General features: G+C 46.9%; 1 protein-coding gene and 1 long non-coding RNA gene across 6 annotated transcripts; both read left to right on the top strand.

Moving 5' to 3' along the window:
• Positions 1-10,386: 10,386 nt before the first annotated feature.
• Positions 10,387-35,020, top strand: INCENP (inner centromere protein). 5 transcript variants are annotated; one of them, XM_011233616.3, is made up of 19 exons: positions 10,387-10,539; positions 13,776-13,926; positions 14,317-14,430; positions 15,313-16,112; positions 21,472-21,523; positions 22,105-22,159; positions 22,242-22,344; positions 23,460-23,511; positions 23,928-24,045; positions 24,119-24,253; positions 24,813-24,824; positions 29,068-29,177; positions 29,252-29,372; positions 29,605-29,727; positions 30,496-30,704; positions 30,912-30,996; positions 31,109-31,219; positions 32,836-32,986; positions 34,492-35,020. In XM_011233616.3, exons 2-19 carry the CDS (start codon positions 13,787-13,789, stop codon positions 34,704-34,706), a joined length of 2,706 nt encoding a protein of 901 aa, XP_011231918.2. In that variant the 5' UTR covers positions 10,387-10,539; positions 13,776-13,786; the 3' UTR covers positions 34,707-35,020. The 5 variants fall into 5 exon arrangements, with proteins under 5 accessions (XP_011231918.2, XP_019662542.2, XP_019662540.2 ...); XM_019806981.2 differs by having other exon boundaries at positions 10,409-10,539; positions 13,780-13,926; XM_019806983.2 differs by lacking the exon at positions 24,813-24,824.
• Positions 35,021-60,232: 25,212 nt separating this feature from the next.
• LOC117796658 lies at positions 60,233-60,925 on the top strand. Its single transcript, XR_004621229.1, has 2 exons — positions 60,233-60,456; positions 60,736-60,925. It is a non-coding gene; the product is annotated as an uncharacterized LOC117796658 (long non-coding RNA).
• The last annotated feature ends 10,008 nt before the right edge of the window (positions 60,926-70,933 follow it).

The following is a 70,933-nucleotide window of genomic DNA, read 5'->3' on the forward strand; positions in this document are numbered from 1 at the left end:
ACTCAGTAAAATTAACCTGATGTAGATGACCAAACATTTTTGTTGGTTTCTGCTCATAATGTTTCTGCTCTGTGACACCCCGAAGTCCAGAGAACTACCGTTTTCGTGGATTTCATCAGAGCTTTAATTTGAGATGATGGATTTAACGGGATGTAACTGAAACTCATTCTGATGAGGAAGGCTTCTGAGTAATACCACTCTGCACATTCAAAAAGTCAACCTACTAGGGGCACCTGGGTGGCACAGCGGTTAAGTGTCTGCCTTCGGCTCAGGGCGTGATCCTGGCGTTATGGGATCGAGCCCCACATCAGGCTCCTCTGATATGAGCCTGCTTCTTCCTCTCCCACTCCCCCTGCTTGTGTTCCCTCTCTCGCTGGCTGTCTCTCTCTCTCTGTCGAATAAATAAATAAAATCTTAAAAAAAAAAAAGTCAACCTACTAGAAGCAACTGAGATGTTTTCCAGCAGGTGAACACATGTATAAATGGACACATCCCGACTATGGGATGCTATTCGGCACTAAAAAGAAATCAACTATGTGGGTGCCTGAGTGGCTCAGTCAGTTAAGCATCTGACTCTTGATTTTGGCTCAGGTCACAATCTCAGGGTCGTGTGGTATTGAGCCCCAGGTCAGGCTTGGCGCTGAGCAGGGAGTCTGCTTCTCTCCCTCTGCTCCTCCCTGGGCTCACATGCATGCGCTCTCTCTTTCTCTAAAATAAATAAATCTTTTTTTTTTTTTTTTTTAAGAAATGAGCTATCAAGGCAGGAATATTACTGGGTGAAAAAGGCCCATCCTAAAAGGTGACATACTGTATGATTTCAACTATGTGACAATCTGGAAAAGGCAAAAGCTTGGAGACAGTAAAAGGATCGATGGTTGCGGGGGGTGGACGCAGGGAGGGATGAAAAGGCAAAGCACAGAGCATCTGGGGGGAAGTGAAACTTACTCTGTGTAAGACTCTAATGGTAGATATGTATTAGTATAAATTTGTCTAAACCCATAGCCTGTACAACACCAAGAGCGAACCCCAATGTAGGGTCAGCAGTTACAACAAATGTAGCACTCCGGGGGGTGCAGGCGGATATCGGCAACAGAAGGCCACTAGGCATGCTTGTGGCCAGAGGGTGTGTGGGAAATCCCTGTACTTTCTATTCAGTTTTGCTGTGTACCTAAAAATGTCCTAAGAGAATAAAGTCTATTAAAAAAAAAGTCAACCTACCAAGCAAAATTTAATGCTTAGTTAGAACCACCATGGGGAGCAGAGATCATTGGTCAGATGATCCACGGTTAGGCCTGAAGGAACTTTAGGGATCGCATCTCCTTATACAGCAAAGGTGACTTTGATGGTTTCTAGTTCTGGCTCGGCCACTGGCTTGCCATGTGACCTTGAACTAGCCACTCACCACTCTGGTCTGTTTCTTCAACTGCAAAGGGCCCTTCCTTTTCAGGTCCGAAATTCTGTGACTTAACAAGTCCGTGATCTCCAAGTTCAACACATAAAGAGAAAGAGATGGCTCCTTATGGGTGAGGGGTAAGTTCTTTTTTTTTTTTTTTAAGATTTTATTTATTTATTTGAGAGACAGAGAGAGTGAGAGAGCACAAGCAGGGGGAGCAGCAGAGGGAGAGGGAGAAGCAGACTCCCCGCTGAACAGGGAGCCCAATATGGGGCTCTATCCCAGGACCCTGAGATCATGACCTCAGCCAAAATCTAAAGTCTGGGGCTCGACCAACTGAGCCACCCAGGTGTCACGTGAGGGGTCAGTTCTGGGGGAATGCAGACTGATGCAGAAAGCAAGAAAACACAGTTTTTCTTATTGCCTGACATGGCTGCGACTTATAAATTGTTATTCTAGAGTAGCTTGGTATTGAGGGGAAAACTAAAAAGAGATTCCTTATCAGACCCCTTCTTTTCTTTTTTTTCTTTTTTCCTGAATCCAGTTAAGGGGAGGGAGGCAACTGTCCAAAGGGCCGTGGATCCAAACGCAGACAGCTACTGCCTCCTAGTGGCCACACAGCGCGGAGTTCATCTCTAAATTCAGAGATGGTAACGCGATTCCCCAGGTGCTCTAAGGATTCGCATTACAAGCCTCGGGGACCTGAAGAAGCCCCCTGTCTCACTTCCTTCACTTTGCAGATGGGGATGTTGACGCTTGAAGTCCCACGGCGGGGCCCAGGGCTTTTCGTTCCATTGCATCACCCTGCAGCTTTATTCGACTCCCTGGACTCCACCTGCCTCTGCAGGCCTCAGGAGTGCTGGGAACTGCCATTGCAGAGAAAGAAAGACAGCAGCACCCCATGTCAGTGTGCCTCCCTTCTGGAACTTTGGGTGTGGGAGGATGTCTCAGATACAGTGGTGTGGCCTAAGAAGGCAAGCACACCAGAGAACGCCATGGAACTTGAAGGCAAAGATTGGGGTATGCCAAAGACTGTCCACCAACAACCAGAGGCTAGGAGAATGGCTCAGATTCTCCTTCGCAGCCTTCTCAGGAGGGATCGGCCCTGCCAACCCCTTGATCTTGCACTCTGGCCCCCAGGGAGGTGAGACAATACATTTCCGTCATGGAAGCCACTCAGTTTGTGGGACTTTGTTACGGCAGCCCCAGGAAACTCGCGAGCGAGGGAGTCAGCTGGGAGACTGAGTAAGACAACAAAGGCAGACACGGGATTGATCAAGAGAGGGGTAAAAGGAGAGGAAAACACTGCCGACAGCCTGGAAACAGGGAGTCTCATTGGCAAAGTTTTCGGGTAAATGATTAGCTGGCAGCCCAAAGGGAGGTCAGGACCTGGATAGGCCAACTGGAGGTACCAAAGAACACAGTTCCAGCTGTTCTGGGAGTCTCCGGAAAGTTCTCAAGCATGCAGCTGTAGGCCACACTGCGAGACACTGGGTAATGGCTACCAATAGTTTCCCATCAGCAACCCCACCTCAGTGAGGCCAGCTCTGCACCATTTCTCCCCTTAGAATTCCTCACAAATACTCAGAAAGTGGATGGCATTATCAGCTGATCCATTATTACACATAATGTGGGTTTCTATATCTCCATGGAATTTTGGGCTTATATCTCAAAAGGAATTCAAAAGATTGAGTGACAAGGGTATAACCAGATCTCCATTTCCTTTTATTTATTGATGTGAATAAGTTATCAAGAGTTTGAATGCATGAGGGGCGCCTGGGTGGCACAGCGGTTGGGCGTCTGCCTTCAGCTCAGGGCGTGATCCCAGCGTTATGGGATCGAGCCCCACATCAGGCTCTTCTGCTGTGAGCCTGCTTCTTCCTCTCCCACTCCCCCTGCTTGTGTTCCCTCTCTCGCTGGCTGTCTCTATCTCTGTCAAATAAATAAATAAAATCTTTAAAAAAGAGTTTGAATGCATGAAAAACAAAAAGGGGGAAAATAGGAATAAATTGTATATGAAGCCTGTTTTATTATAGCAATAAGGAATGTTATTGGATACATTAATATACCATTAATCCAAATACAGATACATATATATGTATTTTTTATATCTAGATAATTGAGATTCATTTTTTAAGTTTTAAAATGTATTTCAGAGGTGCCTGGGTGGCTCAGTCATTAAGCGTCTGCCTTCGGCTCAGGGCGTGATCCCAGGGTCCTGGGATCGAGCCCAGCATCGGGCTCCCTGCTCTGCTGGGAGCCTGCTTCTTCCTCTCCCACTCCCCATGCTTGTGTTCCCTCTCTCGCTGGCTGTCTCTCTCTCTCTCTGTCAAATAAATAAATAAAGTCTTTAAAAAAATTTTAAAAAATTAAATGTATTTCTTTTTTTTACATTTAAAAATATTCATTATTTATCAAAATGTGTAATTTGTTATTTTGATTAATTATGTGCGAACAATATTGGGAATGATGACTCAGTCCCGAGGAAAATTTTCAACACATAGAGCTTTATGATCACGAGAAAAAAAATTCAGTGTATATATTTTTCTGTCTCAGAGAATTATGATAAAATAATTAAAATTTTAAGCGTATGACATTAAGATAAATCATGTCACAAAGCACAATGTAAATATGAGTTCAAGGAGAAAGAAAATAATGTAAGTTTATTTTTATTGTTAAAGAAGAACTCGTTCATATCGTTTTTAAATGGACCTGATGGATATTGATGGAAGTGGGATGTCAGCAGGATGCAGGACTAGGAGAGCCCATCCCTTGTCCTGCTACAAAAACAGTGTTTTAACAACTACTCACCCACAAAAATAGCTCTGGGGGAGCTCAAGAGTATAATGAGGAAGATGCAGTAACCCAGGAGAGCCCAAAAATTGAGACCAGCCTCAGAGAAAGATGTAGGAGGCATTTTATCTGTGTTACCCCATCTCCCAGCCTGGCACAGTTCAGGGCCAAGAAAAATCTCCAAAGCCACAACCTCCCCTCTGGGGGAAAAGGAGAGCAAGAGGACCCTAACAGCCCTCACCACCCCTGTGGACACCCTCAGCCTTGACCACCAAGGAGCCCCACACCCTTTGCTGAGACTGACCTCAGCTGATTGAACTTCCTAGAACCCATGTCACTGCTTCCCTCAGGGCTGGAGCTGCCGGCCCCCCCTCCCCCCCATCTAGCAGGTGCCCACACACCCACCTTCAGGTGAAGATCTTTCCCCACAATGGCAAAAAGTCTGGAAGAGGTGACTGACTGCTACTTTAAGCGTGCGGAGATCAACCCAAGGCTGTGGGGAACATGAAGAATTAAGAAAATAGGACACCACGCAAGGAACCCAATACGCTTCCAATAACCAACCCTAAAGAAATGGAGATCTCTGAACTGCCTGTCAAAGAAGGCGGCAGCGGCAGCAACAACCTATAAGAAGCAAGAGACAAAATGAGTCAAGTTGTAGGATCCAAAGTCAGCGCGCGAAATTCAGTCACATTTCCATACACAAACAATGAACTATCTGAAAAGGAAATTAAGAAAACAACATAGGGGCGCCTGGATGACGCAGTGTCATCAGACTCTTGGTTTCCACTCCTGTCATGGATCTCAGGGTCCTGAGATTGAGCCAAGGGTCAGGCTCTGTGCTCAGCGGGGAGTCCGCTTGGGATCCTCTCTCCTTCTTCCTCTGCCCCTCCCCCTACTCTCTCTCTCAATAGCAAATAAATAAATAAATCTTTAAAAAAGCAAGCAAGCAAGCAATACAATTCACAATAGCAACAAAGAGAATTAAATAGTTAGGAGTAAACTTAACCAAAAAGGTAAAAAACTGGTACACTGAAAATTATAAAACACAACAGGAAATAAAAGGCAATAAATGGGAAAACATCCTGGGCTCATGGACTGGAAAACTTAATATTGTTTAAAATGTCCGTCCTATCCAAAGTAATCTACAGGTTTGATGCAATTTCTACCAAATTGCAATGGCATTCTTGACAGAAATAGGGAAAATAATCCTAAAATTCATATGGAGCCACAAAAGTCCAAAGAGCCCAAACCAATCTTGAGCAAGAAAAAGTTGGAGGCATCACACTTCCTGATTCCAAAATATATCACAGAGCCGTAGTAATCAAAAACTATGGTACTGGCATGAAAACAGACAGACCAATGCAAGAGAATAGAGAGCCCAGAAATAAGCCCACACAAATATGGCCAACTACTCTTTGAGGAAGGCACCAGGAATGCACAACGGGGACAGGATGGTTTCCTCAATAAAAGGTGTTGGGAATACTGGTATTCACATGCAAAAGAGTTCTGAAACTGGGCCCCTATCTTTTTTAAAAAAGATTTTATTTATTTGAGAGAGAGAGAGCATGAGCATGGGGCGGGGGCAGAGGGAGAGAGAGAAGCAGGCTCCCCGCTGAGCAGGGAGCCCAACTCAGGGCTCAGTCTCAGGACCCTGAGATCATGACCTGAGCTAAAATCAAGAGTCTGATGCTTAACTCACTGAGCCACCCCCGGTGCCCCGAAACTGGGCCCCTATCTTAAAAATTAACTCATAGAGGCGTGCCCCTTTATGAGTTAATTTTAACAAAGATATGGAAACAACCTAAATGTCTGTTGATGATTGAATGGATAAAGAAAATGTGCTATCTATAGGGATGCCTGGCGGGCTCAGTTGGTAAAGCATGCAACTCTTGATCTTGGGGTCGTGAGTTCAAGCCTCACTTTGGGTGCAGAGCCTACTTAAAAAAATTAATAAAAACATATAAATAACATTTTTTACAAAAGAAAATGTGGTGGGGCACCTGGGTGGCTCAGTCACTTAAGTGTCTGACTGTTGAGTTCAGCTCGGGTCTTGGTCTCAGGGTCATGGGTTGAGTCCTGTATAGGGGGCTCCGCGCTCAGCTGGGAGTCTGCTTGTCTCTCTACCTTGGCTCCTCCCTCCACTTGTTCTTTCTTTCTCTCAAATAAATAAATACTTTAAAAAAAAGAAAGAAAATGTGGTATATAGAGAGAGTGGAATATTACATAGCTTTAGAAAAGTCCAGGCATTTCTAACAACATGGACGAACCTGGAGGACATTACACTAAATGAAATAAGAAGGACATAGAAGGACAAATTCTGCTTGATCTCACTTATATATGGAATCTAAAATAGGCAAACTCGTGGAAGTAGAGAGTAGGACGGTGGTTTCTAGGGGTTGTGGAGGGGGAAAGGGTGAGGTGTTGTTCAAGGAGCACAAAGTTTCCGTTATGCCAGATGATTACGTTCTGGAGGTCTGATGTACAGCTACGTGAATATAGGCAGCAGTGCTGTATAGTGTGCTTGAAATTTGCGAAGAGGGTGGATCTTAAGTGTCCTTACCATTAAAAAAAAAAAAAAAGGAAAGAAAAAAAGAACAAAAGAAAAAGTAACTATGTGAGGTGAGGCTTATGTTAATTAGCTTGGTTGTAGTGATTATTTCACAACGTGTAAATAGATCAAAATGTCATGCCGTACACCTCAAACATATATAATTTTTATTTCTTAATTATACCTCAATACAGAAAAAAGATACACAGAAAAATGGATCATGGTGGATATTAAATTGCTATGGCATTTTGATGTCATTAGATATGTTTGAAAGAGCAATGCGTGAGTTTTAGAAAATTACATCTTCTACAACCATTTAAATGATGAAAATAACTTGAAGGTCAATTTACTTTTTTTTAAGATTTTATTTATTTATTCGACACAGAGAGAGACAGCCAGCGAGAGAGGGAACACAAGCAGGGGGAGTGGGAGAGGAAGAAGCAGGCTCATATCAGAGGAGCCTGATGTGGGGCTCGATCCCAGAACGCCGGGATCACGCCCTGAGCCGAAGGCAGACGCTTAACCACTATGCCACCCAGGTGCCCCTGAAAGTCAATTTAAAAAATGTGTATGTGGTTTTAAAATTGTCTTAGTGGATGCTAGAACAAAACTATTTGAAAACCATTGCTGCAAACCTCTGGACTCTCCGTCTCTGCTGTAGAGACCTGAAACTACCAGTCTCCCCTAAGAGGGTTTGCTTATCTTACAGGGAATCCACATTTCAGGCACCACCTTTGTCTCCACAGGATCCGGCTGTGGAGGGCTCCAGTGCTCTTCTGGAAGGAGGCTTCCTCATTGTTTCCAGAACATTTTCCATTACAGGCTTCTATATGCCAATCTCTACCTGTGACTTCTACTTTATTTCACGGTCAGAAATCCAACTCTAATATCCCAACATTCTAATGATATAAATATAGTCCACCATGCTGTAAACTCCACGAGACCAGGGCCACATCTGCGAGGCTCACTGCTGTGTCTTCAGCACAGTGTCTGGAATACAGGGGACATGCAAAAAGTTATTGAATTGAATTAAGAGGGGCAGCTGATTCTGTAGGGGAATTTTTTTTTAAGTTTATTTATTTAAGTAATCTCTACTGGGGCTCAAACTCAGGACCCCAAGATTAAGAGTCACATACTCCACCGACTGAGCCAGCCAGGTGCCCTGGGAATTGTTATTTTGGACGAACAGAGTTGGAGATATGGGCTGATAATTCAGGTAAAACCCAAGAGTAAGTCTACCTAATTTGGGGTGCCTGAGTTGCTCAGCAGGTTAGGTGTCCTACTTGCGATTTTGGTTTGGGTCATGAATCAAACCCGTTGTCCAGCTCTGCGCTTAGCATGAAGTCTGCTTCAGATTCTCTCTTCCTCCCACTCGTGTGTGCCCCCCCAATCAATCAATCAATCAATCAAATCTTTAAAAAAACCCAGTAAGTCTAATTAATTCTTTTTTTTTTTTTTTGGCAGGGTAGTCTCTGTGATTTGAAGGCATTTAAATAAATCTCTTTTCTCTCACATCTGCCCTTAAATAATTCTTCCTGAAGAGGAGGCAAGCTCTTCTGGAGATGCGAGGTTTGGTTCTAGTTTTTTAGCTACGGTATCTCGACGGGTTACTTATACTCTTTTTTTCACCCGTTAAAATGGAGATAAAACTCTTGTAGCCTGTTGCGAGGAGATAATGCTGGGAAGAGTGCCTGGAACAAATACAGTCACAGAGTGGGGGTTCAGGAAATGGCAGCTTGGAGGTACGGTTCTTTTGTTGCCATTCTGGTCACTCCTGCCTGTGCTCCACGGGGCGGTGTTTCAGGGTAGACACAGGCCTCTAGGGCTGGGAGTAGAACAAGACTTCTCTCCTCCGTTCACACACTTTTCCTTCCACATTCCCACCTCTCAGTTTGCTTTAACATGATTTGGGGGTTGAAACGGGGGCAGTGCAGGACATCTCTGAAGGAGGCTAAGTAAGAGAAACATGGGGGCCAACAAAGCATCCAGGGGTGAAGGTCATTGTTATTCCCCAGTGAAAGGAGGCAGTGGAAACTAGACTGGGTAGAAGGAGGTTTAGAAGAAAGCAATGCCACAGAAACATAGGAACTGGAAAGATGATCCAGCTTAACAATCTTTTTTATTTTTTCAATCTTGGCCAAAATGTATAAAATTTACCATCTCAACCATTTTTAAATGGACATTACAGTATATTAACTATAAGCACATGGTTGTGCAACAGCTTCAAAACAGACACTGTATTGAATAATTCCCCTTTTCCCTCCTCTCCCCCAGCCCCTGGCAACCATACTGTACTTTCTGTGTCTAAGAGTTTGACTGCTTTAGCTACCTCTTAGAAGCAAAATCATGAAGTACTGGTCTTTTTGTGACTGGCTCATTTCACTTGGCATAATGTCCTTCAGGGTCACCCATGTCGTAGCAGAGGACAGCAGTTTTTTTCTTCAAGGCTGAATAATACTCCAGTGTAACCTATACCACATTTTCTTTATCCAGTCATCAATTGATGAACATTTCGATTGCCTCCAGCTCTTGGCTGTTGTGAATAATGCTGCAGCAATGAACCCTGCTGTATGAATACCTCTTCCACATTTAATTGCTTTCTTTTACAGGTAACGGCAATCCTGACTCACAGAGTAAAGTCACTGACTAAAGCAGTTTCTCAACGGTGGTGATATTGCCATTTGGGGCTGGATAACGTTTTTGTGGGGAATGGGAACGGCGCACCTGTCCTCTGCATTACAGGGTGTTTAGCATGGCTAGCCTCTACCCAGCTGGTTGTTCCACGCTCCCCCCTCCCCCCGAAAGCATATCGTACATTGCCAAATGGGGGTGGGCAAAGGTGCCCGGGGTTGATTACACTGTTCCAAAGAAACACTCGGGGGCCAGTATGGGTGGGACCCAGCCTTCCGCCACCCAAAATGACAGAGGGCTCTGGAGAAACACAAAGTTTGGCGCGCTTAAGAAAGCATTTTCTTTTTGGGGCGCCTGGGTGGCACAGCGGTTGGGCGTCTCTGCCTTCGGCTCAGGGCGTGATCCCGGCGTTATGGGATCGAGCCCCACGTCAGGCTCCTCCGCTATGAGCTTGCTTTTTCCTCTCCCACTCCCCCTGCTTGTGTTCCCTCTCTCGCTGGCTGTCTCTATCTCTGTCGAATAAATAAATAAAATCTTAAAAAAAAAAAAAAAAAAAAGAAAGCATTTCCTTTTTAATTCTCAAAAATGGCAGAGGGCAGATGGATGTTATCCAGTATCAAGAAAGCCAGACTAAGAAACTGCAAAGTGTAAGGCTCCACGGACAGGCACAGTTCCGAGGTCCTGCCCCACATATGGCCGTCCCCCTCGGCCCCGCACGCCTCCCTGCCCTGCGGGGCCTCGCAGTGCATGCTGGGGCTTGCAGTTCCGGCGTGAGAGGCCCTGCGCGCGCATTCCTCACAGAGCACGACTTCCTCCCTCGGCAGCTTGCCGCCGCTCCCGGAAGCTGAGCAGGTTAAAGTTTCAGCCCTTCCTTTCCCCGCCTCTTAGTTCCGCAGACGGCCAACCCACGTAGCTAATAGGTGGCCGGGCTGGCGCTTTCTCTTACCTGATTGGTCTAGAATCTTGCAGCGTCCAGACAAACTTGCCGGGGATTGGTCGAATCTTCAGTTTTGAAATTTCGGAGGTTTCGCCGCGCTGCACCGCCCCGTTGCTTCTCCGAAGCCGTGAGCCCTGGAGACCCGGAGCTGAGGGTTTGGGCCGGCCGGGGGCTCTGCTAAGGAGGCCGCCGGACTTGGATCGGAGCAGCACTTAGGAGACGCGGTGCAGTCGAGTGAGTGCGCGGGGCGTCCGGCGGGGCTGGGGGTGGTTGGCGATTCTATACCCTCCAGCCAACTTCAGACCGGGGGCGTGACATCCCCCCCGCTTCGCCCCGCGGCCTGGAAATGGACGGGCGGCACCTCTTCCAAGTGGCGAGGTGATCTGCCTTGGTCCTGGGGCCTGAGATGACCCCTTACCCTCCACCTAGGTCACCAGATTTCGAAAGAATAATAACCCTCTCCCCCCCGCCCCTGCTCGGATGCCTAGCCCCCTGTTTTGTGCTAGGAGGCCCTTTGTTGACCTGGAGGCGCAGGAAGCGCACACCAACCCGGGATTACGCCAGATGGCATTTCTGTACAGTTAATCCTCGCTCAACACCTCCCCCACCAGCTGAGCAACATTTTAAATTGACCATTTCCGGAGGCCAGCGCTGCTTCTCATTTTGTCCCTTTCCAAGGACGTTCGCAGTCAGCGGTTCAATTCCATCCTGCCGCCCGTGGCCTTCCCTGCGGGTGCCCAGAGCCTAAATTTGGCGCCTGCCTTTCAGGGACAGAAATCGAGCCGGCGGTGTAGCTTGTGGTTACCAGCGCAGTTTAAATCCAGGCCCCGCCCCTGACTTACTGGGTGACTTTGACTTAACTTATCTTTGCCTCAGTTTCCTCATTTGCACGCGGGTATCCTTGAGATCGTGGTGAGAGTTAAATGGGACGGTGCTCCACCTGAGCATCGAGGCAGGACTGAGTAAGTGGGAGCAGCTATTTATGATCGCGACCGGCCTCCACTGAGGTGTGGTAGTCGGTTAAGTGCCCCACTTCCTGAACCTCAAAGAAAAGGCACAGCACAGGAGGCCGGGGGTGGGGTGGGGGGGGCGGCTCTGGTCTGGTGTGTGGTGTGAGGGAGGTACTGGGAGAGGAAGGTGAGTTCCCTTCTCCCTGGGTGGGATGTTGGGTGCCCTGGGTTTGTGCACACATGTTCTTACACCCGCCGAAGAGATTTTCTGCTATTCTTTCCAGGAGCCTCTGTGGTACACTGATCCTTTCTTTCTCAGTGTCACCTCTGTTCTTACTTACAGTGAGACTTTTGAAGTAGCCAAGCTGAAGTCTCTAAAAAAAAAAAAAAAAAAAAAAAAAAAAAACTTTTCCATGGAAGAAGCCTAAACAGTTATTTGCACTTTGTGAAAGAAATTCTCACCAACTCTGTTGTTTTGAACAAATACTTAGAAAAAAAAAGATAGTAAATTGTTGCTTGCTGTAGCTCTTCAGTGAACCTTTGTTTTGGTTTTGGCTTCCTTAAACAATTTTCTCTTTCCTGGCCTGGAACTGGAGTCCCACACTTTGCCGGGGCTGAGCTCTGGGACAGACGGTATGGGGCGAGGGATGGCAGCAGAGAGGCCATGCCTGTGATTGGCTGGCTTTAGTGCTGTCTCTGCCCAAAGCTTCTGCCTTCCTGCCCAACGGGCCCTACCCTGATTAGTGGGCATCTAGGAGCAGCAGTCTAATCTGTGAATGGCGTGTCCTAACCTGTGTAGAATGGTATCCCTGTGTGTTGCCTGGGGGGGAAAGTACCTGTAGAATGTTAATTTCTAGGCATAGAACTGACAGATGAATTAATTCATTCAATAAGTATTCCTTTTATGCCAGGCACTGTGCCAGGCTCTGGGCTTTTTCATCCGCAAGCAAGACAGACAAGGGCTTGCCCCGAGGAAGCAAATGTTTAGTGGGCAGAGACAGGCAGTAAGTTAGATATATAGTTACCCAAGTGCCATGCGGAGAATTGAAACTGATGGATGGGATCGTAGGTGGTGGTCAGGTCCTTCGTGAGTTGCTGAGATCCAGGTACAAATAGGAGGCAGAAGTTTCCAGATAGAGGGCAGATCTTGCTGGAGGAACAAAGGCTAGGACATCCTGGAGATCAGGCCTCAGGAAGTCTTGTGAAGCTGCAACAGGACCTGATTTTAAGCTCTATAAGGGATCAGTGACTTAGTCCCTCCTTCCAGGAGGTTCCATCCTTTTTTTTTTTTTTTTTTTAAGATTTATTTATTTTAGGAAGAGAGAGAGCGAATGAGAGCATGCACAGTGGGGAGGGGCAGAGGGAGAGAGAAACTCAAGCAGATGTAGGGCTCTGGCTTGGGGCTCGATTCTGCGACCCTGAGGTCATGACCCAAGCCAAAACCAAGAGCTGGTTGCTTAACTGACTACACCACCCAGGCGCCCCAACCAGGAGCATCCGTCTTCTGTGGGAGGCTGAGCTCTGCATGGTTCTCGAATTTATGGGTGTAAATCAGAGTGGCGGGTCACTGCCATGGCATGAGACAACACAGTTTGTTATGATGGCTGATGTCCATCATTCATTCATTCCCCTGTAGGGATATTTACTGAGCTCCTGCTGTGACTAAATGAGCACTTCTTCCTGGCCTGGGGCTTTGATGGTGATTTTATAACTGAGCCTTGAGGATACGCGAGTTGCTGGGTTTTTTAGAAATTAAGAACCATTGGTTTTGTATTTTTTGTATTTTTTAATACAAATTTCTTTTTGTATTTCTTAAAAATAAGACATTGCTTATCCACTCCCCTCCTGCTCTCTCATCATTTCAGTTTAAGGGAGACGGCGGTAGGGGGCTCTTTGGAGAGGAGCTTGTCTCTGAATCCCTGCTTTCTTACCAACTCCTTTGGAATGCAGAATCCTCTGTTCACTGGCCTTTGGAAGAAGCAGTTGGAGCTGATGTTCTTTGGCCCGATGCCAGGGGTCAACTTGTGTGTAGCTCAGGGTGGCTGTGTCTAGCCCTTGCTCACCCACAGGTAGTAAGAGGGGATCCCACAGGCCTGTGATTGGGCAGGTAGAGAGGGGTCCTGTGCTGGCTGCAGTTTTTCCCTGATCCAGGAAAGCGGTTGGCCATGTCTTGTCATTTTAAGACCCAGAAAAGGCTATTTGTAAGGGCTGTTGCTACCAGAATTGGCTGGGAGTGTGACTTAAGGGAACAGTGGGCTGTGGGTGGCATCGGGGCGGTTGATTGGGAAGGCGTTTGAAGAGCAAGAAGGGTGGGCCCTTCTTTTTGCAAAAATGAGGCTAGTGGATTGGCATTTGGGATTTTGCACCTGTGGGGGTGGCTGCGAGCAGGAAGAGGCTCTGATTTAGGTACTGGGTGGTTGTGGCTGGGGGGATGGGTGCTATGCCCTGGCAGGGTCTTCCCCTGGAGGAGGTCCCAGCCCCCAACCCTAAGCCCTTGTGCCTCTTGTCTGCTTTCACCAGATAGACTCACCATGGGGTCGACAGCCCCAGGGCCCATTCACCTGCTGGAGCTGTGTGACCAGAAGCTCATGGAGTTTATCTGCAACGTGGACAATAAAGACATGGTGTGGCTCGAAGAGATCGAGGAGGAGGCCGAGCGCATGTTCACCAGGTAAAGGCAGGGGCGTGCTGGCAGGAAGTGCTTTGGGGGCACAGCAGCCTACATCCCTACCTGACCCACAAGACAGGCTGCCAGGCATCCCTCCAGGGTGCCCGGTGTGCTGGGGACTGCCCTTGGATCATGGGAAGGAGGGGAGGTGGTGCTGAGCTGGCCCTCGGGGTGGGGCTGCAGAGGCTTGCCTGGTAGCCTTGCTCTGCTCTGTGTCTCTTCGAGGAAGCCCTGAGTGCCTGGCAGGGGCCTTGCTCATGGCCTGCAAGAGCTTGGTGCACGTCGTCCCAGCTCGGCTTGTCACAGCCAGGAAAAGGGTGGGGCAGGCTGGGGTGGGGAGTGGGCTGGCGGTTCTGGAGCAGCTTTGATCATCACTCTCCTTGTACCAAACAGAGAATTCAGCAAGGAGCCCGAGCTGATGCCCAAAACACCTTCTCAGAAGAACCGACGGAAGAAGAGACGGGTTTCTTATATTCAGGATGAAAACAGAGACCCCATCCGGAAAAGGTGGGAGGAGGGTCAGCTGGGCAGGTGGGGTCTTTGGAGGCCTGGTTCCCCACCAGGAGACTTTGATTTGCAGGTGTTCACGGGGAGCCGAGGCCGGCAGGAGTAGTGGTGGATGCCATGTAGGCCGTGTTGAGGGGTAAAATGTCCCAGGGAAATAAAGCACGACCCAAGACCATGGAGTCCAGTGTGTGTGTGTGTGTGTGTGTGTGTGTGTGTGTGTGTATGTGTATGTGTGTTTGTTCTAGGCCTTGGAGGATGGGAAGGATTTCTAGAGGTGGGAGAAGAAAAAGAATACAACCTTCTGCTTGGTGAACTGAACCAGAGTTGTGGACCAGGGTTCCCCCTGTTGCCGTACTTGATAATGCCCGTGGAAATGACCATGGGCTGCAGGGTCCTGGGGGAAAGAGGCTGGGTCTTGGGGTCAGGTAGTCCCTAGCTCATGCACCCTTGCTCTGCCCCGTTGTGGCTGGGTGTCCTTGGGTTAATTTTCCACCTTTGAGCCTCAGTGTCCTCATCTCTAAGGTGACGAGGGTGGTCCCTGCCTCTCAGGGCCAGCTTGTAGATGAAGCGACAGCATGAGTAGAGCCTTCAGCAAGCTGCTTGGCGCAGTGTGATCTCAGCGGGAAGTTTGTATGAATTTAATCTTCCCGGCAGTTCTGCGAGGTCTGGCATTATCCCGATTTATAGGTAAGGAGGCTGAGGCTCAAAGAGGAACAGCCAGGGGTCTCGGCTGGACTAGAGCCTTGGTCTTCCGCCTCCAAGCCCTCTGATCCATACTCCATGCGACCTAGTGGCTCCTGGGGAGATCGGTGCCACCTGCTCGATTTTAGGGGTGGCCCTTGCCCTGTCGGGTTGCCTCAGTTTCTGCTCCACTGCCTCCAGCAGGTTGTCCCGCAGAAAAACCCGGAGCAGCCAGCTGAGCTCCCGGCACCTCCGCAGCAAGGACAAGGTGGAGAAGCTGGCCACGGTGGTCGGGGAGAACGGCTCTGTCCTGCGGCGGATGACCCGCGCTGCGGCCGCAGCTGCGGCGGCCACGGCGGCATTAGCCGCCCCTTCGCCCAGCCCTGAGTCTCCCACAGCCCTGACCAAGAAGCCTGAGAATAGCCTGGCCCAGGGCCCGCTGGTGCCCGTGGTGGAGATCAGCGTCAGGGAGCGCCGCAGTGCCGAGCAGCACCTCTGCCAGCTCCAGTCCGCCCAGACGCCTTCTCTGGCTCCGTCCCCTCCAGCCTCAGCTCCCACCGACCACAGCATCTCGATATTGGAGGAGGAATCAACCCCCAAGAAGCCAGAGGCTGGGAGACTGGAATCTGTCACCGTGAGCTCTCTGATGGCCACACCCCAGGACCCCAAGGGCGGAGGGGTCGGAGCAAGCCGGTCAGCCTCCAAGCTCAGGATCGCGCAGGCTTCCTCTGGCCTGCAGGACCTGCCGGGCTCTCCGGCCTCCCCGTGGCAGGAGCGGGTGCTGGCTCCCATCCTGCCGGATAACTGCTCCACGCCCACGGGTACCTGCGTAGACCCTCAGTCAGTGCGGCGCAGCCTGATTGCGCCATCCTCCCCTGGCCGCCAGGTCTCGTTGTCCCAGAAGTACTCCCTGGTGGCCAAACAGGAGAATCATGTCCGCAGGTCAAGCAGGATTGGCAAGAAAGCCACCAAAGAGCCAGCTGCCTCCGCCCGCATCATCTGTGAGTCTGGGGGGTGGGGCTCAGCAGTCGGTGGGGACGTGGTGGAGGGTCCTTGGTGCTTGGCTCAGCCAGAGGAGCTCTGGGGAACCATCTAGCAAGGAGCTGTCTCTAGAACTTTCTGCAATGGTGTAAATGTTCCCTGTCCGTGCTGTCCCCTACCATAGCCACTGCTAGCCACATGTGGCTGTTGAGCTCTCAGAAAGTGGCTAGTGTGATCGAGGAACTGAATTTTTAGTTTTATTACATTTTACTTAATTTAGATTTAAACTAGTGGCTGTCATATTGGACAGCGCAAATGTAGTCCAACCCTTTTATTTTACGAATGAAGAAACTAAGGTCCAGGGATGTTGGCCACAGTGTCCCTGTGATTAATGGCCACGTTGAGGCTCAAACCTAGGTCTTTTACCCGGGGCCAGCGTGTTCCACTTTCTTGCCACGGAGGCTCACATAGATTGACCATGTTTGTAGGCTGCCTCCTGGTAGTGCAACTGCTGGTCTGGAGATACTGAGGGAAAGAGATGGGGATGCTCACCGCAGCAGGCTCATTCTGGAGGGTCAGAGAACTCAGCCATTTACCTGCCCTGTGAGCAGGTTACAGAAACTTCGTGGGCCTCAGCTGTTAATGTTAGCCTTTTTTTTTTTTTTTTAAGATTTATTTATTTGAGGGAGACAGTGTGCACACACGGGGGAAGGGCTGAGAGAGGGAGAGAGGCTTAAGCAGACCCCCTGCTAAGTGTGGAGCTCATCCCACAATCCCCAGATCACGATCTGAGCCGAAACCAAAAGTCAGAGACTTAACCTTAACTCACTCAGGCGCCTCTAACGTTAGCCACTTTTATCAGCATCTGGTCCCAGCTTGGGACCATTGTTCCGGTGGGAGTAGCTGTTATGAGCCACAGAGGAGGATAGGCAGCTGTAAGAGTCAGGGCTGGCTGCCTGGAGGAGGTGGGGTCTGAGCTGGGAGGGTTTTGAAGGATGCCCAGGCTTTTGGTAGGTGGGAAGAAAATGGGAAGAAAAGTATCTCTGGCAGAGGGAACAGCCTGTACGAGGACCCAGAGGAATAACTTGGCAAGTGATGGGGTATCTTGGGCTCATGTGCCACACAAGGGGCTTGGGCTTGACTCCACTGACGCGGAGGATGTGGTTCCTTGAGAGTTGTTGAAAGGTCCCTGGCACTGTGTGAAAATGGCCAAAAGGAAGGGAGCGAAGGAGGCAGGGAAACTAGAGAAGAGGCTGCTGCCTGGGTCCAGCCAGAGGACGGCGAGGCAGTGGGGTTGATGGAGAAGAAGGGCCAGGTTTTAAGTGACTGTGTCTTAAAATTGGGGTCACTGTCTGCCTGGCATTTCCAGATGTACGAAACACTAGATTCTCATTTGCTAACAGCAACACTGTTAGCCTGTTAGAATTCCTGGCCACTTTACAGAGGAGGAACCTGAAGCTTATGGTGGCCACCGAATCTATAAAATTGGGAAGCTGGCTTGAGCCCCACGTTTCGGCCTTTCTGGGATGGTGGGCTGCTTGCTGAGGAGGCCTTATGGAGAGCCCTGGAGTGGGGTTCGGTCCGGCAGGTAAGGGCGCCTCACCTTGCCAGGTCTCTTCCCCACTTCGGGTCCTGGGGCCTGAGGACAAGTAGTCCGGGCACCTGGCACACTGTCCGTTTTTGGATTATCAGAATGGCTGAGATGTGTCTGACTTGCCTTGGTGGTTACCTCAGGCCTGAATTTGATCCTCGGAAGGGGTCTGATGGAGCAGGTGAGCCTGGAGCTCCAGAGGGAGGGCAGGGGAGAGACTAGACAAGTCTGTCTCACTCTGAGCGCAGGGCTCATCCACTTGGAGGTGGAAGGAGGAGGGAAAGGAGGGAAACAGTAAAACGTGGCAATGGTAACCTTGGGCACACCCTTCTCAGGACCTCAGTTTTCCCATCTGTCAAATGGTGATAACACCTGCCTTTGAATGTGGATAGAGACCCCATCTTAATGCTTGGGTATGGTACCGGCTCAGTCAGTCTTCCGCCATAAAACCCAAGAAGGCCTGTGTTCCTGAAGCTCAGTCTGGGTGTGGCCAGGCTGACCCTGACCTGAACTGGGCTGTGAGTGTGTGGAACAGTGAGGGGAGAGGCTTCCTGGAGGCCTTCCTGATGCCCAGGCTCGGGCTTGGCTGGCTGGGCAACTTGGAGTGCAGGGGGAGGGGGGTGTCTTAGTTTGGGTCCCTCAGAAGCAGCCTTGATGTCAGGATTTGAGTGCAACTTGTTAACTTTGGAGGTGCGGGAAACGCCTGCAGCGGGGTCGTGGGGAAGTGAGACAGGAAGGCCTGCCAGTGAAGGGGCCTGGTGCTGTGGGGGAGCCCCTGGAAGTCAGGTGGAACACTGAGGCGAGGGGCTGCCGGGCAGGGGCATTCATCCCCTGCGCTCCTGGCCTGGCGCGTTTTGGCCAGAGGGAGCTGTTGGGCAAAGAAATGATACAGCAGTTGATGACGGGTGGGTGGGCTCTGAAGCCGTTAGGCAGAGGCCGCTTCAAGGTTTTTGGAGGGTCCTGCTCTTTGGGGTCCCCCAGCCACCTCTGCATTGGGGAACTGCTGATCCATCCCTCTGCCAGGACTGACGCCATCTCCCTGCCACCACACCAGGCCTGAGGCCCAAATGGCATGGAGATGGCACTGAACATTCCAGAGGAGTCCGTGTGCTGGCGGAAGAGTTGTGCAGTCACGTGCCCTCTCCTCATCCCTCTGCTCCCTCACTGAGCCCTGAGCTGGGATGGGAGACGAGGGGAGCCATTTTGGCTCCTGGACCCCACAGGTGGGAGTAGGCCGGGCTCTGTAGCGCTCCCTCCTGCTGCCCCAGGCCCCGCTACACCCCCGGAAGCAGGGTCCTGCTGCTCTTCTCTCTGTGCCTCACAGTTTGCTGCTCCAGCCCTTTGTTCTTTTCCCCTCCTTCCCTTCCTCCCATGGGCACCGCCTGGCCTCACCCAAGCTGTCTCTGAGCTCCCTTCAGAAAAGCCTGCCCTTCCCTGCCTCACGGCCTTCGCAGGTGCTGTGCCTTCTGCCTGGACCAGCAGCTCTCAACTTTCGGGCTAAGCACCTGCTTTCAGTCTTAAAAATTATGGAGGACCCCAAGAGCTTCTGATTATGAGGGTTACTGTATTAGAAACTAAAACTGCGGGATTGAAAATGTTTCAGTATTATTTAATATTTTATTCTCTGTAGTCCTATTACGGTGCTACTGAAGGTGAAGATATTATTTAATACTTTGATATAAAAAAAACCCCATTATCTATTAGCGTTAGATTTCTTTTTTTTAATGAATAAAATAAATAACTCTTTTCCGAAACAAAACAGTAATGAGGACACTGGCACATTTCTACATCTTGCAGATCTTTTGAACGTGTGGCGGAAAAGAAAGCAGCCGGGTTCTGTGCTCCGTCTGTTGCCTTGTGTTGTTTGGGGTAAAGCATCTGAAGAAAAGTTGGCCTCATGCAGATACGTAGTTGGAAAAGAGTAGAGTACTTTAAAAGTCTTTTCAGATAATTGTGCACATTCTTTTTTTTTTTTTTTTTTAGATAGTTTGGGCATAACTCAAAACAAGTGGCTTCTTAGATGCTCCTTGCAGCGTGAAATCCAAAACGATCCTTGATCCCACCTTGGTCTGTCTTGCACTTTGAATGGAACTTTTAGCCATGTCTGATTTTGTAGCCTTGTGCATTGATCATTTGGAAAAATACTATGTTACTGAGTTATGCGCACCTTCCAAATGTTGACACCCTTCCTCATCTGTTTTTTAAAAAAACACACATTTGTTTTCTGATCTCATCAGAAAAGTCTTTAGGTATTGGGAAGCTATGAAGCTCATGGTAGTGCATACATATTTTTTTAAATTTTATTTTTGGCCTTTTTTTGGAGGGGCCTCATTTTTTAATTGTTGGCAGCAAATATTATTTATTGTCTTATATTAAGTGACAGACTGACTTCGTTTTTTAAGAAAATGTCTGCAAGTATCCAAGATGGAATAGCCATGGTTTGCTAGTTGACTTTTCAATTAAAAATAGTTCCATGAAAAGTGGTTAGTTGGGCTGGGTACTCAAATATGGGCGCTTTCTGCAGAGACACGGGTGTGCAGCAGAGGGCACCACGCAAACTTTCCACTCTACCATATGGAGGATTCCGAAGGCATGTATTTAAATTTAGATTTGATAAAATTCATTGTTTTTACTCCTTCATCAAGGACATTCTTAAGTGAAACTGGACGTGTCTGTGCTGAGTGTGGCGAACAGTTTGGTTTCACGACCTCCATCTGGTGCTCAGGCTCCAGCAGTCTCACCTAGCATTGCTTTTGTACTTTTGGGGCAAATCCCCACACAGCGAAAAGGGAAAATTATGTTTTTGTGTTATGATGGAAACAGGACTTCACGGATCCTGCCGGAAAGGGTCTTCTTGGGCACTTGACTTCCAGAAGTCCGAGAGTACGCTTTGAGAACCACTGGCCTGGGCATCCTTCTCCCTGCCAACCCTGCCCCTTTGTGACCTTCTTTTCCTTCATGTCCCAGCCTCTAGACCAGCTCAGGTCCCATCCCCTTTATGGTCTTTCAAAATCCTCTGCTCTGTCTTGTCATCACACATACCACATGTCTTCCGCAGGATTATTTGATGGTAATACAGACCGGATACTGGCTCTGTTTTGCTCACCATTGGGTCTCTGGGGCCTGGCTCAGGGCCTGGTACATAGTAGGCCCTCAAAGAATAATTGTGGAATGAATTAGCTGCTTTTTGTTGGGTCCCATGCTGGATGTTGGGGGCCTGGAATCAGACATTTCCAAGATACTCCCAGGCTGGTGAAGGAGCCAAGATGTGCCCTCAGATGGGCAGGTTGCCAGCTAGGGAGCAGTAGGAGACATAAAGCAGCAATTCTACTGAGGCTGCTAGGAGCAGAGAGAATGTGCTCAGGGCCTCTGTACGTGGTGAAGGGAGAAACCCTAGGTCTAGTGAAGGGAGAGGTACGTGGTGAAGGGAGAGGGCCTAGGTCTAGTGAAGAGGGGTCTCTGGGCTGGAGAGGGCCTGGGTCTAGTGAAGGGAGGGGTTTCAGGTGGAAAGGGCCTGGGTCCAGTAAAGAGGGAGGTCTCTGAGGTGGAGAGGGCCTGGGTCCAGTGAAGGGAGGGGTTTCTGGGATGGAGAGGGCCTGGGTCTAGTGAAGAGGGGTCTCTGGGGTGGAGAGGGCCTGGGTCTAGTGAAGGGAGGTCTCTGAGGTGGAGAGGGTCTGGCTGCAGGTGAAGAGTGGCCAAGCCACAACCAGCACCTGGCTCTCTGGGCCTTTTGGAGTGCCGCCTGGCCAGTTTCTGAGGCATCATTTATTCATTTGTTTTCCCCTCAGGTCACAGTTACCTGGAGAGGCTCCTGAATGTTGAGGTGCCCCAGAAAGTTGGGTGAGTTCAGTTCCAGGGCTTGGGGACCTTTCCAGGGTTGGGCAGGGCACACGGATTCCTGTGCAGGTGAGCCCCAGGGCTGGAAGCATTTCCTATGCGGAGCTTTCCCTCCTGGGGAGGACTGCCTACTGCTGCAGCCCCACCCAGTTCTAACCAGGCAGCAAATCAGGCAGCAAATCAGGCAGGTGTCATCCCTGGCCTGGCCTTGACTCCTCCAAGCCTTACCTGGGGCGTGGGCTCCATGAGTTGTCAAATCCAAAGGGCCTGCTGGTCTCACAAGAGACAAGAGACAGACAGTGGCTCATCGGGCACGCGGGATTGGGGTGGAGCCGGGAAAGGGCTGACATCCCGAATCAGGCCCTGATGCGGTGAGTGCATGGAATTCAGAAGCTGACTGCCCTTGTCTGCCCAGGCGGCAGACACTCCAGGGAGCCCTGGGCTCTGGCTGCTGTCCTCCTGGCCTGCCTGGCAGTGTGGGTTTGTGACCCAGGCCAGGGCATCCGATGGGTTGGGGAGGGGCTCCTGTGAGGAGGACTCGGGCCGGCTGAGCGCGTCCCACATGCCGCTTGCTCTGTTTTCAGCCGTGAGCAGAAGCCCAGCGAGGAGGCTGAGCCTATGGAGTCAGATGAGCCAGAGGTAAGGCGGCAGGCCAGGGAGAGGAGGGCTCAGGGGCCTGGCAGTCCCAGGTGAGACCCCAGAGCCTCGGTTCCTCCCCCAGGTCCCCAAGAACGTGTCCTGCAGTGCCACCAAGATCGCCATTAGCACACCTGGCTCGCGGCCTGTGGCTGGTGGCCAGGAAACGCCCTCTGAAGGGCAGCAAGGTGAGTGTCTCTGACCTGCCGTGTACAGAGACCAGGGCCGTGGTGGCCTTGGCGGCCTTGGCCTGACTTTCTGTCTGGGGAGAGGGAAGCCCATATCCTGCACTATCGGCCAAAAGTAAAAGGAGACCCAGGGGTATGTAGATCTCCTTTGGGTCCGCAGGTTTCATCGCCCAGCTTTTGGCTGGAGCTGCTCCAAGGGCCATGTGAGTGGCCACGGTTGGCCGGTATATGAAGCCGGGTGGGGGTGGGGGGCCTGAATTGGGACATTGACTGTGAATGTGCCAGGTCAGAGACTTGAGCCCCTCTCCTGGGGGCAGTGGGAGGAACTCTGTGCTGGGGTGTGAACACCTGGCCTTGTTGTGTCTCTGCCTTGGGCTCACTTCTCACCTTTGTGGGTCCCCTGTGTCCAGAGGACAGGAGAGCTTTGGGCTCAGGCAGCCCCAGGCTGCCAGAGGCCTGGCTCATGTCTCCTTAGTGGGAAGAGCACGATAGCTGCGAGGTCTTTGAACAAGGCTTCCCAGCTCTATGAGAGGGTCAGGAACAAGGGCCAAGCCAGCCCAGTAGCCCACAGGCAAGATGCAAGGTCCCTTTGGAAAAGAGTGTTAAACGGGAAGGGGAGATTGGCTCTTTTCCTGAGCAGTGAAACAAAATGTACTGACCCCACACCCCACGTGGGGACCCTGCACGGGTCATGCTGACCTCAGCTAATAGGCCTGGAGGAGTGGGGTTTTGAGGCTGGGTAACGGGTCTGTTAGAGTTTATAATTTCCATAGGCTTCAGCTCCTGGAAGTTACCCACCCCCCAGCTGTCAGTGTTAGAGGTGGACGAGACATGGTTGGGGTCACCTCAATAGGATTGTCCTGCCATTCTTGTCACAGGGGCCAGGCATGGGGGGTGAGGGGTCCACGGGCTGGGCATAGCATGCTGGGCTCCGGATGTCCCCACATTTCTCAAGGCCAGTCAGTGCTGAGGCTGATGGCTTCTGCCACTGGCCACCCTGGGCTCTGCCAGGAAGAGAGCCTAGCCCCTGTCATGGCTGCTCCCGGTGAGGGGGTGGGGCTGGCTGACCCCTCCAAGCTGTCCCTGCAGCCTCACCGAAATTGCTCTCTTCACAGAGCCCAGGACTGACCAAGCAGATGGCCCCAAGGAGCCACCCCAGAGTGTCAGGTTTGCGTCTGGGCAGGACCGTGCCGGCAACGATCCTGAGGGGCCCAGAGGGGCGTGAACCTTGAATCCTTGTTCGGGGAGGGTGGGCCTGTGGTTGGGGGCCTCTGTTTCTTCTCGACAGCGATGGGGCCTAGTGCTCCGGCTCAGTGAAGGAGCTGACCCCCGGCTATGAGAAACCCGGTCTGGGAGTGGGTGACCGGATCCTAGACCCCGTCGTCTGCATCCTCCCGGCTGCATGACCCAGGACAGGGCAGCACAGCGTTGGTCAGGGAGATGCCACCTCAGCAGTGCTGTTTAGTTTGGGGCCCCGTGCTTGGCCCATTTTGTTCACAGGGTGACCTCGTATGGGGTGTGGCTGGGGCTCTGGGGGGGTCCGGGCTCAGCCCTGTGACGCGGCTCTCGCCACACTGGGGCAGGAGGAAGCGCAGCTACAAGCAGGCGGTGAGTGAGCTGGACGAGGAGCAGTGGCTGGAGCAGGAGGGCCTGCAAGCCCGCAGGAGCAAGACCCCTTCCCCGCCCTGTCCGGCTGGCAAGGTGAGTGGGCATCTGCCCTCCCTCAGTGCCCCAGCATGCGCGCGCGCGGCCTTACCCTGGTCCTCATCCACAGGTGGTGCGGCCCCTCCGGACCTTCCTGCACACCGTGCAGAGGAACCAGATGCTCATGACCCCGACCTCGGCCCCCCGCAGCAGTGTCATGAAATCCTTCATCAAGCGCAACACTCCCCTGCGTGTGGACCCGAAGGTGAGGGAGCCCGTCTGCCTGGCCGAGCTTTGCTGGAGCCAGGCCAGCGCGGCTGCAGGCTCCAGTCTGTCCCCTCGGCTGCTGGGAGTAGCGTGGATCTGGGCCAAGGCGGCTGTGACCTGGCCCTGGTCAAGGGCCAGCTGTGTCCTCTATGGCCATGGGCTGCCTCAGCATCAGAGGACTGTCCTGGCTCCCTGGGCTCTGCACTGTGGCTTAGAGGCTCGGCGGCTCAGAGGCTCGGCGGCTCAGCGTGACGCCTGGGCCTTGGCCGCTGAGCTGGGAAGTGGTAGAAATGGCATAGCTGACCGGTGCCATGGCCATCCATCCCCTTGCTCCCCGCAACCCTCTGGGGGCTGGAGTAGCTAAGGTGAGGGACACACGTGGACGCTGTGCTCACTGGGGAGGAGGGCTGGTGAGATGGGAGGAGGCAGGGGGCTGCTGATGAGAGGCTGCGGGCCCCGCGCCGATGCTGGCATGGCCAAGAGGGTGGCCTGCTTTCAGGGCGTCCCCCAACCTGGCATTAACTCCTGGCTTTTTCCTTGTCTCCTCTCCCCCACAGTGCAGCTTCGTTGTAAGTAAAGCCTTTTCCTGTCCCGGTAACCTAGCTCCCACTAGCACTTACCAGCGGTAGCCCTGCTCCTGTAAACCCACCAGCGCCTGTAGAAGCACTAACATGGGACGTGGAGGGGGAGCGGCCGAGGGGGTGGGGAAGCCGGAGGCGCTGGGTGGCTGCCTGGAGACGTCCAGCCCTTCCGGTGTCCTTCCCCTGCAGGGTCTGCCCTCTCTGCCCTTGTCTCTGCTTCCAGGAGGACAAGTGTCGATCTCAGAGCCTCCCTGAAGCCAGAGGAGGCAGAGGGGGTGTGGCCTGCGGCTACTTTGGGGGTCACAGCTTGAATTTCCCCCTAGCACCTCCCACCCTGCCCCCCAGCACCGGGCTCCCCCTCGTGGTCTGGGGCTGCGAAGAGAACAGATAAGTTGTCTCTGATCCCCAGAGCCACTGAGATTGATGGGGTCACAGACCTGAGCTACTTGCCTTGAGAGGCGGAGCAGTGGGGGGATACCAGGGTTGAAGGCTGGGTCTGGTGGGGGTGGCGGTGGAACTGTCAACAGCGGCCTCTGGAGAGAAGGCCACAGAAGCTGTTCTCTTCTCAGATACCTCAGAGCTGAGCCGGGCCACGGGCCCTGAGGAAGGAGCCCCAGATAGCCGGGATCAGCTCATCCTGTAGTCTTGGCTCCCTGGGGTCTCCTTCGTTCCCGCTGGCACTTTGAAGGGCCTCCTACTAGGAGGGCTTCCGCCTCTAGCTGAGGGCCTGGGGCTTGGTAGGTCAGGGGGCTTCTCAGCAGCTAGACAGGTAGGGCCTGAACTTGCCTCTGGTCCCCTTTGGTTGAACGAGGCGATGGCATGCCTTCCAATGTGCAGGCGAGCAGGCTATGTGGCCTTCCACTCCGTTGTGTGCCAGGCCCCTGCTAGGCACCTGGGCCCACAGCAGTGAACCAGACTTGGTCTTGCTCTTCCTACGGAGAACTCCCATGCCCCACACGGACGGATTGGAACCTGACAGGCCTCGTGGGGATGACTGAGAGGTCCAGGGAGCTGCCCTTTCCTGCTTTGGGGAGCCCAGATCCCTCACCGGGCATCTGGGGATGATGGGCCAGTTCTCAGGAGACAGGGGGCCTAAGTGGGTCATAGGGACCTCAGGGCCTTGGACTAGTTTCCTAACCTTTGGCTGAGTGTCCTTGTCTACAAAAGGAGATCGAGGTCACTTCATAGAAGTGGATGAGCCAGAATCCTGTGTTCCAAGCACCCAGCACAGGGCTTGGTATGAAGTGGTTTTTGGTAAAAGGCAGAGAGACTGCTCGGTTGAGGTCCCTGGAGGCAGAAGGGGCTCCATAAGCTTTTGGTTTTCTCACCTGCTGCCTTGGCCTCGATGGTGACCTCTGGGGAGCAGGGACAGCCCAGCCCACCTTGGAGGCTTGGGGCAGAGGGCGCACGTGGATTCTATGACACGGACAACTCTTGCTTTCTTCTATAAAATTCGCAATGCTCAGGATAGTTTCCCTGCCCTGTGTTGGGAGATTTTAGGACTCAAACTTGGAGAGTAAAACCGGTTTTGCTGAGCCCTGTAGGAAGCAGGAGTCTGGTTGGCACTTGAGGCAGGAAGAGAGGGGGGTGGGCCCTCCAGGTACTACGTGAGCTTTGCCTCCCAGGTGCTTTCCTCACCGGAGAGCAGGGGGTGGGAGTCGACTTCTGGTTTCTCCTGCTTGGGTGACCTTGAACCTGCAGAATTACACCTTTTACCGAAAGAGTGTTCGCAGCCACTATTGCTAAGAAGTTCTGCTTCAGTACTGCGTTCTTTCCTCTCCATCGTGGATGGCAACAACACCCATGCCAGCGGCGAGCCTCTCTGTGTGTCTTGCAGTCCTTCAGGCTCAGTTCGTTTCTCTTCAGCAGCTTTCTCTCTGTTTGGATCAGATACACTTTGTTGACTTATCTTCGTGTTTACTGACATCTGCCTGTCTTTCCCATTCTGCTCTTGGACCTTGGCTCTGAATTTTTTAATCTCCGTTTCTGTATTTTGAGCTCTAAAATTTCCAATTTGCCTTTTTCTAGATCTTCTCTTTGCTGAGATTTCTCTGTTTTGCCAGTTGTCTTAAGAAAATGATTACTGTTGAGACACAGCCTTAGCATTGGTGGCTTCTGATTGTCTTCATGTGGGAGCTGAGATTTCGCTGGTTCTCTGTGTGCTAGGAATTGTGGATTATATCCTGGCCATTTTGCGTATCATGTTATGAGGCTGCGTGTTATTGAAATCTTATAAAGAATGTTGGTATTTTTTTTTTTTTTTTTTTTTTTTTTTTTTAAAGATTTTNTATTTATTCGACAGAGATAGAGACAGCCAGAGAGAGAGGGAACACAAGCAGGGGGAGTGGGAGAGGAAGAAGCAGGCTCATCGCGGAGGAGCCTGATGTGGGGCGATCCCATAACGCCGGGATCACGCCCTGAGCCGAAGGCAGACGCTTAACCGCTGTGCCACCCAGGCGCCCCAGAATGTTGGTATTTTGCTCTGCCAGCGACCCACCTGGTTTGGTTCAGGTTGCAGGCAGGGATATGGTTCCGATGTTCAGATTTCAAAGCCTCTGCCGTGCTCTTTGGATCTGTCCTGGGGTGTGCTGGTCGGTGGTCAGGATAGGATCTGGCAGGTGGTCTGTGAGTTTAACTCTCCAAGGTTCTTGGTGTAATAGGGTCAGACCTACGTATCTGCAGCTCGTGGCTGAGCCCTGGCATTCACAAACAGCCTTACTGTGTCGTCCATCTCGTACATTTCCCTTCTCTGGGGATCCCCCTCTCCATCCTCCCTCCAGGAAGCTGGGCCTTTAGTTACCCTGGTGTGCTGTGTGCGTCCACGCCCACATCCAGAGTCACCTGGTGGGGGGAGAGAGAGAAGACCCAAAGCCTTGTCACAGCCTTCTGGGATCACAGCTCCACAGCGTGACTCTTCAGTTCCTATAACTGCTGCCGTCCCCACTGCCACAGGGTTGCTTGTGGCCTGCGGCACGAGAGGAGGAAGAAAAGGACAAACTGAAATTGGGGTTTCTGCATACTCTGCGCATCAGATGTCCCCTTTCCACTCCCTGAGTCGGAACGAGAGGGCCTCTCCCAGATTTTGTCTGTCTGCGCCCCACGGGTCCCTCTGGGGTTTCAGATCTTATTGAGTTTAGATGAGAGGAAACATAGTGGTAAACTTACTGAGGGTTCAGTGATGCCTCAAAGCCTGATCTTCCCTATCTGTCTGCTCACACAGGCCTCACATAGCTGCTCCGTGCAGTCAGGTTTTACGGCCACATTCAGTGGGAGAGGCCACTGGAGTGTGTCTACCCTCAACCTGGAGGAGCCCTGCTCTCCATCTTTAGGGTTGTATTGCCTTGGGGCCAGATTTCTAGGTGGGAAATCTGCGGTCAAGGTCAGAGGCCAAGGGGAAATGGACAGTCACTCATGCAGGGAGAGGGGCCTGTGGATGGCCGAGCCCAGAGGTGAGGGTCTGGTGGGAGTCAGGAGAGGGCGATGCAGGGTGGCTCTGGTCCAGGTCCCAGCCCCCACCCTCATGCCCTTGGCCATCAGGGGGCAAGTACCAGTCTTGTTCTTGGCCAGGGAGGGCTCAGAGCCCCCACCTATGCCCTCTAGTTGCCCACCGTTGTGTCTCTGCGGCTTTCTGGGCATGCGGAGGAGAAGGGCCCCGGCACTGATCCGCTCCACAACCAACTAGTACTTTAAAAAAGTTGTAAAAATCGTCATGTACCTGTTATCACAGGGAGTTTGGAAAATAGGCCATCCTTGATATATCTTCCCAGCCTGTGGTAATCTGTGTTAGCATCTGGCCATCTTTCATTTTTTTCAAATATCGAGAAACACACAAGAGTGTGTGTGTGTGTACACATAGTATAAAAGTGACAGAGCATAGTGCTAATAGATGAACACTTATGTACCCACCACCCCCCGTGTGGAATGTTAACTGTAACTTCTACAGCTGTCTGTCCCTTCCCGGTCTCCTCCTTCCTTCTGTTCCCAAGTGCACTTTAACATAGTTACATACATACATCCAATTTTGAGCCTGATTTTTGTGCTGCTGCGACTTAGCAGGGTTCAGTCCAGGGCACTTGGGAGGCCTTCGGGTCCCCCCAGAAGGACTGCAGCCCCAGGCCTCAATCTGGTTGGGGAGGGAGGCATGTTTGGGGGCGACTCTGCCTCTCAAGCAGTCGGGGCGGGGGTTCCCTGCTGCACCAGGGCCTCGTTCAACGCCCCCCCCCCACCCCAGGAGAAGGAGCGGCAGCGCCTAGAAAACCTGCGGCGGAAGGAGGAGGCCGAGCAGCTCCGCAGGCAGAAGGTGGAAGAGGACAAGCGACGGCGGCTGGAGGAGGTGAAGCTGTAAGTGCTCGGGCTCCTGGCCCCGGCCTGCCCCGGCCTCGGCTCGGTTCCCCACGACTGCCCTGTGCCCGCAGGAAGCGTGAGGAGCGCCTCCGCAAGGTGCTGCAGGCCCGGGAGCGGGTGGAGCAGATGAAGGAGGAGAAGAAGAAGCAGATCGAGCAGAAGTTTGCTCAGATCGACGAGAAGACTGAGAAGGTGCGAGCCTCAGGCTGGTGGGCAGCCATGCTCGGGGGGAGGGATGTGGGGGCATACCCTGCTGGGCCCAAGCAGGTCAGATTTGGGGCCGTGGTTTCTGGGCGCCCCTCCCCTGGGCTGTGGGGAACAAGCTGGGTTTGCAGGGGCCCGGGGTGCCGAGTTCTGGGCCCATTCTGCAGGGCTGAGTGAGGAGGGGTGTGCTGTAATGGGCACATTCGGGTGGGCTCTGCAGGCCAAGGAGGAGCGGCTGGCTGAGGAGAAAGCCAAGAAGAAGGCAGCAGCCAAAAAGATGGAGGAGGTGGAGGCTCGTCGGAAGCAGGAGGAGGAGGCGCGGCGGCTGCGGTGGCTCCAACAGGTACGAGGACAGGTGGGCGAGGCCCGGGCGTCGGGGAGGGTGGGGAGGGCCCGGATGTGCCTCAGTCCCCGGGGTTGGTCTTGGTGGCCCTTGTGGCTTCAAGCCCAGAGGAGGTTCCACAAATGCTTTGGAGACACGGACGACAGTAACTTGCCTCCCGTTTTCTGTAGAGGTGACAGCTTGGGGGTTAAGTATAGAGACTCGGGAGCCAGATTTCCAGTCTCAGCTCTGCCACTCAGTCGCTGTGTGACCCTGGGCAGGTCACTCGACCTTGCTGGGCTTCAGTTCCTTCAGGTAACGGTGGTATCCACTTGCTAGGGTTGGTGTGAGGATTGGACGTGTTGCCTTGAAGAGTAGGGGTTTACTTCTTCTTGGGAAGTGTCAGTCTTGGGACGATAGGGAACACAAATCCGTCACCAGGGGCTTCTCATACTAAAAACTACCGTGTAGTTAGTATTTGCTGCATGCCAGACGCTGTTGGAAGTTTATTCGGTGTACGAACTCAGCAACTTCATGAGGCTGTAGGTATTGTCGTTCCCTCTATCAGTGAGGAAACCGAGGCCAGAGAGCTTAAGCCACTTGCCAGGGTCACACCGCTGCTGAGTCCGGCTCCCGTCCCTACCCTTAACTACTGACGCGGCTGCTGCCTGAAAGCGGTCTTCTCGGTGGTTCTTGTGCAGCTCTGTCTGGGAGACAGCAGGCTCTCGGCCGGCTCTCTGTGCTCCCCCAGGCTGGCCTGAGGCCCCTGACCTTGCCGTCTGTTCCCAGGAGGAGGAAGAGCGGCGGCACCAGGAGCTGCTGCAGAAGAAGAAGGAGGAGGAGCAGGAGCGGCTGCGCAAGGCGGCCGAGGCCAAGAGGCTGGCGGAGCAGCGGGAGCAGGAGCGGCAGCTGGCGCAGCAGCGGGAGCAGGAGCGCCGGAAGGAGCAGGAGCGGGAGCAGGAGCGCCGGAAGGAGCAGGAGCGGCTCCAGGCTGAGAGGTGAGGGCCCACTGCCCCCGGCCGAGGGGCGTGCCGTCGTCCCGCCGCCTGCTTTCCTGCGAGTGTGCGGAAGCCAGACTTGAGGGGCCCTCAGCGGCAGGCGGCTCCTGCTTTCACCGGGGTTCTGCTAAGGGACAGGCTCCTTCTCGGGGGGCGCTGGGCCGGGACGCGGCTTCCTGCCCTGACAGGCTGTCGCCTGATCCCCAGGGAGCTGCAAGAGCAGGAGCGGGAGAAGGCGCTGCGGCTGCAGAAGGAGCGGCTGCAGAGGGAACTGGAGGAGAAGAAGAAGAAGGTGAAGGGGAGCGGGCCTGGGGCTCTCGTGGGGTCTGGCCGCGCGGGGCTGGCGGGGGGGTGCGGGGGCTGCCACGCACGGTCGCTAACCCCCGGCCTCCGCTGCGCCCCAGGAAGAGCAGCAGCGCCTGGCTGAGGAGCGGCTGCAGGAGGAGCAGCAGAGGAAAGCCAGGGAGGCGGCGGCGGCGGCCAGCAAAAGCCTGAACGTGACCGTGGACGTGCAGGTGAGGCCGGGCACCCGAGCGGAGGCCCCCCGTCCCCGCCCCCGGCTCTGCTTCTTCCCTTCCCGGGAGCTGGAGGCGCACACTGTGGATTAGGACCGGAAGAAAGAGGAAGGAGACAGTTGGCACAATTGTTTTCCCCATGTTTGGTCTGTATATTTTCTTACTCTTAAAAGTAGAATTTTTTAGGAAAAAAAAAAAGAAGAAACTAAACTTTTTTAAAGAATATAAAGTGAAAGAAAGTACCCTTACAAGAAAAGTCCGGTGTATATCTTTGTATAGGTTGCACATATAACCCTTCTCTAAACACACACACACACACACACTCATCCTCTCACACACACTTTCACACACACACTGTCATACGCGCACACCGTACTCACACTCTGTCACTCATACACTCACATGCACACTCACGTATACACACATTCTCTCACACACACACGTACACACTGTCATACACTCACACACATTCACACACTTATACACACACTCTCACTCATACACTCACACACTCATTCTCACACACACACTCACACGCTCACACACACAGAGTTTTAAATGGGCACCGTCTGCCGTGCTGTCTTAGTCTGCTCAGGCTCCTGTCACAAACTGCCACACCGGGTGGCTTAAACAACAGTTCCGGAGGCTGGAAGTCCAAGGTCAAGGCACCAGCGGCTTCAGTGTCTGGTGAGAGCCCTCTTCCGGGCTCACAGACGGCTGTCTTCTCCCTGCATCCTCCCATGGCTGAAGGGGAGCACGGGCTCTCTGGGGTCTGTGTTCTAAGGACACCGATCTCACTCAGGAGGCCTCCATCCTCACGACCTAATCACCTCCAAAGGCCCCACCTCCCAATACATCACATGGGGGTGAGGATTACCAGAAGAATTTGGGGGGTGTGGGGAGCACAAACAGCATTTTTAGTCTATAACATATACCACTTGGCAGCTTGATTCCCTCTCCCCTTTATTTCTGTTTCATTTAGTATGTTGTAGACATCTGTGTGTTTCAGCACTTGTAAATCTCCTATTTGACAGCCGTGTGCCAGTTGCTTGTACCAGAATTTTTTTTTCTGATGATTTTATTTATTTATTTACTTAGAGTGCGAGCAGGGGGAGGGGCAGAGGGAGAGGGAGAGAGGGCATCTCGAGCAGACCCCGTGCTGAGCGTGAACCCCGACACAAGGCTCGATCTTAGGAACCTGAGATCATGACTTGAGCCAAAATCAAGAGTCAGACACTCAATGGACTGAGCCACCCAGGTGCCCGTGTACCAGAATTTTTTTAACAAGCCCTTATAACAGCGTATTGCTCTTATAGACAAAATGAACATGGAAGGGTTTTCATGGCAGCATAGTTCATGATAACGAAAACTCGGAAATGAGCCTAATGTACATCTATAACAAATGGTTAAAAAAAGTACCAATCATGAGGTTCCCAGGGGAGTATCCTGGGCTGTCATGTATGTGGTATGACTTTTTTAAATTAAAAGGTGAATCCCTGAACCTTTTTTATTCCCCATGAAATGAGGGGTGGTGACTAGAGCCCCAGTGTTCCTTAGCGGTGAGAGATGCCAGAAGGTGGGGAGGGGGAGCTGACATCCACGTTTGTCTTCTCCAGTCTCCAGCTTGTACCTCGTATCAGATGACTCCACAGGGCCCCAGGGCCCCCCCCAAGATCAACCCAGATAACTACGGGATGGATCTGAACAGCGATGACTCCACCGATGACGAGGCCCATCCCCGGAAGCCCATCCCCACCTGGGCCAGAGGTAGGCAGGGCCCAGAGTTCCCCCAGGACACCTGGGTCCTCACTTGTGACATCTGGGACCCTGGAGGTAGTGGCTCGGCAGCTGTGGGTGTCAGGAGGCTGTCGTACCCACGGGCTGGCAGCTTGAAGCAGTGGCCCAATAAGCCTGCGTTGGGCCTTGGGATGTGCCCAGGGAACGGTGGGCACTCTGTGGCCAGTGTTGGGCACCGCCGTCCTCAACAAATGGGTTAAATTGTGGCTGGCTGCAGGCGGGCACGGTGCTGGGTGTTCCAGCTCAGGCTCTGTGCCCCTCCTTGGAGCCCCACCCAATGGGCCAGCTGAGAGTTGGACCCAAATAAGCAGCTTGGGGTGGGAATACCGCTAAGAGTGGTAACAGGTTTTAGGCAGTGCACCAAGAGCTAGAGCTGGGGGTTCCAGGCAGCCGGGGAAGGCCTGAGGCAGGGGCGCTTGAGCAGGGTTTGACCCCCTACTTTACAAGCCTCAGTGTTTAAACAGGAGCGCAGGTGAGGGTGACCAGGCCACCGCCAACCGGGGGTGCAAGGTCTCCTGGGAAAGGGGCGGGGCCTGTGCATACAGTGGGCACTTTATAAGAGTGTGCTGAGCTGGGAGTCAGGGTGGGATGCAGTCTTACTCCCCAGAGAGAAGGGCCCAGAGCCCCATAGGGGGTCAGCTCTCTACAGAAGACACGTTGCTTTGGTGTCACCTCATTTAAACTCCACATTAGCCAGAATCTGATTTAGTCTCCTTAACTTCTGACATCAGGTCATTTGGCAGGTGGCAGCAGGCAGGGGTCCGCATGGCCAAGAAGCCAGATGGCTGGCAGAGCCACCTAATGGGGGTTGACCTTCACCAGCTTACTTAACACTGGCTCAGTTTTCTCATCTGTGAAATGGGGGTAATACCATCTGAGAAGGGTTATTTAGGACGAAGTGAGTTAGTGTTTGTAAGTGCCAGGCACATGTTCCACCTCCTGACCCCCCAGAGTCCCCCTAAAGCCTTGTTGGCAGGGCTGTGTGCCACCCACAGCCTTGGCCCAGAGGCCCCCTCAGTAAGCACCCTGCGCCGTGGGACCTGGGGGCTGGGGAAAGAAACAGCCGACCACAGCAGTTAGGGACGGCCACGGATGCTTCCGTTCTAGGGCTAGGCTGGTCTCCAGAGCCCAGCTCCCCCAGTCACTAGCCGTGTGCCTTTGGGCCCATCTCACCGTTATAAAGTGAGGAGAATGAAGGAGCTGCCTGCCTCCCTGGCGGTTGTGGGGATAATGAGGTCATATAGGGAGGGCCCCCCACAGGGCCCGGCCCCTGTGAGCCCCTGAGGACCTGTGCCAGAGCATGGCCGTGGGGACAGGCAGTAAGAGCACTTTCCGGAAAGAGGGCTCCGAGAGAGGAGCTGATGTGGCAGAGGTGGGGCCATGCTGGGGTGGAGAGGGTGACAGGGGGCTGGGGGATGGGGAGGCTCAGGAGGTGCCCCGAGACAGTGACCTCTGACCCTCCGTGTCCCCCGCAGGCACTCAGCTAAGCCATGCCATCATCCACCAGTACTACCACCCCCCGAACCTGCTAGAACTCTTTGGAACCATTCTCCCACTGGACCTGGAGGACATCTTCAAGAAGAGTAAGCCCCGCTACCACAAACGCACCAGCTCTGCGGTCTGGAACTCGCCGCCCCTGCTGGGCACCAGGGTCCCCGGCAGCCTGGCCTACAGCCTGAAGAAGTACTGAGGCCCCGGGGCTTGCTCAGCGGTCTCAGCCCCTGTGTGTGTCTGTCTGTCCGTCCCTCTGTCGGTCTGGTGCCAGCCTGCCCGGTGTTCTGGCTCTAGGGGTTTGCTGTGTGTATATAAATGTCCTCTGTGTGCTGCAGGTAGAACGTGGCCCAGGCCCGTTTGGAGGCTGCACTCGGTGGGTGGTTGGGGGAGAACCAGCCCAGCCCCACCTGGCCTGCAGACAGCACTCTGTAAATAGATTCTTATGATTCAGCTGAATTTTAGCTTCTAGTGTTCGAGCTCTAGATTAATAAAGTCTGTTCCTTCAAGCCTGCTGTGGGTATCGTGGAGATGAGGGGCCTTGGAAGAATGCCCTGGACCCTGGCCCTGCAGCCGTGTGTCTCAGGCCACCAATGGGCGGGGGGACCAAGGGACTTTTCCTTTTCCTGAGGTGTGCTTCCAGGTCACCTGGGTCTCATGTCAAGGTGCTGATGCAGTGGGTGATTCTGATCCTGTCCTTGGGCAGTGCTGAGCCACAAAGCAGTTACTGGCACGATGGGGCAGGTGAAGCTACTTTCTGATTTTCTGGGGAGCTCCCTGTTTGTAAAGGGGGGCTTGTTCCGTGGGGAAGACAGGAGATTGAGGTCGGGAGGACTGGGCCCTTGACACAGCTCTGCCACCTAGAACAGTCCCTCAGCCCCACAGGCTCCACCCTTGCTGCACGGATGGTCAAAGGACTTGACAAGGTGTGCACACTGCTAAAGCAGAAGCTCTGATTAGAAAGATATCTCCTGAAACCACGTGGGGACCAGTGCTTGCAAGCAGCTGAGATGTTTCTCCAGCAAATCCAGGCAGCCGCTCATTGAATGCTTCGCGTCAGTGGAAGCTGGCCCTGGTCCTGCCCCATAGCTGCCTGCTGTGTTCTAAATGTGCAGCGGCCGGCTCCTTCTCATCTGCTGCTCCAGGCCCTAGAACAGGGGTTGGCGAAGTATGGCCTCAGGGGCCAAATGAAACCCTTGTAAAGTTTTACTGGAACCTCCCCAGTAGAAACAAATGCCTGCTGTCTCTGGCTGTTCTGCCGAGGGCAGAGTTAAGTAGTTGCGACAGAGGCCTGATGGCCTACCACTCTGAAAATACTGTGACCCTTTACCGAAAGTTTGCTGACCCCTGCTTTAGGACAAAATGAAGGCTAAATTCAAGAGTGCTCGAAAATGAGGAAATAGCAAACATACACGATAGACTGAAGTTTAGAGGAATTTACCTGTTTAAAAGAAAAATTTAATGGTTCATTCAAATGTGGTACACAATTCAAATTGGTTCCATATACTCTTGGACTAGAAACTGTTGTGTGGGGTCCATTGGCGAGCGTGTCTTTGCCTAGAATTGATGAATTTTTTTCTTTTCTGGACTGTACTGTTTGGTGTCACGTCTAAGACCTCTTGGTCTAGCCCCAGTTCTCAAAGCCTTCCTCTTATATTTTCTTTTAAGTGTTTTATAGTTTTACAAATATTACATTTGGGTTTGTGATCGACTTTTGAGTTAATTTTTTCAAGGTGTGAGGCTTGTTTTTGATTTATTTGGTTTTGGGGGGCATATGGTTTTATGTCCAGTTGTTCCAGGACCATTTGTTGAAAAGGCTGTTGTTCGTTTTCCACTGACTTTCTCCTGCATCTTTGTCAAGAATCAATTAGCCATATTTGTATGGGTCTATCTTTGGACTTTGCATTCTCTTCCATTGATCTGTGAGTCTCCTATTTCCAGTACCACATCATCAAAGTTCCTGTAGCTTGTATCCATCTTAAAAATCTGTTAGTGTGACTCCTCTAACTTTATTCTTTCTTTTCAAAATTATTTTGACTTTTCCACCAATTTTGCCTTTCCATATAAATTTTAGAACTAGCTTATTTATACAAAAGCGTTGCTGGGATTTTGATGGGAATTACATTAAATCTGTAGATAAGTTGGGGGAGAATTCACGTATGTTAGTGAGTCTTCTAAACAGACACATGTCTTGTCTCTCCATTTATTTGCATCTGTGGCTTCTGTCATTAGCATTTCATAGTCTCAGCATACAGATCCTGTACACGTTTTGTTGGACTTACAACTAAGTATTTTATTTTCTAAAATGGTATTGCTTTTCTAATTTTGGTTCCCAGTTGTTCATTGCTGGTATATAGAAATAGAATTGATTTTTGTGTGTTGACCTTGTATCTTATGATGCAACTAAAGCAGTATGTAGAGGGACATTGATAGTACTAAAATGTCTGTGTTAGATAAAAGGTGTTGAACCAATGACTTTAGCTTCCACTTTAAGAAATTAGAAAAAGAAGAGCAAATAAAAGTGTACACAGAAGAAGGGAAATAACAAAGGTAGGGCAGAAATCTATGACATTGGAGAGAGAAAAATAATAGAGAAATTTTAACTAAACCAAAAGCTGAGTCTTTGAGAAGCTCAAAAAAAAAAATTTATAAACCTCTACCTAGATTGATCGGGAGAAAAAGAGAGAAGAAACAAATGGCCAGTGTCAGGAATGAGAGAGGTACAACCACTATAGATTCTATAGATATTAAAACAACAGACTATTACGAGCTACTTATAATAAATTGGACAATTTACATGAACATAAATTCCTTGGAAGATCCAAATTAACTTAGTTCACTCAAGAAGAGAGAGAAAATCTTAATAGTCCTAATTATGAAAAAAATTGAATTTGTAATTTAAAATCTCACAAAAAAGGGCGCCTGGGTGGCTCAGTCTGTTGAACGTCTGCCTTCAGCTCAGGTCATGATTCTGGGGTCCTGGGATCGAGCCCCACATTGGGCTTCCTGCTTAGTGGGAAGTATGCTTCTCCCTCCCTCTCCCCTCCCCTGCATTCACGTTCTCTCTCTCTCTCTCTAATAAATAAAATCTTAATAAAATAAAATAAAATCTCACAAAGAATACCCTAGGCCTAGATCACTTTAGTCGTAAATGCAACCACATATTCAAGAAAGATTACTACTGATACTACATAACCTCTTTCAGGAAATCGAAGAGGAAAGAATACTTTACCCCTCCATCAGTGAGGCCAACATTGCCCTGATCCCAAAACCAAACAAAGACACTGCGAGAAGGGAAAATTAGACGCCTATCCCTCATAAACCTCAACACAAAAATTCTTAACAAAATTATGGTAAATTAAATCCAACAAGTTCTATAAAGAGGATAATACATCTTAACTAAATAGGGTTTATCCCAAGAATGCAAAGGAGGTCTAACACTTGAAAGTCAACTAATGTAGTTTGCCATATTAATGCAGGAGGAAAACCATGTGATTAATAGATGCAGAAAGTGCATTTGATAATGCTAAGTTGTGATAAAAGCTCTAAGCAAATTAGAATTTTTTTGGTCTCATATTCAACTTTGCTTCTCCTACCAAGCTGAAGGTATGGCCAATAATATGACTTAAATAAATATCAAAAAATAGTGAGGGGGCGCCTGGGTGGCACGGCGGTTAAGCGTCTGCCTTCGGCTCAGGGCGTGATCCCGGCGTTATGGGATCGAGCCCCCACATTGGGCTCTTCCGCTATGAGCCTGCTTCTTCCTCTCCCACTCCCCCTGCTTGTGTTCCCTCTCTCGCTGGCTGTCTCTATCTCTGTCGCATAAATAAAAATAAAAAATGTCAAATAAATAAATAAATCTTAAAAAAAATAAAAAAATAAATGAGTGAATGAATTATAGCATGCAAATTAGACTCTTAAAAGGAATTTCCTCGGTTTGATAAACAACATCTACAAAAAAAAAAAATCTTTCAGCAAATATCATGGTGAATGTCTTCCTAACAGGTCCAATGCAAAGATGTCCACTGTCATTACTTCTTTTTTTTTTTTTTTTTTAAGATTTTATTTTATTTATTTGACAGAGACAGCCAGAGAGAGAGGGAACACAAGCAGGGGGAGTGGGAGAGGAAGAAGCAGGATCCCAGCGGGGGAGCCTGATGCGGGGCTCGATCCCAAAACGCCGGGATCATGCCCTGAGCCGAAGGCAGACCCTTAACTGCTGTGCCACCCAGGCGCCCCCACTGTCATTACTTCTGAACATTTTACTGGAGGTTCTAGCCAGTGCAATAGGATGAAAAAGGCAGGAGAGAGAAAGGATTACAGCTATATTCAGAGATGCTTTGTGGAAAATCTGGTAGTGTCTACCAGGATTAATAAGTGAGTTTAGCATGGTTGTAGGATACAAAATTAATATACAAAATCACATGTATTTCTTTTTTTTTAAGTTTAGCATTTTAATTGGAAACCGTTCATATGGCGCATTCAGTGGAAGCTCAGATAAGCAAAGTGCAATAAACAGAATGAAATATCACACAGAAGTCTGTATAAATCAACATGAAAAGATATCCTAGATATTTGGAAAGGAAAAAGCATATTACAAAATAAGAAGTACAGTGAGTCTATTGTCAAACATTTTTTCTAAACTATGTAGTATTTTGCAAATATTTTTTGTAATATAAAAACAACAAAATGATGTTTTAAAACATTTACTGAATCAGTCACATGTATTTCTATATACTTACCTTGCACAATCAGAAATCAATATTAAGAGACTTTGCAATTTATGACAATATCAGGAATTAACAAAATCTTAGGAATAAATTTGACAAGAGATGTGAAAGATCTTACATTAAAACAAAACATTTCTGAGAGCAGTTAATGGAGACCTAAATGGGACATACATATTGTTCATGGGTTGGAAACAATTTTCTTAAGATGTCAATTTCCTCCAATTTGATCTACAGATTTAATGCAATGCGATCTCAAAGCGCAAATAGGATTTTTTTTTTTTTGGCAGAAGTTTATGAAAAATGTGGTTACAGTGGTAAGAATGGTATGGTATTAGTGTAAGGATAGACAAATCAGTGGAACTATAGAGTCCAGAAACAGAACTACATACGTATAATCACTTGGTTTTTGACAAAGGTGGAAAGGCAATTCAGTGTGGGAAGGATAATCTTTTCAACAAATTGTCTTGGAGCAACTGGATATGTTTAAAAAAAAATCTGCAGTCCTTCCTCACACCATATATCAGATTTAATTCATGATAGACCATAGGCCTAAATGTACAACCCCCAGAAGAAAACGGGACAAAATCTTAGTGTCTGTATTTGGTACCAATTTCTTACACTTGATGTAACAAGTATGAACTGTAAAAGAAAAAGTCTATGTTGGATTGGTATGAAGGTAAAAGTCAACCAAAATTAAAAACCTTTTCCTCTTTAAAAGTCACTATTATTCAGCATCTTCTCCCCTGCTCTCCCCATGATTGGGACAATGCAAATAACCTATCCTATCATATTCCCGGGAATAGTACTAGAAATGATCTTCACCACGTGGTCAGAGTGAGGGTGAATGAAACACGTTCATGTAGACTCTTGCTTCAGTAGGACCTGCCCAGCCAACCTTACCCCTCACCCTTGTCTACCTAGTACTCTTCCTCTTGTTGGGCCCCAGCTAGTTGCCTGTCCCATAAGGTTTTCCCTGTCTCCCTCAGGTAGACCAAGGTACAGCTTCTTTCTGGTTCCATCTGGGCTTCTTCACAGCCCAGGCCTCAGTCTCTACGCTGCAAAGATCCATGTGCCACTGACACCCCCCTGCAGCTTGGTCTGCTGAGCAATGGTGACTCGGCTTGGGCAAGAGCCCTGGCAGCTTCTGCTGCTTCTGGGCTTCCATGATGCAAACATTCCTCCAGAAGGTTTAGGAAAGAAGGAAGAGCAGGCATGAGAAGGGAAGTGGGCCATGACCTGTATTACGGAGGTTTGCAATCTCTACCCAGATCTTAAGTTTTTTCTTGTCTGAGCCCCTTGGAGCTTAATTCTCAGGTTTGCTTGGATGTCTACAGAGCTGGATAGCAGCACCCAGAACCGTAGAAAGCTGAGTTACTCTAGACCTGAGGTTTTTGTATTCCTCAATGAGAAACGCAACCTCAGTTGCCCCCAACCAAGTAGCCAATAACTTACATGTTCAACCCTAGCCAAATCCCCACTCCTGCCCAATTCTTTTGAACATTCTCAACCAAGGAAATCTGCCTTGCATGCTGGAAAGAGGAAGTGAACTCATTTTCTTGAAATGGGGAACGTTAAAAATAGTCACACCTTCCTTTGGTACTTGCCCTAATTGCAATTTATTAAGCCTGAAAAAGTGGATGTGAAGGCCAATGCTTTCATTAAGAGTTAGGTCTCTAAATTCATGGACCTTTAATATTTGCCCACAGATAACACATATGTGTGTGCATGCACACACACACACACGCCTGCCTACATTACTTCGCTCTTTAAATATTCTCCATTCCTCTGCTATTAAGGTATAGGAAAGTTGATCATATCAGATTAATTTCAGGATAACCTCTCTGGGATTACATGTCAGGGAAGAGGAGTCAGTGACCCATGAGCACTTTGACGTTTCTTTTTCTTTTTTTTAAAGATTTTATTTATTTATTTAACAGAGATAGAGACAGCCAGCGAGAGAGAGAACACAAGCAGAGGGAGTGGGAGAGGAAGAAGCAGGCTCCCAGTGGAGGAGCCTGATGTGGGGCTCGATCCCATAACACTGGGATCACACCCTGAGCTGAAGGCAGACGCCCAACGACTGCGCCACCCAGGCGCCCCCCCCCCTTTTTAAAAGATTTTATTTCACTTTGACGTTTCTTTGGATGTCTGTTGTTCCTGCCAGCTCTGCCTCTGGCCTAAAGGCATCTGTGGGGATGGGGAATCCGGGCCCAGAATCACAGCAGGGGAACTTGAAGAGTGTATTTGTGTCTCTGAATTGCAACTTGAGAATAGCAGAGGCAGGGGCCCTCTGAGGGGCTCCTATCACACGTGCCCCTGAGATCCCTGGGATCCTGTAACGAAACAAGCATTGGATCACCTGTGAGGGCGCCTATAGCTGCTCGAGCTCAGAAGCCTTGTGAGGGGCTGGGGCAGCATCAGGGGCAGAAGGGTGCAGTCAGCCCTGCAGGAACGTCAGGGAAACAGACGCCAGCTTAGAAGGCTCTCGCCCCAGGGACCTTGTCATGATGTTATTTGCATGTTTGTGATGCCACTGGACTAAAGTGGTTGACAGCAGGCACTGTGTCCGAGGGAGAGAGGTTTGAGGCGACGCAGGGAATTACAAGGTCAGGCAGTGATGGTAGCTTCATCTGGTCAGCATTTCATCAGAGATCCCTTCAGGGCTAAAAAGGACCCAACTTCATAGCCACTTGGGCAGTCCTGGCTTGATCTAGGTGCCTACCATCGTCCCTGGATGGACAACTTGTGGGTCCCCAACCCTCTCCCTCTTACCCCAGTACCCCTGATTATTTCAGCCACCAGGCCACCTTCTTCCACCCACAGCACCCAGCCCTCAGCTCTGTAGGAGACCCCAGCTGGGAAGAGCCTTGCCAAGAAAGCAGTTACAGTGTTTTTATTGAGAGGAGCCAAGAAAAGGTGGCAGGCAAGTGGGTCCAGGTGAAGATGGTGGCTCTTGAGGGAGCACTAGGACAGCCCTACGAGCTCCGGTGGGAAGCGCATTCTCTGTGGAACTGCTGTACCTTCACCAGGTGTGTCTCGTGTTTTGCTGCAATAGTTCAAGAAGAGTGACTCAGGCAGAGAACACAAAGCGGGAATAACTCATCCAGTAAACTCACTCTGTTGGGGCCAAGGATATGGGGTTTTGTCATCCATCCCACCTAACTCTTCCGGGGAATAGTGTAGGAGTATGGATAATAAAGCCCCTACTCTATGTGAGGGACAGTGCAAGGCGCTTGGCCTTCGCTCTGTTCTTCAATCACATCTGCTGTCCAAGTTGGGGCTGGTTTTATTTTCATCTTCCTCTTACGCTTATGGAAAGTGAGACTGAAAACGTTCGTCACTTGTCCAAGGTCGTACAGTGTGTGCAAAACCCTGGGCAAGTTGTAGGTTTCAGTGGGGGCACAAAGGTGAGGTTGGCCATCCTACCTCCTGTGTTCTATCCCCCTCAACCTACCTGGGTAAATCAAGGCATGCTTTGGGGAGCTTACTTGAATGGAAGCTTGAAGGATGCATTGGAGGGTGTTAGATAGGTGAGGTGGGGAGCAGAATGTGTGTGTACAGGGGTTCTGACCTGCACAGCGGATTGGGTGAAGGATGTAGGAGTGGTTCCCTACCCCCCCCCACAGCCTCTGTGGACCTTATCTGTAGGGTGGGTGTAAGAATAGACCTCTTACAGTGAGAATTAAATGAAATCCCATCACCATGCTTTCTATAGAGCTCAGCATCAAGGAATTTGCTCATTCAGTGTTTATGGATCTGTAATCTGAGGAGTGGGGGCTCCTGCTTTCTGGGTTTGGGGCACTTTCAGGTCTCAGTAGGGCCATCCACATGCAATCAATAATTGTCACTTGTTGGCTGCTCAGCCTCTGGACCCTTCCTATTTGATAGGAATCTGAACACAGGTGGGTGACAAGCCCCACCCCACCCTCCCCTTTTGGAAGCTGAGGGGTGACAGAGTAATGTTTCCCACTCTCTGGCGTAGTGCTTAGTTAGACATGAGGCAGGTGGCCCAGGTTTGCCAACGGCATGCTCTCATCCAAGACTTTCAATTCTCAGGCAATGACAAGAACATTCCAGAGCAATCATGATTATTCATGGCAGCCATGCAGTGCCCATGAAATCCAGTGGGATGGCCGTGAGCATTTGATGGTGCCATCACCAGGGGCACACCCTAAGAAGACCATCCCATGGCTGGATCCCGACTCTGCACAGCCTCACTTGTTCTGGCATGTAGTAAATCTAGTCCTCCCCCTTCTTTGTGATTTCCCTCTTTTTCTTCCTTTCTTTCTTTCTTTCTTTCTTTCTTTCTTTCTTTCTTTCTTTCTTTCTTTCTTTTTCTTTTCTTTCTTTCTTCCTTCCTTCCTTCCTTTCTTTTTCTTTTCTTTTCTTTTCTTTTCTTTTCTTTTTTTTTCTTTTCTTTTCTTTCCTTCTTTCCTAACAGCTTTTGGGGAATACAGATCACACACCACACAATTCACCCATTTTTTAAAAAGTAAGCTCTATGCCCAATGTGGGGCTTGAACTCATGATCCTGAGATCAAGAGTCGCATGTTCTACTTACTGAGCCAGCCAGGTGGCCCACAATTCACCCATTTCAATTGTGCAATTCAGTGACTTTTAGTGCATTCAAAATGCTGTGCAACCATCACCTATCTCTGGTTTCAGAACATTTTTATTGCCCCCAAAAGAAACCTCATACCCGTATCAGTCTCCCCACAAGCTCTGGAAACCACTAATTTGCTTTCTGTCTCTATGATGTCTCCTATCCAGATATTTCATATAAACGGAATCATACACTATATGGTCTCTTGTGTCCAACTTCTTTCACTTGGCGTGTTTTCCAGACTCATCCATGTCATAGCATGTATCAGTATTTCATTTTTTTATTGAGGTATAATTGACATTTAACATTATATTAGTTTCGGCAGACAATATAATGATTCTGTATTTGTACGTATCGCAAAATGACCACCACAATCTAGTTAACATGTCACCATACACAGTTACAAAACTTATTTTCTTGTGGTGAGAACTTTTTTTTTTTTTTTTTTTTTTTTTTAAAAATTTTTTTTTTTTTNTTTATTTATTTATTCAACAGAGATAGAGACAGAGACAGCCAGCGAGAGAGGGAACACAAGCAGGGGGAGTGGGAGAGGAAGAAGCAGGCTCATAGCAGAAGAGCCTGACGTGGGTCAATCCCATAACGCCGGGATCACGCCCTGAGCCGAAGGCAGACGCTTAACCGCTGTGCCACCCAGGCGCCCCTTGTGGTGAGAACTTTTAAGATCTACTCTCTTAGCAATTTTCAAATATGTAATACAGTATTATTAGCCAGTTAGCATGCTGTACATTACTTCCCCATGACATATTTATTTTATAACTGAAAGTTAGTACCTTTGGACACCCTTCACCTTTTCCTTCAATCTCCTTCCCTTGCCTCTACCAATCTGTTCTCTGTCCTATGAACATGTTTTTTGTTGTTGTTGTTGTTGTTTGTTTGTTTGTTTTTTAGATTCACAGGTAAGTGAAATCATATAGTATTTGTCTTTTTCTGTCTGACTTATGACTTATTTCACTTAGCATAATGCCTTCAAGATCCATCCATGTTGGGGCACCTGGGTGGCTCAGTTAATTAAGCATTTGCCTTCGGCTCAGGTCGTGATCCCAGGGTCCTGGGACTGACCCCACATCAGACACCCTGCTCAGTGGAGAGCCTGCTTCTCCCTCTGCTGCTCCCCCTGTTTGTGCTCTCTCTCGCTCTGTCAAATAAATAAATAAAATCTTAAAAAAAAAAGATACATCTATGTTGTTGCAGACGGCAAGATTTCATTCTTTTTTATTCCATCTATATACGTGAAATAGATAGATAGAGACCTCTCACAATTTCTTGATCCATTCATCCATTGACGGACCCTTAGGTGGTTCTAGATCCTGACTACTGTAAATAATGCTGTGAATGCTGCAGTGAACACAAGGGTGTAGATAGCTTTTCAAGTCAGCGTTTTCATTTTCCTTGAACAAATACCCAGAAGTGGGATCGCTGTGTCACATGGTGACTCTTCCTGTAAGTTTCTGAAGAACTTCCATACCGTTTCCCACAGGAGCTGCACCAATTTACATTCCCACCAACAGTGCACAAGGGTCCCCTTTTCTCTATATCCTCGCCAACACCTGTTGTTTCTTATCTTTTTGATAGTAGCCATCCTCATAGGTGTGAGGTGATAAATCATTGTGGTTTTGCTGTGCATTGCCCTGATGATGAGTGGTGTTGAGCATATTTTCATCCTGTTGGCCATCTGGATGCCTTCCTCAGGAAAAAAAATGTCTATTCAGGTCTTCTGCCCATTTTTTTTAAAAAAGATTTTATTTATTTGACATAGACACAGCGAGAGAGGGAACACAAGCAGGGAGAGTGGTAGAGGAAGAAGCAGGCTCCCAGTGGAGCAGGGAGCCTGATGCAGGGCTCGATCCCAGGACTCTGGGATACCACCCTAAGCCGAAGGCAGACACTTAACGACTGAGCCACCCAGGCACCCCTCTTTTGCCCGTTTTTTAATTAAATTATTTTGTTTTTTGTCATTGAGTTGTAGGAGTTCTCTATGTATCCTAGATATGAAATCTCCTATCAGATATGTGATTTGCAAATATTTTCTCCCATTCAGCAGGTTGCCTTTCATTTTGTTAATGATTTCCTTTGCTAGGCAGAAGTTTTTAGTTTGATGTGGTCCCACCTGCGTATTTTTGCTTTTGTTGTCTTTATTTTTGGAGTCAGATCCAAAAACTCATTGCCAAGACTGTTGATTCAGGGCCGCCATAACAACGTACTATTACCCGGGTGCCTTGAACAACAGAAATGTCTTGTCCCCTCATTCTGGGGGCCAGAAGTCTGAAATCAGACCTAACAGTACTGACTCTAGAACTGGGAGAAAATAAAGGAGATTGCATAGTAAAGTAAATGGAGTAGCACATCAGCAAAAGTGCCTATGAGCAAAGGTATACGGGTGTTCTACTATACATATTACTGCATCATTTCTGTAACTTTGTGGGGGGTTTTCTGTTTTTTTCTTCCAAGATTTTATTTAAATTCAAGATAGTTAACATATAATGTAGTATTTGTTTCAGGAGTAGAATTTAGAGATTCATCACTTCCATGTAACAGTGCTCATCATGAGTGCCCTCCTTAATGCCCATCCCCCATTTAGCCCATCCCCCACCACCACCCCTCCAGCAACCCTCAGTTTGTTCTTTATAGTTCAGAGTCTCTTATGGTTTGTCTCCCTCTCTGTGTTTATCTTAATTAATTTTTCCTTCTCTGCCTTGTGTTCATCGTTTTGTTTCTTAAATTCCACATGAGTGAAATCATATGGCGTTTTTCTCCAATTGACTTATTTTACTTGACTTATTTCTGTAACTTTGACTTATTGACTTATTTCTGTAACTTTGAAATTATTTCCAGCTACAAGTAAAAAACGGTATTCCCGAGGCAAAGATGGATTGTGCTGAACAGAGCTTCTTCATTCATGTCCCTGATGCTGAGTGATGTTGAGCATCTTTTCACGTGTCTGTTGGCCATCTGGATGTCTTCTGCCTATTTTTGAATTGGATTATTTGATTTTTATGGTGTCCAAGAGAATATTCTCAACAATGAGTTTTCCTTCTTTTTTGTCTCTACTACAGTTTTTTTTTTTTTAGAGTAGTTTCAGGTTCACGGTGTAATTGAGAAAAAGTGCAGAGAGTTCCCACATATCTCCTACTCACACACGCAGCCTCCCCCATTATCAACGTCCCCCACTAGATGGTACATTAGTTACAGAGGATGAACCTCTGTGGACACATCCTTATCACCTAAAGTCCATAGTTTACATTAGGGCTTGTTCTTGGTGTTTTACGTCTATATGCCTTTTGTGAAATCCATGTGATGTGCACCCCTTCTTATAGTATCGGATAGTTTCACTGCCCTTACAATCATCTGAGCTCTATCTATTGGTCCCCTCCTCTCCCAAAATCCCTGACAACCAACGCTTTTTTTTAAATGCAATTTTATTTTATTTTTAAATTTAAATTCAATTAATTAACATATAATGTGTTATTTGTTTCAGGGGTGCAGGTCTGTGACTTATCAGTCTTATATATTACCCAGTGCTCATTACAACAATACCCTCCCCAGTGTCCATCACCCAGTTACCCCATCCTTCCATCACCCTCCCCTCCAGCAACCCTCAGTTTGTTTCTTATGATTGAGAGTTTCTTATGGTTTGTCTCCCTCTCTGGTTTCATCTTGTTTCATTTTCTTCTCTCTTCCCCTATGATCCTCTGCCTTGTTTCTTAAATTCCACATATGAGTGAAATCATATGATAATTGACTTTCTCTGATTGACTTATTTCCCTTAGCATAATACCCTCTAGTTCCATCCATGTTGTTGCAAATGGCAAGATTTCTTTTTTTGATGTCTGAATAATATTCCATGGCATGTATACCACATCTTCTTTATCATTCATCTGTCGATGGACATCGGGGCTCATTCCAAAGTTTGGCTATTGTGGACAGTGCTGTTATGAACATTGGGGTGCATGTGCCCCTTCAGATCACTACATTTGTATCTTTGGGGTAATGACCCAGTATTGTAATTGCTGGGTCACAGGGTAGCTCTATTTTCAACTTTTTGAGGAAACTCCATACTGTTTTCCAAAGTGGCTACACAGTTTGCATTCCCACCAACAGTGTGAGAGGGTTCCCCTTTCTCCACATCCTCGCCAACATCTGTTATTTCCCGATTTGTTAATTTTATCCATTCTGACTGGTGTGAGGTGGTATCTCATTGTGGTTTTGATTTGTATTTACCTGATGCTGAGTGATATTGAGCACCTTTTCATGTGTCTGTTGGCCATCTGTATGTCTTCTTTGGAGAAATGTCTGTTCATGTCTTCTGCCCATTTCTTGATTGGATTATTTTTCTTTGGGTGTTGAGTTCGATAAGTTCTTTATAGATTTTGGACACTAGCCCTTTATCTGATATATCAGTTGCAAATATCTTCTCCCATTCTGTTGGTTGTCTTTTGGTTTTGCAGACTATTTCCTTTGCTGTGTAGAAGCTTTTTATCTCAATCCAGATCCAAAAGCTCCTTTTTGCCTTTGTTTCCCTTGCCTTTGGAGATGTATCTAGCAAGAAGTTTCTATGGCCAAAGTCAAAGAGGTTGCTGCCTGTGTTCTCCACTAGGATTTTGATGGTTTCCTGTCTCATATTGAGGTCTTTCATCCATTCCGAGTCTATTTTTGTGTATGGTATAAGGAAATGGACCAGTTTCATCCTTCTGCATGTGGCTGTCCAATTTTCTCAACACCATTTTTTGAAGAGATTCTCTTTTTCCAATTGGCTATCCTTTCATGCTTTGTTGAAGATTAGTTGACCATAGAGTTGGGTCTAAAATGAGTCTCTTGCAGACAACATATCGATGGATCTTGCTTTTTTTTTTTTAATCCAATCTGATACCCTGTGTCTTTCGATTGGGCCATTTAGCCCATTTACATTCAGAGTAACTATTGACAGATACAAATTTAGTGCCACTGTATTGCTTGTAAAGTGACTGTTACTGTATATTATCTCTGTTCATTTCTCGTCTATGTTACTTTTGGGCTCTCTCTTTGCTTAGAGGAACCCTTTTAATATTTCTTGTAGGGCTGGTTTGCTGATCACAAATTCTTTTAGTTGCTGTTTTTCCTGGAAGCTTTTTATCACTCCATCTATTTTGAATGGCATCCTAGCTGGATAAAGTATTCGGGGCTGCATATTTTTCTTCTTTAGCACCTTGAATATATCTTTCTAGTTATTTTTGGCCTTCGAGGTCTCCATGGATAGGTCTTCTGGCAATCTAATGTTTTACCCTGGTAGGTTACAGACCTCTTGTCCTGAGCTGCTTTCAGGACTTTCTCTTTGTCTCTGAGATTTGCAAGTTTCACTATTACATTCGGGGAGTTGACCTAGTTTTATTGATTTTGAGAGGGGTATTTGGCTGCCTTCTTTGGAGAAATGTCTGTTCATGTCTTCTGCCCATTTTTTGATTGGGTTATTCGTTCTTTGGGTGTTGAGTTTGATAAGTTCTTTATAAATTTTGGATACTAGCCCTTTATCTGATATGTCATTTGCAAATATCTTCTCTTATTGTGTTGGTTGTCTTTTGGTTTTGTCAACAACCAATGCTCTTTTTAATGTCCTCGTTATTTTGACTTTTCCAGAATGCTTGCCACAGAATGTAGAGCTCCAGTAGAGCCCCAAGTCCCTTCGAGTTGCTGAACCACTCAATGGGAGAAGCCTGGGCTCCTGAATGACTGGATGTGGTCAGGATGTATCATGGACAGGCCACTGGAGCACCCTGCTCCAGGTCAATGTAACAATTTTTTTTAAATATCCAGGAAGGAGGGGCATGTTATCTATGATATTGTCTAGAAAAACTAGCTCATGGTGATCAAAGCAGTTGATTTTTTCATTTTGTTGAAATACTTTATTTCATTTTGTTGTCATTTTTAAATCCTCCACAAACAGGGCCATTCATTGCCCATACTCCGTGGGAACACTCCCTGCCCCCCACCAGCCCTACACCAGCCCCCTCAACTTCCAGCACATTAAGGAGCATCTCCCCTGTCCTGGCCAACTCCATTGCACTGAGATATACTAATAATAAGCTATTATTTTTTAATCCACTGAAATAATGAAAAATAAAGATATAGATATAGAAAGAAAATTAAAGATATATGTGTATGTTGAAGGTAAAGGGAGAAGATCAGAGTCTCCGGAATGACTTCTGCAACCAAATGGAATAGATTTGCCACTTGGCCCTATCTCTGAGCAGTGTATTTTCCAAAAATGCACAGTCCTACAACTGAATAATGGTTCTCCAAGTATTACTTTTTATTGCATTTTTAACATATAGGCATATGCAGTGTGCGGCAATTCTTAAATCCTGTTTTCCTCTCTCCAGTTTCTCTCACCTCTTGGGTCTCTACTCAAAGGGTTTCTTTCTCACTGAGAAGAGTAGAGTTTTTAGGTTCTTCCAAGTCTCAATGTCTGACTCAATGGAAGACAACTGGTGTTACATATTTGTTTCTTTTGTTTGTTTGTTTTTAATTATGACATATGGTATTTATTTTTTCATGGTAATTTTTTATTGTGTTATATTAGTCACCATACAGTATATCCTTAGTTTTTGATGTAATGTTCCATGATTCATTATTTGCATATAACACCCAGCGTACCATGCAATATGTGCTGTTTCGGTCTTATATGTTGCAACATCACATGTCATATAGCCTTTGAAAAATTCCACTGTACATTTGTGAGAGAATGAGAGTAATCTGAGAGTAATTAAAAGATCTTAATGTTATTATTAAAATCTTTTTCCCTCCCAGGACCCCTGGAAGAGTTGGAGTCCCCTCAGCAGTCCCTGGAGGCACTGCAGTATGTAAACGTGTCTGCATATATAGTAAAATTTCTCCTCTGCATATCAGAAAGATGAAGGCCAGAGAGGACTCTAACTTTCAAAGGTTAAACACATGTAGGGGTTACCAGAAAAAAAACCAAAAATTATTGCATTAACATTATTATTATTACCTCAGCAAGTGAATAGAGAAAACCTCATAGTTACATGAATAAAGTTATTTGATAAAATCTGGTAATAACTCTTAGTAAAAATTCTAGGTAAAGAAAGAATAGAATAAAACCATTTAGAACAAAAAAAATCCATTTTCAAAGTCAACAGCAAACATCACTTCAAAATAATGAGTGTGAAAGATACTTCCATGAAAATCAGGGAAACAAAAATGCCTGATCTATTCATTGTTAATTAACATTTATTGTAAGTCCTATGTGTCACCTTAAAATAAGAAGATGAAATGATCATAAATATTTCCAAAGAGATAAAATACTTTCATTTGCAGACAGTGCAATTCTTTCACCAGGAGACATGAGACATGCTCAACAAATACCACTGGAAGTACTAAAATAATACGATGAGATACTTCGTAGGTGGCCGGATACTTGCTCCATCGATACAAATACAACAGTTTATATGCTGTATGGGAGAGCCAGTGAGAATTGTACATGAGTAAAGATACCCCATTTGCAAAAGTAACAAAATCATAAAATACCTAAGAACAAATCTAATAAGTGAGATAGATAGATACATACCATGTCTCTCTTTTTTTTTTAAAAGATTTTATTTATTTATTCGACAGAGATAGACACAGCCAGCGAGAGAGGGAACACAAGCAGGGGGAGTGGGAGAGGAAGAAGCAGGCTCATAGCGGAAGAGCCTGATGTGGGGCTCGATCCCATAACGCCGGGATCACGCCCTGAGCTGAAGGCTCACGCTTACCCACTGTGCCACCCAGGCGCCCCCATACCATGTCTCTGGACAGTAGTATACAGATGCCAAGCTTTCAAAAACTGATATATAAATGTAATGGACTTTAAGGCTGGATCCCCTTGGAACAATAGTAAGAACTAGACAAAATATTTTAATACTCATATGGAAGAATTCACGTCCGAAAATGGCCAAGTAGATTAAAAAGAACACTGAATGGTGACTTGCTCTATCTGATACTGAAACTTACTGAAAAAGAATTCACCTCGATCGAGACTAGCGTTGGCACAGAAATAGACAACCATAATGTGGAACATAATGGAGAACTCATAAATGGATGCACATAACCCAACATCACTTAAAGAATAAGCTCTCTTTTGCCAATGATTTGAATGTCACCATTATTTCTGATCTGGAGAATTTGGGGACATCCTCTTATAAGCTATTGGTTCTCTATTTTTAAGCTGTTTTAGTGAATGCAGTTCCATTAGTGGTTTTTATACTAGATAAGGCTGCTTTTATTTCATGCATTCTACTTTTTGCAAAATGCCATGGCATTTTTTAGTTCCATATTTTTCTTGGGGAACTTTGTGTCATTTCATCAAATATGAAAACCAAATTAGGGGCGCCTGGGTGGCACAGCGGTTGGGCGTCTGCCTTCGGCTCGGGGCGTGATCCCGGCGTTACGGGATCGAGCCCCACGTCAGGCTCCTCTGCTATGAGCCTGCTTCTTCCTCTCCCACTTCCCCCCTTGTGTTCCGTCTCTCGCTGGCTGTCTCTATCTCTGTCAAGTAAATAAATAAAATCTTTAAAAAAAAAAAACAACCAAATTAGGTAGAATGTCAACCCACTGATTTACAGTTTGATCACTGTACAAACAAAATGGACCCATGTGTATAGGGAAGTGAATCTGTAACATAAATAACTGCATTCAGTAGTTAAAGAAACTATCTTTTGGGCAGACATTGCTAATAAGCATCTGGAAGAAAGAAAACATGACTTCTACATCTAATGATATTTTGAAAATGGAAACTGGCTTTAAAATTAAAATGTAAGAACTTAGGAACTTCAGCTAAATCCTTGGAGTGGAAGCCACATTGCTTCTGGATGAGGAGTGAACAGAAGGTAAAAAAATGAACAGTCACTCTCCAGGGTCTTGTGATAGTTTTTCCATACATTGATCAACAGAGCAGAACAGTTGTGTTGTTTCCTGGGTTATTGTTCCCTAGAATTATTAAGAACAATTCCTGTTTACATAATATCCAAGAGAATGGTCTGGCCAGACACTGGGGGAGTAATTCCGCCAGAAATGCTCATCTCCTAGACACCTCACCCTCTCTCCCTCCCCTCTTCAGAGCTGGACTGTAAGGTTATCTCATCAGTGAATCCTTTCCTGTCCACCCTACTTAAAATCAGCAACCCCTTTAGTTTTTCTCCATGGACTTTAATCTTATTCCATGGCACTTACTGCTTTCTAATATAGCAACTATTTTGCCTCCATATTTTACTTATCCTTCTCTCCCCTTGATAAAATATAAGCTTAATCACAGCACAGATTATTGCTTATTTTCTTCACTGAAATTTCCCCAGTGCCAGAAACTGTCTTGACATGAAACTGAAGGGAAGGAAAATTTTTTCCTCTATCCTTCAAGGTCTTTTAGCTGATAATTAAATTTACTTAAGAGAGCTTAACAAGAGTAAAAACACAAAGTTTTATAATATATGCATAATAAACAGCACCTAATATTAAATTGAGACCTAAAGAGAAGACCAAGACAGACAGTTTTTATACTTTTTAGACAAAAAGACAATAAATCACTGAGGAATTGACAGGACAAAGAAAACTTAACTTTGGGGGCTATAATTAGTAAGGAATTCTAATTGATCTGGGGTAGTAAATTAGTAAAAAGTAACAAGGATTGTTTATATGGCCTTTATGGTTTGGCATTTTCTGTCTCTTGTGATAAGGAAACCTACCTCCTGATAGAGGAAGGGTAACTTATATGAGGAGATTTATTTCCTGCTTTCATAGGCAACAGAAGATGGTCTGAGTGTCCTTATAAACTGATTGCTTCTTAAATCAATTTTATTGAACATCATCCACAAGCCAAAGCGGCACATTTGGGGGCAGTCTGCCCTTGGTCTCTACGAAAGGCAAGTTCAACAAGAGGTTTCTGGGTGAATGACCCTGATGTAAGAATCAGTCAGTGGAAGGACTCAGTCAAGTGGTGATCAATGAGAGAAACAGGTGCCAGGCAAATTCAGCTCTGAGAAGGATGAGAAAGTCGCAATGGAATTGAAGAAAAGACCACTCCAGACAACAGTACAAAAAAGAACCACCAGCAAAGAAATGGAGTCTCCAGCATAATCTGACTTGCATTGCATCATTTACTTACTGTCTTGGGTTAAGGAGATTACTGTGAAATGTGGGGGTGGGGTGGCAATCAAACACTGAGGCTGGAGGCATGTAAATGATTCCCCTCAATGGAGCAGCAAGCCCTCTTTCTGAAGGGACCTAACAATCCCACTGCACCCGAGGCTCTAAGCAATATCACTCCAAGAAGAACCTGTGTCCCACTGGGGATGGAGATTCTCCGGGGCTTATGATAGAAGAATTATGGAATTTCACTTAAAAGGCAACATGAGTGGAGATGTGATATGTGAGGGTGTCAAAGGGATGAAACAGATGCTTATTAACCCTGTTTATTAGTTGGCACATAAATGAGCATACTGATGGGAACACAGACAAGCAAGTGTTTTCCTCAGGTTTAGGGTTATGGGCAAGAAGAGTAGGGCAGATACGGATGCTCGGCTTTCCCGGAATAGATGCGATTTCTAGAGAGGACCACAAGATGTCTCCCTTCCAGTGGCAATGACTTAAGCTCCCCATCCTTGTTCTGGATAACTGCATCCAGTTTGATCACCTGGGCAACTCCTGTTGATCCTTCAAGACTCAATCTATCATCTGACACCTTGTTTAGGAACCTGGGATCCACCTTCCTGCAAACATTAGTAAAGTCACTCTCTCTCTCCAACTCCCTCTCCTTGCTGAATCCTGTGTTTACTAGAGAATGTGACAGGTGGAGGAGGATGCAGACACAATTTTGGTATCAAAGCCCTCAAGATGAAGCAACGGGAGGTTAAATGAGGAGAGTTATGGTTACTTTCACAGTGATTACTCTAAGCCTTAAGGGTCCATGGGAGATGCTCCAAGGCTGTGCTTGGAGAAATTGAATGGACCAAAGAAAACACCTAAAACATCACCACATTTGAACCTCAGCAAAACATTTGTCAAACATTCTCTCTCATTCCATGTGTGTTTGCACAGCTGACAGGGAAAATGTTTTTTTTTAAAGGCCCTGTCAGCCCTCCATTTCAAAAAAATCACCTAGTGCTGGTTTAAACCTCATTTATGTTACTAAAGTGGATCTAATTTTCACAAGCTCCTCTCCGTTTGTCTCTTTCTTTCTTTATTTTTATTATGTTCAATTAGCCCACATATAGTATATCATTACTTTTTGATGTATGTTCAATGATTCATTAGTTGCGTGTAACAGCCAGTGCTCATCACCACACGTGCCCTCATTAATACCCATCACCCTATTACCCCATCTCCCAATTCCCCTCCCTTCTGTAACCCTCAGTTGGTTTCCCTGAGTCCAGAGTCTTTCATGGTTTGTTTCCCTCTATGATTTCTTCCTATTCAGTTTTCCCTCCCTTCCCTATGTTCTTCTGCTCTAATCCTTGTGTTCCACATATGAGTGAAACCATATGATAATTTTCTTTCTCTGCTTGACTTATTTCACTTAGTATAATCCCCTCCAGTTCCACCCATGTTGATGCAAATGATGGGTATTCAACCTTTCTGATGGCTGAGTAATATTCCATTATATATATGAACCACATCTTCTTTATCCATTCATCTGTTGAAGAGCATCTTGACTCCTTCCACAGTTTGGTTATTGTGGACATAGTTGCTATGAACATAGGGGGTGCACGTGCCCCTTCTTTTCACTACATCTGTGTCTTTGGGGTAAATACCCAGTAGTGCAGTTACTGGGTCCTAGGGTAGCTCTATTTTTAATGTCTTGAGGAATCTCCATACTGTTGTCAAGAGTGGCTGTACCAGCTTGCATTCCCACCAACAGTATAAGAAGGTTCCCCTGTCTCCACATCCTCGCCAAGACTTGTTGCTTCCTGTCTTGTTAATTTTTGCCTTTCTAGCTGGTATAAGGTGGTATCTCATTGTGGTTTTGATTTGTATTTCCCTGATGGGTGGTGATGTTGAACATTTTTTCATGTGTCTGTTAGCCACTTATATGTCTTCTTGGGAGAAGTGTCTGTTCATGTCTTCTGCCCATCTCTTGACTGGATTATTTGTTTTTTGGGGTATTGAGTTTGAGAAGTTCTTTGTAGATCTTGGATGCCAGCCCTTATCTGTAGTGTCATTTGCAAATATCTTCTCCCATTTTAATTAATTTAAAAAATCTTTAAAATATATGAGGTTGCATTTAGAGGACAATCCCAAAAATTCAGGACAATCTGCCCATATCAGAATCTAGTTTTATCACATTGACAAAGTCCTTTTCTACCACGAAGGGTAACATTGCAAGTTGCAGGGATTAAGGTGTGGGTATCTTTTGGAGAGTTTTAAAAGTTTACTACATTCACTCCCTCCCCAACATCCCAAATTTCACTGAGTGAAATTGTCCCCTCTGCTCCCACAGTCTCACTTCTGAGCTTCCACTCCTTGCCATCCCCGCGGGCAACATCACACTCAGTGGGAGTCCCTCCCACTCAGTCTCATCCTGCCTGGCTTGGGTCAATGTCTCCTATGTGGTTTCCTGGGCTCTGTGATACCTTTCCTGCAACATATCCTCCTCATCCATGCCAAAGTGACCCTCCCACTAAACCGTAAATCTTATCTCACTCCTAGCACCATGAATTACTAAATGTTATGTGCGTCCATACTTCTGAGTAAGAAGACTTTTTGAATATTAAACCCAACTCTCGAATTATAATCGGCAATTGATACTACCTCTCAACTGAGAAATAGAAAGTAACAGCTATCTACTATTATCAATTGTTAGCAATACCTTTATAACAAATGTGTATTTTTAACACATCAGGAAATATGTACATTCAAATTGGTCCCCTTTTGTGAAATACATTTCATATTCATCTTATACACTTATGCTCAGTGGACTCAAGGATTATGGAGCTCTTGAAAACTCTGAGATGCCCAGACTGCAGACACACTGTTGGGGGGGATCAATGCCCACCATTTGCACTGCACAGGAAGACATGCATGGCTCCATCCCTGGGTACCCCTTACCCTCTATCCCTGATAACCCAGGACACTATGCTCAGTCATAAGTGTCTACATACCATTCACTTACGTATCGTGCTGAGTCACACCATTTTACCAGGGCAGGTGGGGTTCTCTTTGCCTCTATATCCTCTCTGAATAGGACAGACTACAACCTCACCTGTAAGTTCCATTTCACGTTTCCTCCTCTGTGAAACTCTCTCTGAGTTACACACCCTAAAACAAATCTTTATACACAGACACACATTTCACACTCAACAACACACACACAGATACACAGTTTTACAATCACACACAGACAAACCCAGAAACACACAATATCACACTCTCACACATACACACACACATCCGTCCATTAACATTTTGCCTTTCTGTGATAGAATATTCGTATCACACCCAGAGTTGTTTTGGGTAAATTAATATAATAAAACAAGAGATTTTATCAATCACTATTGTTTTTTTTAATTCAATGAGCCAATATATCATACATCATTAATTTCAGATGTAGAGTTCAGTAATTCATCAGTTGCAAATAACACTCAGTGGTCATCACATTACATACCCTCCTTAGTGTCCATCACCCAACTACCCCATTACCCCACCTACCTCCCCTGCAGCAACCCTCAGTTTTTTTCCTGTGCTTAAGAATCTCTCATGGTTTGTCTCCCTCTCTGATGATTTCTGACTCAGTTTTCCCTCCCTTCCCCTATGATCTTCTGCACTGTTTCTTATGTTCCACATATGAGTGAAAACATATGATAATTGTATTTCTCTAATTGACTTATATCTCTCACTATTGTGGTTTCTAAAATACTAAGCACTTACATTCATTGAGCACTCTTAAGGGCTAGTCATCATCCTGGTAGATTAACATGTTCTGTCTCATCTACTACCTACTAGTAGTCAGGAAAGTAAAAGATTATTACCACCCTGAATGTGGAGATGAAGAATGTCTTCCTCAAGTGTTCCTCAACTCTGGCTCTGTGTTGGAATCAACTGCAAAGATTTCAAAAGCAACTGATGCCCAGACTGCTCCCTTCCCTGCCAGGACCAATATATAGACCCATGAAGTCGTCATTTCTTCATCTCCATCTCCTTTAGGTTCCAGTGGTCCAGTGACTGGGGAGGCAGATGCCATCTATTGTTGGGGGGAGGAGGACAAGAATCTTCATGATAGAGAACCTCCAACATCATCATGCTAGTCGCCTTGAGACCTTTTGGTTTTTATTTAAGTTTTATTATTATTTAAGTAACCTCTATACAGAACACGGTCCTCGAATTTGTGACCCTGGGATCAAGAGTCCCATTCCCTCCCACTCAGCTGGCCAGCCCCCTCATGCCTTGAGGCCTTTTCTTAGCTACTTCTGTAAACCCTCAAGCCTGGTTTTGTCAGGGGTATTCATGAGGTTCACCGCTGTAAAACTAATAAACTCAGGGTCTCATATGGGACCATTTTCCTTCATGAGCTGCGCTAGAGAGTGTGAGGGAACATAAAGCGGGACTGTAAAAGTAGGGGCTGGGAGGAGAGAAGTTTATAGAGTGATTGGTTACTGGCTGAAGAGAATCTGTTTGAGATGACTTCTGGAAATGGGCAACCACAACAACACTGTGAATATACTAATTATAGTGGAATCATGTCAAATGACAGGACATAAGAGAAGTGAAAAAGAATCAATATCTCCCTGAGAATGAGATTCTAACACAGAATTGAAAGGCCAGAAGACATTTGACCAAGAACAAAGCCTTACGAGCTGTGCATTCTCTTTGAAGGAAGACTTTGGGAGGACATGATGACTGAGTTGGGTTTTGAAGGGCAAAGAGGATGTGGATGACAGAATGGAGCAACCAAGGCCCTCTGTGAACAAAAACAAGATGAGCTCTGTGCACCAAATGACACAGATGCCCACACTCCTGCCTGCATCTGTCTGCACTGGGGCTCCACTCGCTGGTCACTTAGTGGGAGGCTACCTAGCACTACTGATCTTTTGCCACAGGGCGAATGATTTTAGTGATTTCTCTAGCCTGAGTTTCTCAAACAAGACTTTATTGATATTTGAGGTTGAAAAAAGTCGTTTTTGAGTAGATGTCTTAATCATTCCAGGTTGTTTAAGAACAGCCCTAGTCTCTACCCACTTATTGCTAATAGCACACCACTTACTGCTAATAGACAGTGACAAGTGCCTACAGGTATAGGTGGAAGGAGTCAGTCAGGTTCAGTAGAAAATCACTATTCTCACAGTGCAATTACTTTATATCAGTTTTCCCATATACTCCTTGTAATACCCTTGAGAACCAGAGGTTGACAACTGTGTATGCCTACAGGTAGCAGACAAAGTTGGGCAATAGTGGAGGGAAAATGACTAACTAAATATAGAAGATAATGGTGCAGATATCTAATGATCGGTAAGAAACTGTCACATGTCTATGGAGATTAAATACCTAAATGCAAATTTTGTGGCACTGCTACATTGAATAAAGTTCACAATTTTGGTGAATAAGCCAATGAGAATTCACTGGAGGCAAAACCTGATCCTGGCGTGGCTTCCAAGTCTGTCTTGTGCCTAAGTCATCAGATTGATCTGGGAGAGATTGGATTAAAGTTACTTTGGCTCAAGGTAATGGTTACTTCTGCCAGCCGTCTCCCTATTGCGACACTAAAGTCCTCATCCAGGAACATAAACAAAGTGATGTTAACACCACAATGACAGGGTGTGACTGTTTTTTGTGTGGTGTTTGATCCCCGATTTCACTAAAGATTCAAATTTAAATGCACTTCACTTTATAAATAGACCTAATAATAAAACATGCAATATAATCAGTAAACTCTTTGTATAAATACAAAATCTGTCCCAAAAAAGTTACACAACAATTAATTAAGCACCTACTGTGCCACTGCCATCACACAAAGACCAGAGATGAACAGGCAGTACCTTGTAGGAGCATAACAGGGAGGAAGGACCATGGGATCAGGAGCCTGAAGATGTCAGGAGAGAGCTACACACAGAGAGACAAGGAGTCTTGGCAAGAGAGATCCTTAGAGATTTGGAGCCAGAGAAGGGCACATGAAGAAAGCTGTCTTTGCTGTGACATTGGGAAGGAATAAGAATTTCAACCCAGTGGAACTGAGGCAAGGACAGTGGTGAGGGGAGTCCACAGGGAGCAAAGTCCTCAACAGAAAACTGGTGGGCCTACACAGAAATCGACCTGGAGTTCATATAGGGCAGTCATGTGAGTCAAGATCACAAGAATCCATTTGAGTCATAGATGAAAGTCCATAAGGCTCAAAGTAGGGAGGTCAATAGTGTTGAGAACTGTTTCTCAGCCAGAACAATTGGGCCCTTACCCCGGCTGCCACCCACAAGTGTAGGGTGATGGTCAACTTACTTGACCTCTCTTGCATTGTCTGAAGATGGGAAGAAATGATATGCCCACCTCATGGGGAGGTGTTGCTGGAGAGGACATGACCTCCGGTTGACCCATAGCTGGACCCAGGCAATTGGAGGCTCCTCACCCACCTCCCCTGTCCTTGGAAGGTAAGTTCCACTTCCCTGCTCCACTCCCAGATGCTGCCCCAAGCACAATGCTGTGAGAGAGTGATGTGGTGTTGAGACCATCTGAACTGGGTATGTGACTGAACCCGCTTAAAGCCTCTCTGTAAACTTTCTGATTCTGGCATCAGTATAGAAATCTACCCATCTAGCAGCTACCCAAGACAAGCCTTGTATACAAGCTCCCTTGCTCATGAAACCTGTCACATACCAATATGGAGTGGCTGGTCTTTTCTTTGGTTTCTCCCTCTCCTCTATGTACAGGGGCTGCCTTCAGATTACATCAGGATGATGCAGAGGAAGTTGCCAACCAAGGGGGGTGACCACACATCTCCGTTTTCTCAGAAGAATCATGCTTTATGCTGCTCTCCTGGCACGCCATCCATTTTGTGATCTCCTTCACGCTCTAAAGTACCCTCTTTGGGCCAATAAATGTCATCACCTTCCTTCGCCTTCATTTGTTGTTGTCAAGATTAAAGAAGGGTTGCTTTAGTGCCTTGCCTTGAGTGAACACTCTGTTTTTGTTTGCCGCTCACATTTTATTGAAGTTCGAAAATAGGTAAACACCCATTGCTGCTGGGTTTTGAGAAGATTAATAAAACCAACAGTATGTGGGATATGTTTGACAGAGAAGTTCTGTGTAAATTATATCAGTAAAACTCTTCCAAAAGAAGTCAAAGCAGTACCACATAGCATGGATCAAAATACAGTGCTTTTTATTCAAACGCGGGACTTTTACCTCAGATCTCAACATGACCTTCTCTAGGTCTTTCAGAGAATGTGAAGTTCAACCAACTTGATAGTGGTCTCTGACTCTCCTAGTAGTCCTTCAAGGTTTATTATAAGAGCTTTCTCAATTTTGTAAAATGAATCACTGGCAGCTGACATGTTCATAGCACCTGCTCTGTCCCCAGCCCTGTTTTGAAGACTTATGAAAATCCCAGGACTATGCCTAGTGTACATAGAGACGCAGCCGTGAAATCTCCATACCAGGCTTGGCACACAGCAAGGAACTTTCCTGGTCTAGGAATGGCCTAGATACTGTGAAAAACAACCCTCTCACTGCCTTCAAGATGTCTCCAAGGCCATGGGCTCTCCTATCATTTCTGGTCTAGGTATGTCCCTCTCTCGCTAATTTCTAGACATTGAGATGATCATAATGACGAAGAGGTTCACTTCCAAAGAACATGCCTGAGGTTATGTCCCAATAGCCTTGCAGGTGAGGGGCAGAACCGGTTTTATAGAATGAGTGAAAAAAAAATGTGAGATATCTTCTCCTCAAATACTGCAAATTTGATTCATACCAGTAACTTATAATTTAAAACCATTTAAAGATCATCTAAATTTTAAAATAATTTCTTCATAGGCTTTTGTGCTGATGCATGAAACAATGAGAAAAGGTGGCTCTCACTGAATGTTATTACTTTTATGAAGTGTGGCAAGGTCTGATATGACCAAAATAATGGTGCAGGTTTATCATAGGTCTTGCATGAGCCAGAGGACATGCCAAATATAACTCTCTCTTGCCTCATACTTTCTTTCTCTTACATGAAAAAAGTGTTCAGGGCAAAATCTGTACCTATACTAATTCACCCATACACCATGGTTTGTCTTAATAGCAAATCAACATCTGTCTTACAAATACCCAAACTGAAGTCTCCTTCATTCGTCTAGTTTCTTACCTTCATTTGGAGACCTGACTTAAAGCCCCTTTTTGGAAGGGAAAACATCAGGCTAGGTACACATGCATTTTGACCTTTTGGTTCCTTCTATTTCTCCTTGTCAACACTGGCTTGCCAGTGTGTCCTCTGTGGGCTGAGTTTATTGTTTGTTAATTCACCTGAAAATGATCATCATCTTCAATGGAGAAAACATGAAAGTAAAAAAAAAAATACACCTCTTACTGTGGGCACCATGTACATGATGTGGGACTTTATTTTAATTCATTTATTTCATTTTATTATACTTTATTTATTTTATATCATTTAATTTTATTTTTTTACTGGGTAAGAAACCTCTACAGGGACCTGTTTCCCAGCAGGTAACAGGGCAATTCCATAATATTCTGGGCACCAGGGGGACTCCCCATCAACACCTAGCCAAAAAGTCTCTCATTTCATCACTAAAGTCCTTCATTTGCCTTTGAAATGGAGATTGGCAGCAATGGTCAACTGAGGGAAAGTACACAAATAAGGACATCACCTTCTTCCCTATATCTAGCCTCTCCCTAAATTAGTTTTGATCTTGGTTACTTATGCTGGAGCTGAATGATGGGAATAAATGACCTAAATAATCCAAAGAGCAAATGCTACATTCGTGAGTAATTAACTCATGTCTCTGGCTCTCCCATCAATTTCATTTTCATTTGCTTAACTTGAGCCAACACTGTTTCTCTTGTTCCTATTACCTTCGTATTGTCCCTGCTTAAACTGGTGTGGTTTTTCTCTTTGTATAGAATGAGGCTGTCCTGTGTCTCTCTTGATACCAAGAAGCACAATATGTTTGCTTTCCTTGTCTTGCCAAATACCAAATGCTCCAGAGCCTTTGTAAGCGGTATTCCCTCTGCCAAGATCACGCTTCCCCTTGATATCATTGTCCAGTTGTCCAGGATTTAAAGTCCATCCTCCTGAAGCTTGCTTGTACCTCTCTCTGTACAGGACGCTGCCCCACATGATTGTTTTGTGGTTCTGAAGCAATCACTTTCTGATGCCTCCCAACCCTTTGGGCATGTTTGTTGTCTTCCTTGTGACAAGTAGGCTTTCCAAGGTCGAAATCCTGGTGGAACAACTGAATCCTGGTCACACAGCACAGGCCCCAGTCATGGGGGAGGTCCATGGTTACTGTTGAACAGTGGATGGATGGATGGATGGATGGATGGATGGATGGATGGGTGGATAGATGGAATGACCCATTTATTCGTGATTACCTTGTTTGAAGTCTTGGATAAGCTCTTCACAGAGTGTCTGTCATCCTTGCAAAACCAGGCCTGGATTTATTCTTGCTCATTTTAGAAATGAGGAAAAGGAAGCTTGAAATGACCAGCAGTTTCACTTGCCCAAGGACACTCCGTGACTAGGTGCTGCATCCGAGATTTAAATCCATATCTGCTTAAGCCCAGACCTGGTCACCGTTCCTCCACGCAGCACCTGCCTCTGCTGAGCAACCACTTGCTCTACAGCTTCACGCCATCCTCTGAATCGGTGGAGAAAAAAATCCTAAACAGCTAAAAAAAAAAATTCAGATTTATAATAGACTGAATTAATGAAATTGAGTTAGTTAAATGATATATTCTTTGTAAAAGAGCCTTCAGAGAGAATGAGACATTGTGATCATTTCCCAAATATCAAGCACCTTACTAAAGTGTCTATGGGCCAGGGCAGTCTGCCCCCAAGAGAAAGTATGTGGTATTGCACTGAACCCAAATGGGTGGTAAACCAACTGAGCAGACACACAGGATAGGAAGCAGCATGGACCTTGAAGAAGGAGGAGGGTGGGGTGCAAGAGGATATGAAGACCGCACTAATAATAAAACAACGAGGATGATAAAACAGGCTCACTTTGCTGTAATCTGATTAGTTAGCAAGCACTTTTGCATTAATTTCATCTAAAGTCATGCATGATTATTGCAGTTCCAACATTGTTTTGGATCCAACAAGCTCTGTCTCCTTGGTTTCTAAAAACAGAGCACAGGCTGGCTGGGTTGCAGTTGACTCTTGCTGTCACTTCCTGGTCCAAAGCCAACTTGGTCATGTGACTCATTCTCTCATTTATGGGAGGGATTAAAGTGGTGAACAGGAGAATAAAAGGAGGACTCCTAGGCGCTCACCTCCAAAGTGAGTTCCTTCCTCCCCAACAGACCAGACAACCAGAGCTGCCCTCAACCATGAAGCTTCTGACAGTCCTTGTGCTGGTTGCCCTCCCCCTTTCCTGCTTTGCAGGTGAGTTCTGTGTGGGGAAGATGGGCTTTGGGTCATGTCAGGGCCCTCTGGAACACCTCCTGTTCCCCAAACTCCAGTGCAGAGCATTTCATTTCTCCAGTGTCTTCGTGTTTCCTGGTTACTAGCGTTTGGCTTCTCTGGGCTATGGAGGTAGTGTGGGGGTGTGGAGGGGGCACACATGTTTTCAGGCTTATAGGAAATCCTAGATCCTGAGCTTACTCTGTTAGAATGGAGAACTCAAGACCATTCATCATAATCTCTCTGAATGTATGTGTCTACTGGGATGTAAGAAGATGACCATATCCTAGGGACTCCCAAAAAGGGCTTCATACCTACATAATTGAGACCACTTCCGTATGTTTTCTTCCAGGTTCTGGATGCCCATTTCTAGAAGAAGTGGTTAACAAAACAATCGATCTTCAAGTGAGCATGGATGAATACCAAAACTTCCTTAAACCTTTCTCATCTGGTCCTGAATCTGAGTAGGCCATAGCAGAACTGAAGGAGTGTTTTCTCATCCAGTCAAATGAAACTCTGCACAATGCTGCAGCAATGATGGTAACTATGGTTTCTTATGTTGAGCTCTCAATCCACTGGACAAGGACAAGCAGGCTCTAAGTTTGTCACTCATTGTGCCACAGGAGGGGTTACACATGACTTATTTTATTTCAGTGAATTTAATTGTGGGTGCATGTGAATCTTTTGACATCCAGAAAGCCAGCCAAGGTCCCAGTGCTGACTTGCCTCTTCACTTTGTGGAATCTTTCGGGAATGTAACTTAAAAAGGCCAAAGAGGGAAAAGAATACACACACACACCACACACTTTCTATCAAGGTATAAAACATCTGATTCTTAAGAAGTCCTTCACTTGTAGAAGTGATCAACAAAAAAGATCCCTTCTTCATTGAAGCAAAGAGGAAAATGTTCATAAGAATTTTTTAAAAGTCAAGAAAAAACAAAAGAGAAAGAAAAACAACAACAACGAAAGAAGTAAAGGATATAAATAGACAGGTGAACAGAACAAAGCAATACACTATGCCCTGAGTGTATTTTGGTCAGTTTATTGGAGGAAACTACATCTCAAAATTGTAAAGGAAGAAAGACTTACACATACAAAAATAAAATTAAATACATTGAAAGATACAAAGATGAAAATTAAAAAAAACTTTAACAAAACAAAACAACAACAACAAAAAGAGAATATGATTAGGCAGGTGAATAGAACAGAGCTACACTCTAGACTTTGGGTGTATTTTGGTCTGTTAGAAGAAACTACATCCCAAAATTTTTAAGAAAGAAAAACTGATATACATACAAAAATAAGATTAAATACTATGAAGGGATAGGATGCGACAGTAAAAATGAAAATTAAAAAAACATTTTAAAAAAGGACTTGATGAAATAAGAAGGTGGTTGACAAAGGAAGGAAGAAAACAATTTAAAAAAAAAGAAAAAACATAAAGAAAATTTAAAAAATTAAAGTTGGAAGACGGAAGACGAAAATCATGGGGATAAAGCCATGAGTTCTATTTGCTCTATTCCCCTACTGCTGGATTTCTGCAGTTCTCAGTTGATTGGTAAAGTTAGTCTTGGCTGGATTTTTTTGCTAATCTTCTGGGGGAGGGGCCTATTGCATTGATTCTCAAAGGTCTTTGGCTCAGGTGGAATTGCACCTCCCCTACCAGGGGCCGGGCTAAGTAATCTCCCATTTGCTCTCTGTGGCTTTTGGTCCCTGAAGGCTTTCCTAGCAGCTTTAGAGGATGAGAATGGAAATGGTGGCTTCCCTGGAAATTTCCTCCCCAGAGCCTAAAGCTCAGGGCCCCACTCCTCAGTGAGCCCTGTCAGTCAATCATTCCTGTCTCCCTGGTCTCCAGCCTCCGCACTCTGTGCTCACTGGGCCTGTGATCTACCGAACATTTCTATTTCAGGCATGCGACCCCCTTTACAGGATCCAAACCCAGTAGACTCCTGTAGTGCACTCCCTCACCACTTCTCCCCGGGGGAGGAAGGAGGGGGTTTCCCTGGTTCTGTCACCTGTTGGCCTCGGATCACGGTAAATGGCAACCCTGAGCTGAGAGCCCCCTCCTGGGCTCACTCTTTGCAGCCTGCTTCACGGCTCTGATACCTGGGAGTTCTGCAGCACTCAGGCACCCCCAGTCTTTCTGTGACCCCAGCGATCCTGAGACCACACTGCGCCCGCTATGTTTCATCCCCGCTTAGCTGCCTGAGCAGCATCTCTCACCAGAGCAGACTTCTAAAAGTTTGGATTTTGTGCTCCCCTGCTCTGTCACTTGCCAGTAGCCTGCTGACAGAGGCTCCCTTCCCCCACAGTCTATCATAAGCACCCACTCGAAGAAGATTCTCTGTATCTTATTAATAGAATTTAAAATGCACTTTCAAGCAATCCCAGTATGTTAGTATAAATGATTGGATACCTTGACCAATAATTATAGAACCCATGGATGACAAGTAGAGATCATGGGTATAAATCTGCCATGGGGGCTGGAATTGCATAAAACACAATCAGTAGTGTGTTTGTTCTCTATATTTTATGTCCTATCCTAATATGCCATTGAAAACCTTCCAGGGTAGACAATGTAGAGATGTTGCCAAGGCAAAAGGTAAACGTGTCCTTCACTGAGAAGCTGCTGATACCGGGCACAACATGGATGAACTTTGAGCACAACATGACAAAGGAAACAAGCCAGGAAAAAAGACAACTATGGCATGAGGTCACTGACATCCATTTTCTAGAGCAGCCAATCTCCTAGTAACAGAAGGTAGAATAGTGCTTCCAAGGGGTTGGGCGGTATGGGAAACGGGGATTTTTCAGTGGGTATAGACTTTCACCATAGCAAGATGAAAATGTTCTGGAGATTGGCTGCTCCACAATCTCAACATACTTAACACTGCTGAACCGTACACTTAAGAAGATGAAAATGGTCAATTTGATCTGTGTTTCTACCGTCAGTAAACATTTTAAAGCCTGAAAATCCCTGCAACCAAAAATAATGGAATATTTCTTTAAAAACCTTGATTAGACTGATCACTTGGAGTGCACATCTCCATTCTTTTCTGGGTCTCAAAGGTAATAGTTTCTGTTTCAGACTGTTTTCGGTATTTATTTTTTTTAATAATAATTTTTTGTTATGTTAGTCACCATACAGTATATCCTTAGTTTTTGATGTAATGCTCCATGATTCGTTATTTTCGGTATTTCTAACACGTAAGGACACACCAGAGCTCAAAAACTTCACACTTCCTTGTATTTGAGCGGAGACTTAACAACTCTTTGTTGAAAACTGATAATACACACAGCCTATTTATGCGATATGCTATTTTTAGGAACAGGAAACATTGAGAAAACATTATTACAGGGATTCCTGACAAGGAAGAGATCTAGACACACCAGCACCTCTCTGGCATTAATAAAGTCTCCTGATCCTTAGAATGAGAGACAAGATAATTCTGATCTTAATTCAAACACTGACTTTCTTGGAAAACAGATGTCTGTGGACAAATCCAGGAAGCCAAGGAGAAGAAATGTTTATTTTTCAACACTTTCCTTTCTAACAGAGAGCTGAAAATCTGAGTGATGTCTCTGTCTTTGTTTTCCAGCCCATGTTCTATGAAAGTAGGTCGTGCGCTGTGTTTTAACATTCCACATGACTTGGGGCACTGAAGACTACAAAGAATGGACAAAAACTGACTGCTGATTAATATGAACCACAACTTTCCTTTCCTTTTTGTCTTTTGATCTATAAACTGCAAGACAATTAATTGTTGAAACATTAAGTACATTTTCATTTCAATAAAGTATCTGCAAATGGAAAGTTCTTTTTTTTTTTTGATAGCAGGATAATGTTTTTCACTTTAATGTATTTATATGGTTTTTAAAATCAGCATAAAATGTTTTTGAATACCACATACAGGTCTCTCAAAACTCATGGTTCTAATATTCTATTGTTTTGTGGTAAAATTTAATGAAAGGCTAGCAAACATAAAATTTCACTGGACTTGAAGAAAAAAACAGTGAACTTAGGATAGTTAGCCCTTACAAAAAGAAGTAAAAAGTTTTAAATTGTTTAAGATGGAAAGATTTCTTTTTTTTCTTTTTATTTATTTATTTATTTATTATTTTTTTAATGATTTTTTTATTATATTATGTTAATCACCATACAGTACATCCCCGGATTGCGATGTAAAGTTCGATGCTTCATTAGTTGCGTATAACACCCAGTGCACCATGCAATACATGCCCTCCTTACTACCCATCACCAGACTATCCCATTCCCCCACCCCCCTCCCCTCTGAAGTCTTCAGTTTGTTTCTCATAGTCCATAGTCTCTCGTGTTTCATTCCCCCTTCTGATTACCCCCCCTTTCTTTATCCCTTTCTTCCCCTACTGATCATCCTAGTTCTTATATTCCATAGATGAGAGAAATCATATGATAATTGTCTTTCTCTGCTTGACTTTGCAAATGGAAAGTTCTTATGTTACCTATTCAAAATGGACGCTTTAGAGAGCCTCTTGTCTCACAGGTGGTTGTGCCCCTGTGCACACGCGCACGCACAGGCACACACACACTCATATGTAATTCTTCATTGGAGAGCACATGGATGAAGGACTTAGGAATGTGAAAAGCACTTTGTTCCTCCCCATCTGTAGCCCAACAGGGTCCCCTCTCCTGGCCCCCATTTCCCTTGGTACCATGTGGGAAGATCTCGAGACTTAGGTTCTAGTGTTTGGGACATGTGCAGGTCCCTGAGACACTGCAGTCAGTCTTCATCTGTGCTGTGAGCCCAGCTTGCCATGGCTCGGCCTGTCTCAGATCCTGCCCCTGACCAAGAGAGCAGGTCCAGGACTTAGAGCCAGGGAGAGACATGAGTCTTACAAAAGAAGGGCGAATCCTGTCTTCATTTTAAATTTTAATATGTGACATTCATTTTGATTTTTGAAACATTTCATTAAAATGTGATTTACCCTAATTACTGAGATTGGGGTGGCCCCCCTGAAATTCTATGGGTACCCCTAGTCCTGTGTCTGCAAGTGGCAATGTGGTCCAGGCTCTCCACCACGATGACCTAAAAGGTAGGTTGAGAGAAATGTGTGTGTTCTGGAGGAATAAGGCAAAGCCAGCGGTTTTTATACTGAACCATAGCTCTTCTTACTTCTACCTGTCCACACATTCCTATCACCAAGGATAAGTTATTCCCACCCCTTCTACTCACAACTCTGCTCTTCCTTCATGGGCTATCCTGTTGTCCCAGGAGACCCTGGACCTTTCCTCAGGACTGTTTCCCACTTGAGCCAGGGCTGACTTCCACCAGGCAAAACACATACACGGAATTAGACTGACAGTACTTTCAGGACTCCACAAATATTATAATTTCCTTAAAAATATTAATAAAAAATGACTATAGTAATAATGAATACATACCAATGAACCAGAGTGGAGTATATTCATCTTATACCGATACAGTATAAGATATGGTATTTAATATTTTTTTTATGGAAACTGGCCCAAAATTCCTAAGACTCACAGCAGTCATAAGGCGTCCCCCACTTACCTTCTCCCAAACACCTCAGGGTCTGTGACACCATTAGGCCCAAGCAAAATGACTCTTGCCCAGGACCCATATCTTAAAAGATCCCCCCTATCACACACACACACACACACACACACACACACACACACACACACACACTTACATGTTAAGAACTCATGGCTGAAATCATATGGTATTTGTCTTTCTCTAATTGACTTATTTTGCTTAGCATAATATACCCTAGTTCCATCCATTTCTGTGACTGTGAAGGTATTACCAAGTACAAAGTTAAAATCTGTATTCCTGAGGCAAAAAGGGATTGTGCTGAACACAGCCTTTTTATTCATGTCCCTGATGATAAGTGTTGTTGAACATCATTTCATGTGTCTGTTGGCCATCTGAATATCTACTGTCCAACTTTTAATAGGATTATTTGATTTTTATGGTGTCCAGGAAAATATTCTCAAGGAGTTTTCCTTCTTTTTGTTATAGTTTTTTTTTTTTTTAGGATTAGTTTTAAGGTCGCAGCAAAATTGAGCAGAAAGTGCAGAGAGTTCCCGCATATCTCCTCACACACATGCACAGCCTCCCCCACTATTAACATCCCCCACCAAGTGGTACATTTGTTACCTTTGATGAACCTCTATGGACATATCCTTATCACCCAAAGTCCATAGTTCACATTAGGTTTTGTTCTTGGATTTGTATAGTCTATGCCTTTTGCGAAATCTTTGTGATGTGCCCCCACCCACCTCATAGTACAGAAAAGTTTCACACCCTTAAAATTGTCTGAGCTCGGGGCGCCTGGGTGGCTCAGTCATTAAGTGTCTGCCTTCAGCTCAGGGTGTGATCCCAGGGTCCTGGGATCGAGCCCCACATCAGGCTCCTCTGCTGTGAGCCTGCTTCTCCCTCTCCCACTCCCCCTGGTTGTGTTCCCTCTCTCGCTGGCTGTCTCTCTCTCTCTGTCAAATGA

The sequence above is a fragment of the Ailuropoda melanoleuca genome, chromosome 16 (assembly GCF_002007445.2).
Source record: "Ailuropoda melanoleuca isolate Jingjing chromosome 16, ASM200744v2, whole genome shotgun sequence".
Lineage (NCBI taxonomy): Eukaryota > Metazoa > Chordata > Mammalia > Carnivora > Ursidae > Ailuropoda > Ailuropoda melanoleuca.

Excerpts from the sequence above, each read along its gene's own strand:
- INCENP (XM_011233616.3), top strand. The coding sequence starts at position 13,787 with ATGGGGTCGACAGCCCCAGGGCCCATTCACCTGCTGGAGCTGTGTGAC. Across the intron at positions 13,927-14,316 it reads GCCGAGCGCATGTTCACCAG|AGAATTCAGCAAGGAGCCCG; the intron begins GTAAAGGCAGGG and ends TGTACCAAACAG. Across the intron at positions 24,046-24,118 it reads CGCCCTGTCCGGCTGGCAAG|GTGGTGCGGCCCCTCCGGAC; the intron begins GTGAGTGGGCAT and ends CCTCATCCACAG.